We start from the raw sequence: 72,089 nt of genomic DNA on the forward strand, positions 1-72,089 counted from the left end.
TGAGAACACAATTCTCTGAATACTTTGAAATATAACCAATTATGGCAAAGAGCATCTTTAGAAAACCCGCTCCTAACTTGTACCAATATAATAACAACATTTGAATAGACAGAGTATTGATCCCAGTCCTGTACAAGCATGGGGCTTTGTATAATCCTGGTTGTCGATCTCCGCTCAGAACTTGGATTCTTTCAAAGTCCAAGCCTTAATGCAAACGCACGTATAAAAGTCATGCTCAATCATGTATGAGTGCCCCCGAATTCTGTGTATGCCGCTACTTTCAGCCGATGGCTCGCAAAGTGTACACACGTCCATGGGGGCCACATGGGAGCCCCGACTGAATGATTTATAGTAATCAAGTTCGAATGCAGTGCTCGACGTTGATTTCAAGCATTATCCTCATTGCCTGAATGATGGATGTACCTCAAATTGACACATTCAACTACATTTTAAAACTTGATATACAAACGTCACATGGGAATAAGGACAACTTATTTAACGGACACTATGTAAGTGGTACGTTCAATATATTTCAATATGTCATTACGATATACAGAACTAATACGAACATAGAAAACAACTTGAAAATGAATTGTATGCAGGCAACACCAAAACGGGTGAAAACAACATAAGATAGATTAAAACAGTCAGTGGCTCAAGGAAATTTTATACAGGGTTAGTTAAAAGTCCTGCTCCACCTAAATAACTTTTGAAGCATAAGGTTCAGTGACATAAAACTTGATATGTGAGGATAACCATATACTAAGAACTCAATAATGATATTACCGAGTTTTTTCTACTTCCGGTTTAACCGGAAGTAACTCCAACTCTTATTTTAAATGGAACACCCAATACATTAATTTATTTTTGAATAGTGCTCATTAAGAGCTTTTCAAAAAGTACCCAGACTTGATACTTCTGGACAAATTCAGTGTTGCTAAGTCAAGAAAACAGAAAAGTGTATCGAATATTAGAATAATAAAATACTCCTTCCTTAAGAAAAACAAAACAAAGCTAGCTCACTTTATAAATTGTGTTCAAATTGGTAGCCCTCAGCTGCTTTACAATGTGTCACTCGATCATAGAAACCATTTAAGGAATGATTTAACCAGGCTTTAGGAATATCTTGCACCACTTCCATTTTTATTTAGCAGCACTGAATTTGTACAGAAATATCAAGTGTGGGTACATTTTGAAAAGTTCTTAATGGGCACTATTCAAAAATAAAATAATATATTGGGTGTTCCATTTAAAATAAGAGAGTTGGAGTTACTTCCGGTTAAACAGGAAGTAGAAAAATCTCGGTAATACCATTATAGAGTTCTTAGTATATCGTTATCCTCACATACCAAGTTTCATATCACTGAACCGCATGCTTCAAAAGTTATTTAGGTAGTGTATTTATTATTTTAATATTCGATACACTTTTCCGTTTTCTTCACTTAGCAACACTGAATTTTTTACTGAAGTATCAAGTGTGGGTAATTTTTGAAAAGCTCTTAATGAGCTTTATTCAAAAATAAAAATACATATCAGGTGTTCCATTTAAAATAAGAGAGTTGGAATTACTTCCGGTTAAGCCGGAAGTAGAAAAAATTAGGTAATACCATTATTGAGTTCTTAGTATATGGTTATCCCCACATACCCAGTTTCATGTCACTGAACCACATGCTTCAAAAGTTATTTAGGTGGTGCGGGACTTTTAACTAACCCTGTATAGGCTTCATGTTTTATTTCACGTTATAAAATAAAACAAAAAAAACTCGGATTTTTTCAAATAAAATGGTAGGGATAACAATAAAATCCACTCAATTATGTAATGTTGTACGTTGTTAATACATTTTAATTGTATACTTAGAATTATTCAGTTTCTTATTTCTTTAGTTTACCTAATTATATTGTAATAGTATAATGTTTGTTTGCATCTCAAACTTAAGATTGCAATATTTTATTATATGAGTATCTTATGTTACTGAACCACTCTGAAACGAGTTTGTTCTTTCAGGAGTGATTATGCTAGTGACATCATTTTAAATTTGCTTACATCTATACTTTTCTGTAAAACTATAATAATAATAATAATAATAATAATAATAATAATAATAATAATAATAATAATAATAATAATGCTTACAAATGGCTTTTAAGGAACCCTGAGGTTCAGTGCCGCCCTCACATAAGCCCGCCATTGGTCCCTATCCTGTGCCAGACCAATCCATTCTCTATCATCATTTCCTACCTCCCTCAAATCCATTTTAATATCCTCCCATCTATGTCTCGGCCTCCCCAAAGGTCTTCTTCCCTCCAGTCTCCCAACTAACACTTTATATGCATTTCTGGATTCGCCCATACGTGCTACATGTCCTGCCCATCTCAAACGTCTTGATTTAATGTTCCTAATTATGCCAGGTGAAGAATACAATGCGTGTAGTTCTGTGTTGTGTAACTTTCTCCATTCTCCTGTAACTTCATCCCTCTTTGCCCCAAATATAATAATAATAATAATAATAATAATAATAATAATAAATAATAATAATAACGCTTACAAATGGCTTTTAAAGAACCCGGAGGTTCATTGCCGCCCTCACATAAGCCCGCCATCGGTCCCTATCCTGTGCAAGACCAATCCATTCTGTATCATCATATCCCACCACCCTCAAATCCATTTTAATATTATCCTCCCATCTGCGTCTCGGCCTCCCCAAAGGTCTTCTTCCATCCAGTCACCCAACTAACACTTTATAAGCATTTCTGGATTCGCCCATACGTGCTACATGCCCTGCCCATCTCAAACGTCTGGATTTAATGTTTCTAATTATTTCAGGTGAAGAATACAATGCGTGTAGTTCTGCGTTCTGTACCTTTCTCCATTCTTCTGTAACTTCATCCCTCTTAGCCCCAAATATAATAAAATAATAATAATAATAATAATGTTTACAAATGGCTTTTAAGGAACCCGGAGGTTCATTGCCGCCCTCACATAAGGCCGCCATCGGTCCCTATCCTGTGCAAGACCAATCCATTTTGTATCATCATATGCCATCTCCCTCAAATCCATTTAAATATTATCCTCCCATCTACGTCTCGGTCACCCCAAAGGTCTTTTTCCTTCGGCCTCCCAACTAACACTCTATATGCATTTCTGGATTCGCCCATACGTGCTACATGCCCTGCCCATCTCAAACGTCTGGATTTAATGTTCCTAATTATGTCAGGTGAAGAATACAATGCGTGCAGTTCTGTGTTGTGTAACTTTCTCCATTCTCCTGTAACTTCATCCCTCTTAGCCCCAAATATAATAATAATAATAATAATAATAATAATAATAATAATAATAATACTTACAAATGGTTTTTAAGGAACTCGCAGGTTCATTGCCGCTCTGACATAAGCCCGCCATTGGTCCCTATCCTGTGCAAGACCAATCCATTCTGTATCATCATATCCCACCTCCCTCAAATCCATTTTAATATTATCCTCCCATCTACGTCTCGGCCTTCCCAAAGGTCTTCTTCCATCCAGTCTCCCAACTAACACTTTATAAGCATTTCGTGCTACATGCCCTGCCCATCTCAAACGTCTGGATTTAATGTTTCTAATTATTTCAGGTGAAGAATACAATGCGTGTAGTTCTGCGTTGTGTAACTTTCTCCATTCTCCTGTAACTTCATCACTCTTAGCCCCAAATATAATAATAATAATAATAATAATAATAATAATAATTATAATAATAATAATAATACTTACTTACTGGCTTTTAAGCAACCCGCAGGTTAATTGCCGCCTTCACATAAGCCCGCCATCGATCCCTATCCTGTGCAAGACCAATCCATTCTGTATCATCATATCCCACCTCCCTCAAATCCATTTTAATATTATCCTCCCATATACGACTCGGCCTCCCCAAAGGTCTTTTTCCTCCGGCCTCCCAACTAACACTCTATATGCATTTTTGGATTCGCCCATACGTGCTACATGCCCTGCCCATCTCAAACGTCTGGATTTAATGTTCCTAATTATGTCAGGTGAAGAATACGATGCGTGCAGTTCTGCGTTAGTATACAATCTATTTAATTCTGAAAATGTTCACACAAACATCACAGATGATAGTGGTTAGCGCTGATTTGTTTGAACGTAAAGCACACATTATACCATTCATCACATCTGGAGGGCTTATGAGAAAGTAAGGTTAATTAGTAACATAAAAAGAAAGAACTGATAGATCAATAAACGTTTACTAGAATGCTGGGTAGAGGGATTCTGCAGTGTAAGCCGCGATGAACAGGTCGCATCTCGCGACAGGATCGTTAACTCGTGCCGCAGGTCCGTGTTCAGGTGGCCATGCAGCTCGCTGCAATCCCACCGGCCTCACCGTGTTTACACAACCAGCGTGTAATAATCCTTACGGCGGGCAAACAGATAAACTGCTCCTTTTTATATCACGCGCACAGCATTTGTTTCAGCATTTGTCTGCAGGGATTATAGCCATTACAGAGCGATTGGCAATTAAAATTAACGCACATCACGTAGGGCAAGATCACGCATTATTAAGATTAACTGTCCCAATAAATTAAATGTGATGAATGATGAAGCGCATCACTACGATTTGTCAAAATTTTCATTCAGTTAATTCGGTATTTTTAATTTATAAAATAAAGAAAGGGAACAATGAACAAAGAAATTCGAAAAAAAATAATTTAATTTCTTAAAGTGGAAACGATCAGCAGTACAAAAAAAAACATTAAGTTAAAAGCTAATGTATTTAAATAATTATGAACAAGCAATTATATTACCGGTTGTTCTGTATGGCTGTGAAACTTGGACTCTCACTCTGAGAGAGGAACAGAGGTTAAGGGTGTTTGAGAATAAGGTTCTTAGGAAAATATTTGGGGCTAAGAGGGATGAAGTTACAGGAGCATGGAGAAAGTTACACAACTCAGAGCTGCACGCATTGTATTCTTCACCTGATATAATCAGGAACATTAAATCCAGACGTTTGAGATGGACAGGGAATGTAGCACGTATGGGCGAATCCAGAAATGCATATAGAGTGTTAGTTGGGAGGCCGGAGGAAAAATACCTTTGGGGAGGCCGAGTCGTAGGTGGGAAGATAATATTAAAATGGATTTGAGGGAGGTGGGATATGATGGTAGAAACTGGATTAATCTTGCTCGGATAGGGACCAATGGCGGGCTTATGTGAGGGCGGCAATGAACCTCCGGGTTCCTTAAAAGCCAGTAAGTAAGTAAGTAAGTAAGTAAGTAAGTAAGTAAGTAAGTAAGTAAGTAAGTGAGTAAGTAAGTATGAACAAGCAGGTTCAAATCACTTGTTCTCTAATTATACTAAAAATTTAACATTACTTAACACATAATATTTACCTTAATTTTGTACGCCACAAGATTTTCAGTAACCAACGGCATAGCTCAGGCGGTAGACATGTTTGCCTGCTGATTCATAGCTGCGTTCGGGCGTGTGTTCGATCCCCGCTTGGACTGCTTACCTGGTTGAGTTCTTTCCGATTGTAAGGCGAATGTCAGGTAATCAAATGGAAAATATTTGGCCCCATGTCACCAAATACCACTTCCTATTACCAATTAATTACCAAATAGCATATCGCCAGCGTCGATAATAATTGTGATAAAAAAAATTTCCAATAAATTACATGCGAACTACTAGTGTATCAATTATATTTTACTCCGCTAAATCCCCCTTTTTACCCGATTTATATATCACTAAGGGTAAAGGAGGGAGATATACGAGGGTCATTTCATAAGTCATGGCAACTAGGCCTATGTTATATCTTCCGAATTGTCGACCTGGTTGGCAAGTTGGTACAGCGCTGGCCTTCTATGTCCAGGGTTGCTGGTTCGATTCCGGGCCAGGTCGATGGCATTTAAATCTGCCTAAATGGGACAGGCTCATGTCAGTAGATTTACTGCCATATAAAAGAACTCCTGCGGGACAAAATTGCGGCACAACCGGCGACGCTGATATAACCTCTGCAGTTGCGAGCGTCGTTAAATAAAACATAACATTTTTCTTCCGAATAACAGAAAATGTAGTTAGTTCGGTATATACATTTGAAAAACATTGTACACTGTACGGGATGCCACTGCCAGATTGCATCTGTGTGCATTGGTAGCTAGTTGACAGCACACGCAAAAGTTAGTATACTAGAAGCCTGTGCTCCAAGATTAGTGTAAGTAAAGTTGAACAGCGGTCATACGTGAAAATTGCAGTTTTTCGTGGCAGAAATGCTCGTCGGTGTCATACTGAGCTACGAAAAACAATTGAAGAAGGCGCTGCGTGGGAAGAGGTTTGCAAGATTCACTTTCAATTAACTCGCAACTCAATCATGCTGGTAGTCTAAAGTTTAAAGTTATGTTTTATTTAACGACGCTCGCAACTGCAGAGGTTATATCAGCGTCGCCGGATGTGCCGGAATTTTGTCCCGCAGGAGTTTTTACATGCCAGTAAATCTACTGACATGAGCCTGTCGCATTTAAGCACACTTAAATGCCATCGACCTGGCCCGGGATCGAACCCGCAACCTTGGGCATCGAAGGCCAGCGCTATACCAACTTGCCAACTAGGTCGACTGCTGGTAGTCTAAATTTCCATAACAACAAGAGAAGGTTGTACATGGACAGTTATTGTCGGACCATCAGATCTGTGCCCCTTCAGCGCTGTCGTCGTTCTTGGAAAAGTTAACGCCTGTACTCACTCCATTCCACCCGCTTTCCTCCCACCACGTCAAACAGCAGGCCACGAACCTTGCCGAATAGGGATGTTGCCAAACTTTCATCAAACGGTGTCATAAATAACTGGTCCTCCATACTACAATATCATTTCTTTCAATCAAAGTAATCTTGTATTTCTACATTTTTTAAACCTAAATCCCATGTCTCGAATCACTTTCCGTAGCGTTTCTCTCCAACCTTGGAAATTATTTGTTCTCTCGCAACCTTCAGTAATTTCTTCAATGTTGGCACTTCTTTTTGCACGGTATAAAATTTTTGTATCTTTCTTCTTAAAATATACATCGGTTCTTAACATCTACCTACAAGAATTAAAGGTTCCCTTGGTCCGTTCTTCCCTGGTGATTCTAGCTTTTCATCTCCTGCACAGACTCTCTCTCTCCTCATTTTCTTTATTAGGCGCTATGACCTGCCTATATAAATTACATAACATGTTGTATTAGTATTAGTTAAGTAAGTAATTTTAATACGTAATCAACTGAAATAAAATAAGCCTCACCTGTGATCGCACCTGCTCTTTTCGTTGCCTTATTTATAGGAAAGAGATATTGACCTGTTTGTTTCTCTTCGTCGTAAAATGCTATTACGTACTTGCTTAATAATATTTCTTTCGACACTCCTTGCTACAGTGTTCATGTTGAGTTGACAACACTGGACTGCAAGTGAAAATAAACTGTCCGGCAAGAAGGCTCAAAATTGTGAGGAGTGGGAGAGAGAAAGGGAGAGAGATAGGAATGCAGGGAGAGAAATGGATTACCGAGGTTGAGAAGGAATTAGGGTTCAGTTCGCATATCTTACGGGGGCACAGATCCGATGGTCCGACAATCTATACTAATAATAAATCTGTAGCCGAAATTTTTCTGGTAATTTTCGATTTTCCAAAAATAATTGGTCCTAACATATATAATTAACCACCCTGAAACCGAAAATCGCTTTTTTGAAATTTTGTTTGTATGTCTGTCTGTCTGTATGTTTTTACCTTTTCACGCGATAATGGCTGAACCGATTTCGATGAAAATTGGAATATAAATTACGTTCGTTGTAACTTAGATTATAGGCTAAATGGCATTCAATATACATTATTTAAAAGGGCGGTTATAAGCGGACCTGAATTAAATAAATCGAAATATCTCGCTTATTATTGATTTTTCTGAAATATGTTACATAACAAAAGTTTCTTTAAAAATAATTTGCGATAAGTTTTATTCCTTAAAAAAAATTGATAGGACTGATATTTAATGAGATAAATGAGTTTTAAAATTAAAATAACTGCCATCTAAGGCGGTGTATTGAAATAAAAAACAAATGACTTCGTCTATAAGGGACCTTGGACACAACAATCGAAAGCTATGAAACATAGCCTACAGACAATGTTTCTGTTTTGTATGAAGTAGGCTATCAGAAGCTAAATTAACCGATTTGTATAATTAATTATTATTTCATCATTGGAAAGTGTAGTTTCTCTGGATGGACATAATGCTATAATGTTATTACAGTAACTTGTGAGTGAATTGAGGACAGGTAAGATTAAAATAGCTTCTTATGCACAGAAAACTTGATAGGTTATTCTGTATATTCATTTCCTGTATTTCTTATAATAATGTTTATGAACATATTAATTTTATCTCAGAGAATTAACGAACAACGAGAGTGTATTAATTTAATATGCAGTAATAGTACGTTAGCTTAGCAATCCATTATTTTATAATACAAATTTTAACTATGCTCAATTGAATCGTGTTAAAATACATAAAATACATATGCAATAAATGCAATGCAAAAAAATTGGGTAATGAGCCAAGCAGATTATGTTGCGCTGTTGTAAAAGTTGTTCCTCCTGAGATTCAAGAGCTCCCACAACAAATGAAAAACTTTCTAATTCGAGTACATCCGTTATCAACACACTTTTTCATAACATAATATAATATAAACATAATAATAAATTTTTCTGTTAATTTTCGCTTTTCCAAAAATAATTGGTAATAACAATTAAGAAACATGTTAAAGGAATTGTCATTGCACCAAATGAGTGGTCTCTGGATCAAAATGATCGCATTTTAATATTTTAAATACAATTTAATTTAAGTACCATAATAAACGATTTATCCTTCTATCAAACACGAATGTTCCCTGGATCAAATGTCCTATTTTAATTATGTAATTACTTTATATTTATTTCTAACGGGTGCAGCGGAGCACGGGTACGGCTAGTACACAATATAAGAAAACCAGTTTGTAAGGATCAAGGATGTAAAAAAGTGATTCTTGCACAAGGTTCGAAATTTATTTTTGTACCATGACAATACTTAAGCTTATATACTTCAAGTAATTAGAAAATAAAAAGGAACAGATTGGAAGCAGTGCAGCAATAAACTGATTGATCACACTGAGACGATAACAAACATGGGAATTCTTTAGAGAATACGTCGGCAGCTCGCTAACTGCAGAACTTTCACAGGAGACAGTAAATCATCGACTTCAAATGTGCCAAAGATACAAGGAAGGAAAAGGAAAGGCCAAAGGCTTCGCTTGCGATCTCATATATTAGAGCGTCTGAGCTTTACATCCATTTCCACTTTCTTCTTTCCTATGATGAAGCATTCCCAATTCCACGCACGAACACCCCATTCTGCGATATCTGCTGATCGCTGTTACCGAAGGTGTCTGATACAACCGAAGTCCGACCGTGTACCAAAGACTGATGTACTTCTCAATCTTCCGAAATGTACAAGTGGTACGACCGGAATTTCTTCCGGTTGTAATAAATAACAGAATCATTGAAGTGGACAATCTATATAAGAATCAACGTTCTTTCTTAAAAGAACGGAATATTAAGGAAACGTTTTTCCAGACCGCGTTTATACAAACAACTTCTATTTATCTTAGTTACATGTTTGCAATAGATGCCTGCTGAAATAGAGAAGAAAAGTCTCTCTTCTTGCTTCATACTTGCTAGACTGCAAGAAGCAATGCCACAACTTTTAGGATGTTGTGCCAAATGCATGTGTTACCTTGTACTACCTCAGCCGTACATTGAACGAATGCCTTCAATTGTGTTTGTGACAAAGATGCCATGAATTATTTATTTACTAGTGGCTTGTGCAGCAAATGCTGCTGCAAACTAAGTTCGTTAGACGTTCAAATAAAAATTTTTCAGATATATTTTCAATGAAGAATACTTGTCTTTTTGATAGTTATTTCCTTCCATAATAATGAAACATACTTCCTCTCAATGGATTTTTTTAGGCCAAATACTTTTTCTTGAACCTATCCAACTTCAGTTTTTGAGTTTCAACGCGAAAACGCAAGTATCAATGTCAGGACGATAGTAGTAGCTATTTCAAGTCATTGTGGATTGTACGCAAAAGTTAAAAGAATTGTCAGGTTTGCTAAGCTTTCGAACAATAACATTTTCGTATAACTGCTGCATGTAGAACTTGAAATGTAGAGCGTAAAATCATTTTATCCTACTAAGAGATCTTGCTGAAATGATCTGAAGACTACAACATTTTCTAGGCCTCTTATTTTATCAGTAAGTAATACCTTTTTATCTTTCCTTAGGAACTGTAATTTTTGCGCTCTCTCGAGCCAGTACTGAAGACAATGACACATATCAATATCTACACCACACCGCCATTAAGTATATGAAAAAGACCCAACTCCACTGGTTTAATAAGTATAAAAATATTTGATTTTTAATAACAATATTATTATCTTACTTAAGTTTTGTAGTTATATATAGCAGTCACTCAGTAAATTATAGAAATGAAGATCTAAATTAAGATATTCTCTACATTTACTTACATAACCTCAAAACGTTTCACTTTCATGTCATCAATATAGCATCAATATTATGTACAATTAATGAAGAATAGACGCATCATGATATTAACTATAATAATATTTAATTTCTAATGGTAATAATGTCATCAAACCACCTCAAGTTTCGTAGATTTGAATATCCAATACACAGCTGTACTCAGAAAATTATACACTGCAGAATCAGTTTTTAATAACAAATTGAATTGAGCTCTAAATATGTCGGCAATCCTGCAGGTCATGGCCTTCGTGTAATAGCCTATTGTTTATTGTAGTGTGTGTTTTGTTCTGAAATTCAATCAAGTCGGCCGTGAATGCAATTAAATAGTTCTCAAAACTGACGAAAGATGGATTTTGGAAAAAAGGAAAATGATGTAGGAAAATTGTCATTTCACTGAAAACTACTACTTTTCCGAAAAACTTTGGGTTCCAAGCTTCAAAATGAGGGGTCATTTATTAAAATCCGTTCAGCCGTTTTCCCGTAATTTCCATTACCAGTTCAAATTATATATATAGATTCTGGCAAAGTTAAGGCCATCAGGGCTTCTCTTCCACTTAGCCAGAAACAAAAGAAGCTAACACAATTTTACAGACTAATATTTAAAGAACACTAATAAAAATTTATATAGTTATACAAGCACAACTCGAGTAAAATAATGCGAACATACTAAATAATAATTACAAAGATATGGGAAAAGAGTAACACGGCCATAGGAACGGGAGTCCGCCGCTAAAACCAGACCTCAACAAATTACGCCTTGGCCGCCCAACACTTTTGCCCACACTTCTTCGAGCGACAAGTATTTCGGTGGACCCGTGACACAGGAGCAACTCTGATACTCGAATGAGACAGACATTACAGCAAAATATTATTTGGAACATTCCGGAAGACATCTACAAGCTCGTCAAAACTTGTGGAAGGCAAGAAAACGGATTAACTTTTTAATTGGATATTTTTCGACGTTTTTTCAACTGCTATGGTTATGTAGTGTATGAATGAGAGGGTGATAATGCCAGCGAAAAGAGTCCGGGATCAAGGCCGAAAGTTACCCAGCATTTGCTCTTTTTATATACAATTTTAGTAGGTTATTTTGCGACGCTTTATCAGCATCTTAAGGTTATCTAGCGTCTGAATGCGATGAAGGTGATAATGCCGGTGAAATGAGTCCGGGGTCCAGCACCGAAAGTTACCCAGCATTTGCTCTTTTTAAAAGTTTTTTTAGTAGGTTATTTTGTGAGGCTTTATCAACATCTTAGGTTATATAGCGTATGAATGAGATGAAGGTGATAATGCCGGTGAAATGGATCCGAGGTCCAGTATCGAAAGTTACCCAGCACTTGCTCTTTTTAAATTTTTAGTAGGTTATTTTGCGGCGCTTTATCAACATCTTAGGTTTTTTAGCGTCTGAATGAGATGAAGGTGATAATGCCGGTGAAATGAGTCCGGGGTCCAGCACCGAAAGTTACCCAGCATTTGCTCTTTTTAAAAGTTTTTTTAGTAGGTTATTTTGTGAGGCTTTATCAACATCTTAGGTTATATAGCGTATGAATGAGATGAAGGTGATAATGCCGGTGAAATGGATCCGAGGTCCAGTATCGAAAGTTACCCAGCACTTGCTCTTTTTAAATTTTTAGTAGGTTATTTTGCGGCGCTTTATCAACATCTTAGGTTTTTTAGCGTCTGAATGAGATGAAGGTGATAATGCCGGTGAAATGAGTCCGGGGTCCAGTACCGAAAGCTACCCAGCATTTGGTCTTTTTTATTTTTTTACTAGGTTATTTTGTGACGCTTTATCAACATCTTAGGTTATTTAGCGTATGAATGAGATGAAGGTGATAATGCCGGTGAAATGAGTCTGGGGTTCAGCACCGAAAGTTACCCAGCATTTGCTCTTTTTTATTTTCTAGTAGGTTATTTTGAGACACTTTATGAACATCTTAGGTTATTTAGCGTATGAATGAGATGAAGGTGATAATGCCGGTGAAATGAGTCCGGGGTTCAGCGCCGAAAGTTATCCATCATTTGCTCTTTTTTATTTTCTAGTAGGTTATTTTGAGACACTTTATGAACATCTTAGGTTATTTAGCGTATGAATGAGATGAAGGTGATAATGCCGGTGAAATGAGTCCGGGGTCCAGCACCGAAAGTTACCCAGCATTTGCTCTTTTTTAATTTTTAGCAGGTTATTTTGCGACGCTTTATCAACATCTTAGGTTATTTAGCGTATGAATGAGATGAAGGTGATAATGCCGGTGAAATGAGTCCGAGGTCCAGCACCGATAGTTAACCAGCATTTGCTCATATTGGGTTGAGGGAAAATCCCAGAAAAAAACCTCAACAGTTAACTTGCCTCGATCGGGATTCGAACCCGGGCTACCTGGTTTCGCGGCCAGACGCGCTAACCGTTACTCCATGGGAGTGAACAGCATTTTCTCTTAATGGGTTGAGGGAAAACCCTGGAAAAATCGCAACCAGGTAACTTGTCCCAACCAGAATTTGAACCCGGGTCAGCTCCGTTACTCCACAGCGGCGGACTCATCGTGACTCTTCACGGGCATCGGGTTTCGGCAAGCAAATATATGTATATAAAATACTCTAGGGAAAGATTATTACAGTTATTTACTTATGAGTATCGTAACGTTTCATATTACAAAACGAGGTTGGAAAATTTTCACACGAGGCCGCAGGCTGACTTTGATAACAGGTCGAGTATTGTAATATGAAATTACGGTAAGTATATCGTAAAACATTTTATGCTCGACCATGCCGAAATGTAGTAATTATACACCTGGTAGCAGACCTTTAATGCATGTCATTAAAGTACACCTACTCAGTAAAGGTCAGATCTTTCAGCCAATGACGACTCAGGTTACTACTGTTCAGCCAATGACAGGTCAGCTTTCTACCGTTATAAAACCGCAAGTATCGATTATTCTCGGATATGCAATCGAAAGAGAATTACGAAAAGTCACGGAGCCTGGAAATCCAATACTGTCGCAGAAGGTTATGTTCTGTTACTATAATAATTAGCGTTAATTGTAAATAATATTCAAATAAATTCAATTTGTCATCTCGTTTTTCAATGTCTAATTTAATTTTAATGTTATCTCTGTAGGTTCTTATGGCCTAGCAAGGTCAATGTGGACATCTGTTCCTCGGAAAAAATCAATACTTTCGCGTCTGCGCACATCTCACAACATACGGGACATTGCTCCAGGTCAGATACAATAAAATTAATAATATCAAGTTAGAAATATGGTCGAGCATAAAAAGTCGTATGAAACTCGCCTATAATGGTAATTAAGAAGCTCGTATGAAAATTATGTAACTCGCTTGCGCTCGTTTCATAAATATCCGTACTCACTTCTTAATTACCTTCATTATAGGCTCGTTGCATAATGGACTATTATTCACTTTCATAAAAAATTAATTTTATAATGAAAGTGTTATTTGTATTAGTTTTGAACATGTCTTTTGTGTACAGTTGATTGTATTATTATTAGTTTCTTCCTGCGAGAAGCGATTCGTTTATGTTTCTTTTATTAATTTTAAGCACGATAGGTTTTTGTTTATAACAGAAGAAGAGCAATACTAGGATAAATAAACAAACATTGTTAAAATGAGTTCAAACGGGGATTCAGATATTGAAAATGCTGCAAATTCTGCAATTGAAGGTTTAATACCACTGTTGTTAAAGTTTATAATAAATAAAATCAATTCCATTCCATTTAATGTGTGGTATACATTACGCAACCAGTTAGCTAGCAGCAGTATCATTACCTAATTGCGTAATGAACGTGTTTACAATATTTTATAATCAAAGGTAATAAATATTATCACTTTACTCTGTACTTTCCCAGATTATCATAATTTAGTTCTAATTTTATGGAGTGTGCTATCTAAGCATTTGCTTTAGATGTTCTTGGGAATAATAAAACACTAGTCCCTAGAGCACATGCAGACTCTACTTAAAGTGAAAGCAGAAAGTAAAGTTGTGTAGCGCTCGGCTTAAGAGCGTAGTGGATTACGACGACGTAAACCAAAGTCGGCACTTTGGAGATAAAACAATGCAGATTTTATTTCTTACCGAGATTTCTTCGTCTATTTCATACCCAACTGATGAAGACATCACAGTACAGGTACAACTCGGCTTCTGGGTAAAAATATTAAGCGGAAGTAGTTTCAATTTCCGGCTGTGAAATAATAGAGGCTTCTCTCTCCTTCGCAATTGAACTGGATGCATATATGTATGTATTTATTCACACTGGAAATGGGTATATACCCGGTGACAGTGGCAACTAATTACACTCAATAATGACAATAATAAACACAACTAATAAAACATTAATAATTAATAATTATAAATAATAATAATAATAATAATAATAATAATAATAATAATAATAACAACAACGAACATCCTAAATTAAATGACGCACGATCACTTAATATAACATTTAAAGTAAATCTAATTTGTATCTTAACCCTAAGTTCGAACTAAGACCCACGAGTGTGACAGGTTCATACCTGCACAAGTACCTTTCGACACTACACTTATTTCGCTGTCAACTCACTCACTGCACTCATTCTATCCTGATTTCACTATCACTTCAAAACCATTTCACTGTTCAAATACTTTGCACAGCCACTATGAATTATAGAACTTCACTGACACAAACACACTTCACTTAACACAATAGACTTCACTGACACTACACACTTCACTGACACAACACTTCAAATAACAAAATATAAATTACACCCTTTAAATCAGCCGCGGCGAAAATGCGACTCACGAGCACATTGTGGCTCGCAGTGCTTTTCTCTCGCTTCCTACCTACAACCCCCACCCTCTTACTCACTGGAGTCAAACTCCGTTCTATTTGTATTTGTCTCTGACCTGCGAGTGACGTATCGTCGCAATATCTGTCTCGAAACCATGTACCTCTATAAAAAACGAAAGTTTCAAGTAGAATGGGAGGATGCATTCTTTTGCTTACAATATGATGAAAATATTAAATGTATGATTTGTTCACAAATATTACTAGGAAAACGGTTGTATAACATAAAACGGCATTATAAGTTACATGTTACTGATGAAACATTAAAAGGTTAAGTGTTATTATTATTATTATTATTATTATTATTATTATTATTATTATTATCTCTGTACGTCGATTCTTTTACAGCAGATGTACGAATAATGCGGTTAGATTTTCAATTTAAACTCACATATTTACAATGTGACGTTAAATGAAAGCTAGATGTAAGGACTTGACAGATATTGAACTTTTCAAATCTTTGCCAAAAAATAAATATCCTAAGCTTCATTCTTTCGCTTGCTCTGTTGAAGCCATGTTCGCTGTAACTTACGTTTGTGAAAAAATATTTTCAACACTGAAAATAGTAAAAATCAAATTTAGATCACGACTGACAGACAAATATCTTCGTGATCTCATTAAATATCAGTCCTATCAAAATTTTTCAAGGAATAAAACTTATCGGAAATGATTTTTAAAGAAACTTTTGTTATATAATACTTTTCACAAAAATCAATAATAAGCGAGATATTTCGATTGATTTAATTCAGGCCCCCTTATAACCCCCCTTTTAAATAATGTATTTTGAATGCCATATAGCCTAAAATCTAAGTTACAACGAACTTAATTTATATTCCAATTTTCATCGACATCCTTTGAGCCATTATCGCGTGAAAAGGTAACAAACATACAGACAGACAGACAGACAGACATACAAACAAAAATTTCAAAAAAGCGATTTTCGGTTTCAGGATGGTTAATTATATAATGTTAGGACCAATTATTTTTGGAAAATAAAAAATTACCAGAAAAATTTCGGCTACAGATTTATTATTAGTATAGATTTCAAATTATCTTTACATTTCTTTTTTTTTCAATTATGCAACTTATAAGAAACATTATTATAAAAAGTCATTACTTTCCAATATTTTGGTTCCTTATTGTCTACTATAGAAGCGAGTGTGATGTCTGACTTTTTATATAGAAGGGTTTTCCTTTTGTGAAGAAGTATATATTTTCTTTATTAAAACTTTACAAGAGAATATAAATACATAGTAAACCTTGGATGACCAAACTCGCTCGGTGCTCATTAATACGTAGGCAAACTCTTGGTATATAAATCGTTACGTGTATTAATGGATCTAAAACATTCAATTTTTGCTATGCCTACAACACAAACAAAACGTAGGCCCTAATACGAATATTATAAAAAAAAAAAGGGGGGACCGGTCTACCTACATGAACGATACTCAGCGTAACAGCAGCTAAGATTTCTGAAACTGATCCGCATGGCGAGAATGTACACGATGTTAAGACAACAATAGCGATGCCGTTGCTATGTTACAGACAGACTAAACTTAATGTTAGTTGTGCACAGAATGTGGCGATTAAGAAATTTGTCAAATAGCATCCGCTCCGTTGACTGGGGCGAAAGGGGCCGTTCGCTGCTGAACCGTCCAGTGGCGGATGTAGCACGGATGATCGGGATCGGAGGATTAGCCGGAGCGACGGCTTATTGGCTGTACAGTCAATACTCAAACCAGCTGCAGCCTCAACCCGAACCCGTGCCCGATCCCGATCCCGATCCCGGTCCCAAAATGTCTCTCGCCACCAAGAACATCATCATGAAGCATAGGCGAAGACATCACCATCATCATTACGATCTGCCGGCATCGGAAGCTTCCTCTGAACGGGAACTGAGAGTCGTGGAATACGACGAGTACCCGCCTCGAGAACCCCAGCATGATACTGATACTGCCGCAGAGACCTGCAGTTTGCCGGCTCAGTATTATCTCCACGACTTCTATGTGAGTGTCTTGGGAGATGAATATTCCGCAGCTAGGTTGCACCGATCATCCGGTGTGCTTGAGCAGGAGAAGCCATCTGATCTCCCCTCTACAAGTCAGCCTGTTCCCGAACAGGAAGCTTTACCAAAGCCGGAAGAAACGCAAGATCGAGCTTCCGAGGAAAAACGCTTGTCCCGAAGACAAAGGTATGTGTTTATGTATCTAACCTAGATAATAACGCACTGCTGCTTCTACAGATTTTATTTTTACTTCAATTTTTATTGTACCTGAGTTTTGGAATGTACTTCACTCCCAACCCTTCTACTGGTAAACTTCCAACCGTTCACGACACAGAGCCGAGGGCGCGTAAGCAGTACCGAGTTACTCAGTATAGTACGTTTCAGGGCTCGGGCGTAGAAATTGGTTATCACGATTTCACTCTAAAACTTGTTTTGAAATTAAGACTAGTATTGTCTGATTCAAAATCAACAAAATATTTGCGGATTATCCATAAATAAGACAATTTATAAAGAAAAAGAGTTGCACTATTTCTTATTGCGTTGGGATGGCGTCGTAGAAGTACACTGTTGGCATTATAGGTTCACGCGCATTAATACATAACAGATGACAAGCGCGGAACTTTCAACATCAATTTTCAGACAATCATGGATGTTAGAGGTATATTGTAGATTATAGATGTGAAATTATCACTGCATTAAGACGTTGATTCATTCACATAACACACGCTTAATGAACTAAATGTAATTATGAAGAATGGAGAAGAAAGTCGTCCACTATCATCTTTCACTGGATGGTTCTGGACACGTACACCAAGGCGGGCAACATTTGCAAACGAAATGGTACTAAACTTGAGGAATATTACTACAGGGGTGTAGTATTGTGTGACAGGTTTGATTAGGTGTGTATTATGTGACAGATTAGGTTAGGTTTGATTAGGTGTGTTGTTACTGGATAATCCGCAATTTTTTTAGTTGATTTCTTATCAGACAGTACTAGTCTTAATTTCAAAACAAGTTTCAGTGTAAAATCGTGATAACCAATTTCTACGCCGGACCCCGTTTCAGAAATATGTTCGCGTTTTCCAGTGACGAAAGAGCTTTCAATATTGAATCATATTTTCGTACGGGTACTGTCGTCCGTTTCCCTATGTCGCATCCCGGTTTCCCCCACCTGCTTCTGTTCGCCCCTCTGTTAAGTCTAGTAGCTGGGCTATCTTAGCTCTTTTCTGAAAACATTAATTTCTGTTAGTAATTGGACGTCTACGTAATATTATTCAAGTGTTTAAAGTAACTTAAATAAAAGGGCCTCCTTAAGTAATTAACTATCACGTGATTTCCCCCCCCCCTTTCTACAACCCTGCGACAAAACCACTTGAACGGACAGTAGATAGCATTTCTGAGTGATTTTATCTTTTCGAATCGGGCAGAAGTGAAGATTGAATTTACAGTACGTAAGGTACTCTTTTATAGAGTAGGTATAGAATTATTTCAACATGAGTTACTCGTACGAAGGACGAAACTGGTAATTGGAATTAGGTACAATAGTCTATAGTGCGATAATATGCACAAAAGAACTGAGGCCTTTATCAAAATGAACGGCCACCATTTTCTAAAATGTGTTTAAATATCCATGTTATGATTATTTTTCAATTTAACTTCATTCTCTATATTGTACGCTAATGTGCTGTAACAGTACAATATACACTGCATAATTAATACTTCCGAATGGATAGCTCAATTCGTGTGTAAAAACACTAAGTGTTAATACAGTACTGTATTTTGATTAAACAAAAACCTAATGAAAATGATCAAACTCAAAATTGCGATATTTCCTAGTTTACATACTGTAAATGGATGAACTACTTTTCTTCCCTCCTATACCTAGTAAAGTGATTTGTATTTTACGCAGTATCATCGAACTCCAGTCGTGGAAGGGGTAGCAAACGGTGTTTCCTGTTTCAATCGTTAATAGAAAGGTATAGCCAGGTTAATATTAAAAACGTTAGTAAAAATAAAATGATGTCTCTGTATATTGTAGTAGCTTCTGTACTCCTGCTACTTAGACCAGCGGCTTCCAGATTATTGGATGTCAGGACTCTTAACCCTAGCTGGACCAAGCTTTTTTTAGTTACGCGGTGGACCAAGGGGAGTTAAAAAGTATCCACTAGGAATAATTGGCACAAATGTGAATATAATGCACATAGATCAATTTTATAATTCTATTTGACATCTCTTTAATACAAATTAATTAATGTTGTGTTTATTTATTGATAAATTGAAATTATTTTTGCTGAAATGAAAAAAAAAATGAAACAAAATATTCTAGCCATCACCTCTTAATTTCACTCAGCATATTAATAGTAAATCCATGGCACTACAGCCCATGAAGGGTCAAGACCGACCAGCCGGCTGCTGGCCTCACGTCCACATGCCGAAGCAGAGGTGGACGATCATCCAACCAGAAAGGAGGTAGCACGATGATTCCCCCAGGCGTTATAGCTGGTTTGCGAAACCTGATTTTCGCTGCCTATCGTAGCTCCCCAAGTGCATCACGATGCTGGGTGGGCACCAGTTCCATACACTGGCCAAAATTTCGTGAGAAAATAAAACAAAAACAAAAAGATAAAAATACTAACATTTTTGGTATGTTATGGTGTGTACCTGTTCAATTTTTTATTTTATTTTATTTGGTTATTTTACGACGCTGTATCAACATCTAGGTTATTTAGCGTCTGAATGATATGAAGGTGATAATGCCGGTGAAATGAGTCCAGGGTCCAGCACCGAAAGTTACCCAGCATTTGCTCGTATTGGGTTGAGGGAAAACCCCGTAAAAAACCTCAACCAGGTAACTTGCCCCGACCGGGATTCGAACCCGTGCCACCTGGTTTCGCAGTCAGACGCGCTGACCGTTACTCCACAGGTGTGGACTACCTGTTCAATGATCACGTAAAGAACTGTAACGCATTTTTTTAACAAAATATTGTATAACTGCTAATTTCACTTAGCATCTTATTACTACTACTGAAATAAAATAAATCTAAGTTTACCTTCTCATTTCACTCACCATCTATTGAAATATAAGAAGCAAATAAAAGAAAATAAAACAAAAGATAAAGGGCCATATTCATAGACATGCTTAGTGCGAGCTTCCGGTGGATGATCAGCGAACTAACGTTACTCGTATTCATAAACCAGTGTTAGCTCGTAGTGCGCGCTAACGAAATATCTATGCATAGAACCCAAAAACTAAACTTTGGTATGTTGTAGTCTGTGCCTTGTTCAATCATCACGTACACAACTGTAACACACATTAGTCTTCTTGGTATATCTACCACACACAAATAGCTCACATACTGCACAAACAATGGTGGTTTTTGCCAATTTGTTCTTCTGTTCTTAGTGTGAGCCTCAACACAGCATACATGACATCTTCCTTTTCCAGTCGAATGTTTTGGAGTCTAACTTCTTTTCCTAAGTTTCCTCTCAAGGACAGCTTCCATGGCTGCTAATAAGTTGTTTTGGAGCCCAGTTACGACTTCAGGCCGTTGTTCAACTTGAGGTTTGATGAGGTCCAATCCTAACTGTTGGAGATACAGACATCGCCCAAGGGGGGGGGGGGTTAGTACGGTTCCATTCACGAAAGTTCATGGTGTGCAAAGCATATGCATTTATGCAGGCAATATCTATCAAAAGTGTAGAATACAGAGAGAAGCCATCGTCCGGTACTTCTTTTTGTACTGTATTTTTCTCACCATTTGGTCGACGGTGTCAAATGCTCCTTTTGTTGAATTATAAAATGAATTAATGTCAGATGTCTTCTTAGGTCCTTCATCAGAAACAAGCATCACAATGTTGAGATGATAGCATAATTAGGACCTTCTTTGGTTTTGGTATATATGATACCAAAGTCACAGGTGGTTTTCCAGAGGATGAATCAGTAAAGGTGAAGATGTGGAATATAGTTCTCTTTCTTTTACAGACTTCAGCTTTTTGGAATGTGCTTTCGGTTATTTTGCATAGTCTCAACTAAAGTCAGATTGTAGTCACTGTAGAGATCCTCCGCTAAATCAACAGATGTATAGTAATAGTCTGTTACATTTTGGCCTGTATTTTTGTAAGGAGCAACAAGCCCTATCACAGTCTCTTTAGGTCCTTTGTATTCAGAAGTTGTGCCTTACTGCTTACCGGCGTACACTTCCATTCTGTGAACGTATCTTTCTTTACAGTCTGCAAGCATTCTTATCAGGATCCCATACTTTCCCGGCTTATCTTTAATGAAAACCTGGAAGGGTCAATTTCCTCTAAAAAGGGACAGCATTTCATCAATAGTGGTATTTTTGTAAGCACAATAGAATTTAAGAAAAATTTGTATTTAGGAGATGGAATATTTCACGCAAAGGAGCAAATTTGTTACTTTGTCTTCGAATTTCCCGTGTACCTTCATCATAAAATCTGATTATCCTCAAAAGATCACGGAATCTATTTCGGATCATGCCCGCAACATATGCTGATCTTCCAAGTTCTCCAGACCAGAAATTATGATAGTCCAAGCATTGGCACCTATCAATATCAGAATACCCAGAAACGCAAGAAATTCAGTCATATTTGTTTCCTCAATATAATTCCTTCTTCCCTCTTCATTTGTGTGTTGTGGAATTTTTGAGACTATATCATCATCCATGGATTTCATAAAGGATTCATATAAATTGTATACTCTACCTGCTGGTCGTAGTCTCGGTTTGCACGAATTATATTAGCAATGGTTCTTCGAGCAGGGCGAAGTGGAGTGGGTATATACACCTTCCACTTTTTGCCACATATGTAACTACATTGGTATTTCTGTTGTGAATATAATCAATCGAATCGTCAGTCGTATCACTTTCACTTTCGCTTACATTTCTCTCCTCTAAATCATACACTGCGTCTTCATTTTCACTTACATTGTCATCTCCACTTTGATCATAATTTTCCTCCTCTCCCTCTTCAGTAACAACACTTAGGTCTTTATCACTCATAGTTTCTGGATATTTATATCATCATACACTACAACTAACACTGCTCACAGATCAAGAGCAAATGAATTACTAAAAACGTTTCCTGCTATCAATAACGGTGAAATGTTCTTATGTAGTATACAAGCAGCAATGTTGTCGATATTTAAATGTAAAACGTTATGACAGCACCATAATTAATCGTTGATTCAAAATTTAGCATATTAAAAATAGTTACATGCTGGACCAAGGGGGGGTTATTTTGTGTCCACATAGACTTTTCATGAAATAAAGAAGGCAGATCATTTGAAAATATTTTTTTTCTTAGAGATTCATAAAATTTGAAGTTTTTCTGACACAATCATGGAATATGAACATCAAAATAATATTATTCCAATTTTAATAGCCAAATTAAAAATGTGTGGACACAAAATGACCCCCCCTTAGTCCATGGAGGGTTAAAGGTTCATATTTCATTTTGACGGACTCTCTAAAATGCTTAGTATAATTTTAGGTTCACAAACATGGTGTAGTGAAGTAAGCATCTTAAAGTGAATGTTCTCGATACAAATCTACACGCTTTGACTGATTCGTACCAAATTTTGCAAATTTAAAGTTCATAACAAGGAGAAAAACATAGGCTATATTAAAATTGTGAAAATGAACGTGAAATTAATTAAACAAATAAAAATTGAAAATAAATACGATGAAACATTCATGTATAATATTAAAATGCAATTTTCTGCAGTCAATTGTTCTTTATTATTGTCTATTGTATGCAACATCGACTTTCACGAGGCCATGGAAATTATAAACGAAATTAAATTACATTGTTGATACACATCATGAAGGTTAAAATCTAGAAGACAATTAATACAATAACTGTATTTACACACAGTCGCTCAAAGTTGCAAACATTAACTTAAAACTGCGTGGTTTTCCACACTCTCAACTATATTTTATACAAAGGAGTGGGGGGGGGGGGGAAAGAAAAAAATATTTTACACATATCAAAAAGCACTTCAATGATACTTCTGTCATTTTGCTAATGTAGTATGTGAATATACGTAAACCCACTGAAAATAACACTGTATTAATTATTCATGTCCGAAATAATTCGTGACACTGAAAAATTGTGAGCGAAATAGGAAGAAGCCAGGCTATATTACAAATGATGATTTAATTTATCAACGAAGTGACTACATTGCTTTAAACAAAGGATTTAATGACTTGAATTGTAATACAGATTAACATTTCTTTACTTTACAGAAAGGAGGACAAGAAACACCCTCGCCTGTAACGATTTTGGTGAGTTCATATTTAATATTTTTTACTTGTTTCCAGTGGCACACCCTAAAATATAACCATGGGAAAGCTATTCATTTTCAGACGAACATTAAAGCTGTACGCAAAGCGTAGATGGACTCACAAGTACAGACAGCGTCGCTGTATGTGATTGGCTGGCTGGGAAAGTTTACGGCTACTAAATATTGTCCAAATAAAATTTACATAACTTCGAACATCATCGAAAGTTTGAGTTTTCCAAAATCTAAAAATGTATCCACATAGAATCAATCCTATTAAAAATAAACTGTTTCAAACATCACACATTTCCCACAATAATGCTTGTAGATACTGATACAGACTCGTCAAGCATTAAAACCTTTCGCCTTCTTTTTTTTTTTCTTTTTTTTTCTGTTTTATTATTATTATTATTATTATTATTATTATAATCATCATCATCATCATCATTATTTAGGAAGCTAGACCCCGAGTAGTCCCCCAGTCGGTGTGCCGCTGTTTGTTTCTAAACACTCTTCTTTTATAAAATATCTTTGTTAGTGTTATGCATTTCGGTCTAAAGCAAGGAGATGCACTGTCTACCTTTACTTTTTTAATTTGCTCTAGAATATGTCATTAAGACAATCCAGGAAAATAGAGAGGGTTTGGAATTGAACAGGTTACATCAGTTGCTTGTTTATGCGGATGACGTAAATATGTTAGCAGAAAATCCACAAAAGGTTGGGGAAAACGCGTGAATTTTAATTCAACTAAGTAAGGAGATAGGTTTGGTAAACCCCGAAAATACAAAGTATATGATTATGTCTCGGGACCACAACATAGTACGAAATGGAAATATAAAAATTGTAAATTTATCCTTTGAAAAGGTAGAAAAATTCAAATACCTTGGAGGAACAGTAACAAATTTAAATGACACTCGAGAGCAAATTAAACGAAGAATAAATATGGGAAATGCCTGTTATTATTTGGTTGAGAAGCTTCTATCATCTAGTCTGCTTTCGAAAAATCTGAAAATTATAATTTATAAAACAGTTATATTACCGGTTGTTCTGTATGGTTGTGAAAATTGGACTCTCACTTTGAGAGAGGAACAAAGGTTAAAGGTGTTTGAGACATATTTGGGGCTAATATTCTTAAAGTTGCTTTACAGCTACAATAAAGAACAGGTCCAGGTATGAAAATGCAAATAGGAATTATATACATAATTAACACAATTACATTTTATACAATGTAGTACTGATACCATTTAATAATGTATTAAATATACACAGAAGATTATTACATTAATATTACACAGTACTGAGAAATGTGAAGAATTCGTATAAAAATAGAAATTGTGAGATATAAAGAAATTGTTTAACTTTACCTTAAATAATGCAGGGTTTGGGTTATGATTTTAATGTTCTCAGGAAGACTACTTAAAATTTTTATTGTCATGCAAATTAATTCTTTTTTATAGCATGATAAATTTGATAATGGTGTATGAACATTTTCTTTCTGCGGGTATTTATACTGTGTATGGCCAAAGTAGTTGGAAAATTTCTTTATTACATAAGAGAAAGTTTACTAAAGAGCAGGATGTGTATTGATTTATTAAGGTCAGAATTTACTATTAAAATTGTCTATACGATTCTATAGAAATACACAAACGATTAGGGAAAACACGGAAATTTTACTTGAAGCAAGTAAAGCGATCGGTTTGGAAGTAAATCCCGAAAAGACAAAGTATATGATTATGTCACGTGACAAGAATATTGTACGAAATGGAAATATAAAAATTGGAGATTTATCCTTCGAAGAGGTGGAAAAATTCAAATATCTTGGAGCAACAGTAACAAATATAAATGACACTCGGGAGGAAATTAAACACAAAATAAATATGGGAAATGCGGGTTATTATTCGGTTGAGAAGCTCTTATCATCCAGTCTGCTGTCCAAAATTCTGAAAGTTAGAATTTATAAAACAGTTATATTACCGGTTCTTCTATATCGTTGTGAAACTTGGACTCTCACTCTGAGAGAGGAACATAGGTTAAGGATGTTTGAGAATAAGGTGCTTAGGAAAATATTTGGGGCTAAGCGGGATGAAATTACAGGAGAATGGAGAAAGTTACACAACGCAGAACTGCACGCATTGTATTCTTCACCTGACATAATTAGGAACATTAAATCCAGACGTTTGAGATGGGCAGGGCATGTAGCACGTATGGGCGAATCCAGAAATGCATATAGAGTGTTAGTTGGGAGACCGGAGGAAAAAATACCTTTAGGGAGGCCGAGACGTAGATGGGAGGATAATATTAAGATGGATTTGAGGAAGGTGCGATATGATGATAGAGACTGGATTAATCTTGCACAGGATAGGGACCGATGGCGGGCTTATGTGAGGGCGGCAATGAACCTTCGGGTTCCTTAAAAGCTATTTCTAAGTAAGTAGTACGATTCTATAGACTTTGTTTCAACTATTATTCAATTTGCCCTCTTTTCAGTAAGAATGTATTTTAACTAGTAGCTCGTGCAGCAAATGCTGCGGACTAAGTTCATTAGAAGTTTAAATAAAGATTTTTCAGATTTATTTTCTAGACAGAATAACAGATATTTTGAAACTTATTTGCTTCCATAATAATGAAACATACTCAGCGAAATATGTAACATTGAAAGCAACGTAATCACTAATGAAGTTTAACCTTGTCAAAAATATCTCCGTTTATAAAACTTCCTTAGAATGGATTTTATACCAAATGCTTTTCTTGGACATTTCCATCTTCATTTTTTTTTAGTTTTAATGCGCAAACGCAAATTTAATGTCAAGGCGATCAACGGTGGGAGTAAAGTAGTAGCCACTTCACTCTGTATAAGGTACTTCCAGAATTGTGCGGAGTCATGACATCAAAATTATTTCTTAAATCTTCATTTCACCGAAGTATAAACTTGAACTTACAGAACACAGAAATAAATAATAGCATAATCTTGTGCCTGCAATGATTAACACCAGAGAAAGGGGCTATTTCGTACCTAAATGATGCATTGCCTTTCTTCCAGAATGTTGCATATCAAACATTTTATTATACCGGTAATGAGAGTTGTATTATTTGCTATTGTAATTTAACATTGAGAAGCATATTATGTGCTGTTAGTTCTTTAATTGGTTAATGTTTGCAGTTACATGCGCCAAGACCGGCCCGACCAACAGGCACGGATTCAAGAGCCATGTCCTCTAGAGGGGCATGCGCCAAAAACCACCCGGAACATCAGGCACAAGATTCCAGCGCTGTGAAGTGCCCGACCACCAAGCACGAGACTCCAGCGCCAAGTCCTGCCCGAACAACCGGCACAAGAGGACTCTTAATTTATCTATATAAACATATACATAATCAATCAAAATTCTCAGTTAATTCAAAATTCTCAGTTAATTCAAAATTCTAGTACCGCCAGAGCAGAGTATGAAAAACCTACTCTGCAACACTAAATTTCAGTCAAACATTCATTAAACACACATTACACTACACTTAGGGCCCACACCTGTGGAGTAACGGTTAGCGCATCTAGCCACGAAACCAGGTGGAAGAAAGCAACCAGAACAACTCGTGTTGCAGAACGTAGAAGAGGGAGTATAAATAGAGCTGGGAAGCAACCAGAACACCTCGTGTTGCACCGCACTACATGAACATAGAGGAGGGCAGTATAAATAGTGCTGGGAAGCAACCAGAACACCTCGTGTTGCACCGCACTACATGAGCATAGAGGAGGGCAGTATAAATAGTGCTGGGAAGCAACCAGAACACCTCGTGTTGCACCGCACTACATGAGCATAGAGGAGGGCAGTATAAATAGTGCTGGGAAGCAACCAGAACACCTCGTGTTGCACCGCGCTACATGAACATAGAGGAGGGCAGTATAAATAATGCTGGGAAGCAACCAGAACACCTCGTGTTGCACCGCACTACATGAGCATAGAGGAGGGCAGTATAAATAGTGCTGGGAAGCAACCAGAACACCTCATGTTGCACCGCACTACATGAACATGGAGGAGGGCAGTATAAATAGTGCTGGGAAGCAACCAGAACACCTCGTGTTGCACCGCACTACATGAACATAGAGGAGGGCAGTATAAATAGTGCTGGGAAGCAACCAGAACACCTCGTGTTGCACCGCACTACATGAGCATAGAGGAGGGCAGTATAAATAGTGCTGGGAAGCAACCAGAACACCTCGTGTTGCACCGCACTACATGAGCATAGAGGAGGGCAGTATAAATAGTGCTGGGAAGCAACCAGAACACCTCGTGTTGCACCGCACTACATGAGCATAGAGGAGGGCAGTATAAATAGTGCTGGGAAGCAACCAGAACACCTCGTGTTGCACCGCGCTACATGAACATAGAGGAGGGCAGTATAAATAATGCTGGGAAGCAACCAGAACACCTCGTGTTGCACCGCACTACATGAGCATAGAGGAGGGCAGTATAAATAGTGCTGGGAAGCAACCAGAACACCTCATGTTGCACCGCACTACATGAACATGGAGGAGGGCAGTATAAATAGTGCTGGGAAGCAACCAGAACACCTCGTGTTGCACCGCGCTACATGAACATAGAGGAGGGCAGTATAAATAGTGCTGGGAAGCAACCAGAACACCTCGTGTTGCACCGCCTACATGAACATAAAGGAGGGCAGTATAAATAGTGCTGGGAAGCAACCAGAACACCTCGTGTTGCACCGCACTACATGAACATAGAGGAGGGCAGTATAAATAGTGCTGGGAAGCAACCAGAACACCTCGTGCTGCACCGCGCTACATGAACATGGAGGAGGGCAGTATAAATAGTGCTGGGAAGCAACCAGAACACCTCGTGCTGCACCGCACTACATGAACATAGAGGAGGGCAGTATAAATAGTGCTGGGAAGCAACCGGAACACCTCGTGTTGCACCGCACTACATGAACATGGAGGAGGGCAGTATAAATAGTGCTGGGAAGCAACCGGAACACCTCGTGTTGCACCGCACTACATGAACATAGAGGAGGGCAGTATAAATAGTGCTGGGAAGCAACCAGAACACCTCGTGTTGTACCGCCTACATGAACATAGAGGAGGGCAGTATAAATTGTGCTGGAAAGCAACCAGAACACCTCGAGTTGCACCGCGTACTATGAATGGGGCATAGAGGAGATCGGTATTACGTATTGAAAGAATTTGTGCTGGCAAGAAAGCAATCAGAAGCATTCGTGTGCACGGCAACTCCCATGAATTTGAGGTAGAGGAGGAAAGTAATAATACTTTATAAGAAACTGTGCTGGGAAAAAAATCAACCAAAGCCATTCGTGTTGAACGTTTCTACTGTGAACGGGTCACAATGTATGGCAATATAAATTGTTCGGAAGCAATTGTTCTTAGAAGAAAGCAACCAGAACCATTCGTGTTGAACGTCACTACTACGGACGTAATATAGTGCAGAACAGTAAAAATGGTGTTGTAGTAAATTGTGCTGGGAAGAAGACAATCAGCATCACGTGTTTTATACGACGCTACTATGAACGGAATATGGTGGAGGACAGTAAATTAGTACTGTAATAAAATTGTGCTGGGATGAATTGCACTGTACTGGAATCACTTGTGTTATAGAGGACTACTATGAACTAGAAATGAAGGAGTACAGTAAGAGTGATGCAGTAACGGGAAAGTATCTGAAGAATGGGACTGGTATCACTTGCGTAGTGTACGGGATGTAGAATGATACGATGGCACTGGGAAGTATTTGGGAGGAGGACCATTTGCATGAGATGTGTGATACGATACATGTGAACGGATTGCAGATGAACACATTGGGATTTGCACAGTTATGTTATTATTCTCAGAAGATTGGGAACAGCGTCACAAGTGTGGAGCGACACTAATATGAATTGAATACAGAAGAGCTTCTTGAGAATTGTGCAGCGTTGCAAAAGTTATGAGATGAATGATATCAAGATCAGTTACATGATACCCTAGAAAAAAATTGATACGCTATATGTGGGAATATATAAGAACTTAAAAGACATTGGTGCAGTATTGAGTATATGCTGGAAGAAGAGATTAATAGGTTGATGAATTCGACCCTCAAATATGAAGAGATTATCTGAGATGTCCAGTCAAGTTGCCTTCCGAACGGAGAAAGTTTCAAGGTAGGGGAGAATTAATATTCAACATATATTTTATACAGAGTGGAAGTGAAATAACCTTGCAGTTTTCCAGAGCGAATAACTCATGTTGTATGTAACAAAAAAACCATAACAACATATTGGTAGAAAGTTACTAGTTTTTTTTTCAAAAAAAGTTTTTTCCCCTCGAATGTCTAGCAATCTCTTATTCGGTAACTATTGAACGTAGGATCCAGGGGCGGCCCGTCCTTATGTGCTACAGTGCTACAGCACAATGATAATTTTGGCTCAAATAATGTATTTGTAATACCACCCTAGTATTTGATCTGTCATTTGACAATTTTCCGTGGTTATGTTCATGACGCGTTATAAAGTGTTTAGTCTTCGTGCCTTCTTTGGTGCCTCAGGGGGTTCGTTGTGCTACTCAAAGCTCCACATGAAAAATGTAGACAGTTATGCGCATGTGCGAAGCTGAAATCACTGCTCTGATTGGCTATTTTTACGCGGGAAAGTGCTGTAGTCAGCTTCAGCACAACACAGCTTGGGGGTTGCAAAAGTAAAGCGTAACGAAAGAATGCTTGTTTGTGGAAGAATTCGGAACTATGTACAATGTATTTGGTAATTCAAGTGTCCGACTGCTGCTGCCATCTACCAATTAAAGTTGCTGTCAACAGCTATACTATACTGAACAAAAGAGTGTTCCAGATACAATTTGGATTTCTATACGGAAGACCTGACTTCCGAAATATAGATGGCTGTTCAATTGTCACAATACATAGTATCGAACAATTTACAGGATCCATTCTGTGAAGTATCGAAGTTGTTAAATATTTTGGTTACAACACCAATGACCAATGCTGAGCCAGAAATATGTTTTTCTTCCTTGAAACGCATAAAAACGTTTTTAAGGAACACTATGTCCCAGGATCGTCTCACTGCTCTTGCAATACTGTCAATAGAAAAGTGTATGATGTCCAAGATGGAGGGGTTTAACATGAAATGCCAAGTTCTGCAGTACGAAAGAAAGTCGTATGGACTTCATATTCCATCACTAGGCGAGACTCAAAATTAAGATAAATACATAAGTGTAGGCCTCTACAGTAGGCCGATATAGAGATTGTAGCACACTCATTATTTTGACCACCAGCCGCTACTGGTAGGATCATGATTTTTGTCCATATTGATAGGGAATCTAATAAACAACAATTTATACACCTGGCGTGTTACACGGTTTTCGTGTAAATTTAATTTTAAAAACCTCTAAATTCAAGCCATTGCACGATGCGAGCAAGTAACAACGACTTGGCAGAGAGCACCTCACCTACCAACACACCAAGTTCATTGACCTCTTACATCTGTGTCACGAGTAGAGTCTGTTAGCGACGATGTTGCCGCACTGTTGAAACTTCAAACTTAATTTTCTTATTAACCGTGCATTTCATCACAAAACGTAATATAAGTTTTCTATTCATTTACGTGTACCGTACCGTCCCTTTCAATCTTCAACGTTATTTCACTTCAACCCTGTATATTGGTACACAGTTGAGTAGTTTACAGAAGATTTTGGTTTACCCTGCGATTAAATTATTTCTAGTGGCCGAATTGGAAAAAATTACTGCCGGTATGCACAGACTTGTTTTGTGATACAACTAGTTTGGGGATTTCTTAAATAAGGCATTGCTCCTAGGCGTGAACTAAATACAATACATCACGCGTTGTACTACTGTACCCATGTCTATGAGAGGGTACAGAGTATGACGACACTATTTGTTAGCATAATTGGTTGTGTGATCAGCTTCACTAAATAGCCGTCAATTTTAAATATTTACTACCGGTATGCTTTTGGTATCTTATTTTACTTCCGCTATGCCATACCGGCTGATACCGACCCAATTTGGCCACTGATAATATAGTAATTAAATCGTTATATTTATACCCGTATATTAATATTATTATTATTATTATTATTATTATTATTATTATTATTATTAGTATTTCTCGTGACCAGAATATTGGACGAAATGGAAATACAAAAATTGGAGATTTATCCTTCGAAGAGGTGGAAAAATTAAAATATCTTGGAGCAACAGTAACAAATATAAATCACACTCGGGAGGAAATTAAACGCAGAATAAATATGGGAAATGCGTGTTATTATTCGGTTGAGAAGCTCTTATCATCTAGTCTGCTGTCCAAAAATTTGAAAGTTAGAATTTATAAAACAGTTATATTTCCGGTTCTTCTGTATGGTTGTGAAACTTGGACTCTCACTCTGAGAGAGGAACATAGGTTAAGGGTGTTTGAGAATAAGGTGCTTAGGAAAATATTTGGGGCTAAGCGGGATGAAGTTACAGGAGAATGGAGAAAGTTACACAACACAGAACTGCACGCATTGTATTCTTCACCTGACATAATTAGGAACATTAAATCCAGACGTTTGAGATGGGCAGGGCATGTAGCACGTATGGGCGAATCCAGAAATGCATATAGAGTGTTAGTCGGGAGACCGTAGGGAAAAAGACCTTAAGGGAGGCCGAGACGTAGATGGGAGGATAATATTAAAATGGATTTGAGGGAGGTGGGGTATGATGATAGAGACTGGATTAATCTTGCACATGATAGGGACCGATGGCGGGCTTATGTGAGGGCGGCAATGAACCTTCGGGTTCCTTAAAAGCCATTTGTAAGTAAGTAATTATTATTACTATTATTATTATTATTATTATTATTATTATACATTTTCGTTCTCTTTGTACAATTCAAAGGAGGTGTTAGCCCAAAAGCTATAGACTAGGAATTTGAAAGTAAATAAAATGTACCATTTTGAGAGAAATAACATTTGTTGAAGCCCGATTCACTTGAGAGTGATATACTGTAGTTCGAATGGTGCAAGAAGTTCATATAATATGTTGTGCCAATTTTCACGGTAGCCTTGTAGTTTCTAGCATCATTGAATATTCTGAATATTATAAACACTACAGGTTTTAAGGGGTAAGAGCCATTATTCTAACTGATAATTATTCATGTCATAAGGAAAAAAAAATGTCCCCACAAATTTTTTTAATTGCAATATTTAACTAATTATTTATTAAAGTTCACAGTATTAGACGTTTGGTAATGTTACTTGATTTGGAGGAGGGGTTTACAAGTACTCAGTATGCCTCAAGCGGTACAGACATCCGGTACAAAACAGAATGATTCTCTTCTCTAATGCAGAGGCGGACCAGGACAACTGTTGTCTAGATAAAACGAGAAGCAAATACAAACTTTCAATCTAATTAATAGAACATTAAGCTAAATTTACATTTTATTTAACAATATTGCTCCATTTTTATTGTACCTCTAAAAATAAACCATAATATTTTACTGCACAAAATCACACGAACTTTTTTTTCTAATGCAAAATCTTAATATCTCGCGCTTCCGTAAAGCAGTATCATTTTGAAATAAATTTCTGGTTGTGAGGTTTTCGAAACGGGGTAAGAGACTCCCAGTTTATAATAATCGTTGAGAAACTACTGTAAAATGTATGATTTGAGGCTTTCTCGGCGTTGGTTCGCTAATATGTTTTCGCGGGATATCAGCCGAGTTAAGATTTTGGAATGCTCCAAGCTTTCGACTGCTATCTCTGCAGCCATCTTCAGGGAAGTGATGTCCGAACAGAAAGTCGAAAGGTAATATAGATGTTAGGCTGTCTCAGGTGATCAAGCTGGAGAGAAACAATTTTAACAGAGACAGTGGACTCCAGCTCAGTCAGGCATGGACACCGGCCTTGGACCAACTTAGGCCCTCTTACAATCAAGGTCATGAAGATCACGGACCGAGGACGGCAACCGATTCCAACCGGCGGAACAGGGCTCGCCGCCCGCCAAACTTCACACAGGAATCCCGGGAGGGGCGGAGCTTACGAGGAATGACAATTCCCGGCCCCGGATTGGCCGATCCGCCAACCAATCCCGTTTCACCTGAGACAGCCTAACATCTATATTACCTTTCGACTTTCTGTTCGGACATCACTTCCCTGAAGATGGCTGCAGAGATAGCAGTCGAAAGCTTGGAGCATTCCAAAATCTTAACTCGGCTGATATCCCGCGAAAACATATTAGCGACTACTGTAAAAGTTCGTATACGTTAGGTAACATTCTTTGCGAAAAACGTTGGCGGTACATCTTTCTTGCCGCACTTGAATTACGACGACTTTCTCCATGAATTAATAACATATGATATTCCTGAACTGTGAATGATATTGTAAGTTGATACACTTAAAATAACAATGTGTCTACCGAATACCTGTACTGAACTGTCATCCGCTCGGCAGGAAGCCTATGGACAAGGAGCTTGAACTCAGCTGAGCTGTACGTCTGTGCTGCATGAATCCAGCGGAGCAGGTTACCGCGTCTCTCACGCCAGAATATGAACTATCGTAAGCATGCATTATTATTTAATTTCACGAAAACGTAATAGAACACACAAATATTTATTTCAACTAATATTAACTCTGCTAGATGTACAGCTGTCAAAAGAAAAAGTGACCACTATCTAAGTTCCCTTCGGGTATCTTCGCTACAATTCGGAGACAGGCGATGTTACAAGTTGCTGGACCACGATACCTGCTATATACAGTTATAAGTGAAGTGCTCTATACACTACACTTGTAGAGTAATGGTAGGGTTGCGGGCTGGTATTCGTAAGGTCGTGCGTTCGAATACCAACGAGTGCTGTTTATTTTTTTGTTTTTAAAATATGGAGAAAATACAATTGCTGCTGTCTCTTTTACGACTGTTTTAGTAGGCCTAATTAACATCAGGTTCATGAATGCTTTATGTCATCACTTAATCATTATTTATTATGATATTATGGCTTCAAATGGACAAAAAGAAAGACAAATTTTATACTCAACAAAAAAAAACTTTCGTGACATAAACAAAACAATCATACTGGTGTCTGCCTTATTAAACGTTAAAAAAACCAAACCAAAAGCCAAGATTGAATATTTAGTCCATCTTCCTCTAATCTCGATCATATTTTGCAGTCGAGTGGACATGTCCTGGACGAGCTTCCACATCATCAGGATGTCTTGGAGGGGGATTGGGCCAATTTTTCCGCATATTAATACGTTTCCTTACTTGTGCCCCCCCCCCCCCCCGTGGCTCAATTGGAACAACGTCTGAATTCAGATGTTAACTTCTCAGGCTCAAATCCTCGTCGTTCCTTTTCACTTTATTGTGTTACAGGATAGTATAATTTATACTAATAATAAATCTGTAGCAGAAATTTTTCTGGTAATTTTCGATTTTCCAAAAATAATTGGTCCTAACATATATGATTAACCACCCTGAAACCGAAAATCGCTTTTTTGACATTTTTGTTTGTATGTCTGTCTGTCTGTCTGCTGTCTGTATGTTTGTTACCTTTTCACGCGATAATGGATGAACGGATTTCGATGAAAATTGGAATATAAATTAAGTTCGTTGTAACTTAGATTTTAGGCTATATGGCATTCAAAATACATTATTTCAAAGGGGGTTATAAGAGGGTCGGAATTAAATAAATCGAAATATCTCGCTTATTATTGATTTTTGTGAAAAATGTTACATAAGAAACATTTCTTTAAAAATCCTTTCCGATAAGTTTTATTCTTTGAAAAAGTTTGATAGAACTGATATTTAATGAGATAAATGAGTTTGAAAATTAAAATAACTGCCATCTAAGGCGGTGTATTGAAATAAAAAAACAAATGACTTCGTCTATAAGGGGCCTTGGACACAACAATCGAAAGCTATGAAACTTAGCCTGCAGACAATGTTTCTGTGTTTATATGAAGTAATATCAGCAGCTAAATTAACCGATTTGTATAATTAATTATTATTTCATCATTGGAAAGTGTAGTTTCTCTGGATGGACATATGCTATAATGTTATTACAGTAAATTGTGAGTGAATTGAGGACAGGTAAGATTAAAATAGCTTCTTATGCACAGAAAACTTGATAGGTTATTCTGTATATTCATTTCCTGTATTTCTTGAAATAATGTTTATGAACATATTAATTTTTATCTCAGAGAATTAACGAACAACGAGAGTGTATTGATTTAGTATGCAGTAATAGTACGTTAGCTTAGAAATCCATTATTGTATAATTCAAATTTTAACTATGCTCAATTGAATCGTGTTAAAATACATAAAATATATATGCAATAAATGCAATGCAAAAAAATTGGGTAATGAGCCAAGCAGATTATGTTGCCCTGTTGCAAAAGCTGTTCCTCCTGAGATTCAAGAGCTCCCACAACAAATTAAAAACTTTCTAATTCGAGTACATCTGTTATCAACACACTTTTTACATAATATAATATAATATAATATAATATAATATAATATAATATAAACATAATAATAAATCTGTAGCCAAAATTTTTCTGTTAATTTTCGCTTTTCCAAAAATAATTGGTAATAACAATTAAGAAACATGTTAAAGGAATTGTCATTGCAACAAATGAGTGGTCTCTGGATCAAAATGATCGCATTTTAATATTTTAAATACAATTTAAATTAAGTAACATATTAAACGATTTACCGTATCCTTCTATCAAACACGAATGTTCCCTGGATCAAATGTCCTATATTAATTACGTCATTACTTTATATTTATTTCTAACGGGTGCAGCGGAGCGCACGGTTACGGCTAGTTTAATAATATAAGAATATGTATTATTAAACTTTTGTGAAAAAATGAATCTCTACCAGGAATGTGATGTATGTATTTAACCTAGAGGATCGCCGCCACAGTTCATTGTTACCGGTAGCAGCTATTGTTGTTGTAATGTCGAAAATGCAACAATGAGTTTCTTAAAACTTTCCTTCTTTTATTTTGTATATAAATGGATAAATATATAAGTAAATAATTAAAGAAAATAAAAACAAATCCAATATAGAAATAAGTATGTGTAAACAATGTTCGCTTCAGTTAGGAAAACAGATTTTTTCCTTAATAAAATAACACTGTAGAAAGACTTGCTGAAGTGTGCAAACGCTGTTACATTACTAAATGAAAACACGTGCGTCTCTAATGACCTTAAAACATGCATTCGTATTATTTTCTCTTTGCGTTAGATATATTCTGATATTGGGTATCATACATTAAGTAGTTTGCAGCAGAGCCTTATTTTTATATGGGAAAATGGTAAAATTTATACCCATAGTTAGGCCTACTACATTTAGTAATGTCTCAGAATACCTGATTTGGTATATAACTCAACTTCGTCAAAAACTGCATTGAGCACATTTTGAACAGGATCCTGTGACATTAGTGACTTTGGGCTTATTCATTCTGTTTCACACTTCCAAGAACAAATAGAACTTCCTTGTGCTGCCAGAATAATTGACAGAAATATAGTAGACTAATACTCAGCGTGAAAACCTTTTAAGGAACTCCACTGACAGACCTCTTTATCTTCAACCTTTACGAAAGGAAACTTAAAATATTTGAAGACTGTACTTAAAAAAGGTTGTAGGCTAGGTGCCAAAGACACAAACCGTATAAAACGGAGCTTTTTTGTGCGGCTAGTGAGGTAATATAATATATGTTGTACATCTATGAGAAAATCTAGGCTCTAAATATAATTACAATGAGACATATATCTTTCCCAGTGAATTGAGCCTTTTATGTCCAGTCTTAATTTCAGAATTTACAACGGGAATATAACATGAAATATAGAGTAGTAGTCGTAAATAAAAGGGTACTATTAATTAATTATGTTTCAGATTTTGAAGGTTTACTCAGATGTGCAGACAACAAATAGACCTACCTGCATTCTTAGCAGCGTGCGGTGTTCATCGGTGTCTGACTTGGAGTTCATAACTGCTGAAGATCATCGGTATTCGTCATTTTCAAATGTTAATGTATTGTTAAATCTGTATTGTTGATCTGATGTATTTTCTTTCATACATCATATTTTAATGCATATTTTCAATAAATTAACTTTTGTAATCCTTTGACCACATTCATTTTATTATTATAAGAATATTATTATTATTATCAATATATTATTATTATTATTATTATTATTTCTACCTCTGATTGAGATTTTGGCGGATATGTACACTTAACGGCAAAAAGAATGGGCCGACTCTTGGTCGATAGAAATGCTAAGTTCTATCGCGCGGTTCACTCGTGTAAACGTAACGCACTGCAAGGCATTGCTGTGGTGTCTCTTCATTGAAAGTCATTCGTCTATAATGTACCAAACCTTACGAGCAGTGTGTGGCCCAGTGGTAAGAAGTCTGACATCCGTACCAGAGGTTGTGAGTTCGCCTCCCGGGACGGTGAAATTGTTATTTTTTTTATTTTAACTTTTACTTAATTAGTTTAAATGTGAAATGGCATTTGTTAACAAACTTCGTTATGCCTGCATTGTAAAAATATTATTGCCCATCACCTGCGGGCTATTAATAGGCGAGACCTGGAATGTGTAAACAAAAATACTTGTCTCACATCCTAAAAAATCGGACGCATATCAAACACAAATAAATAATTAAATTAGCAAAAACAAATAATTTTTTAATATATTAACAAAACAAGTTCCGTGGTGGGGACTAGCATCTCGTCCACAAACCACCTGCGTCAACAACTGCCCTCATTCTGCGCGGCATGGAGTCCACAAGATTATGGAACAGGTCTAAATTCTTGGCCAAATCCTCCCACGCATCTAGAACTCTGTCACACAATTCCTCAGGTGTCCGAACGGGTGGTTGTTCTGCTCAAATAGAGCGTAGGATCCTTTTAACTGCAGCCCACAAGTTTTGAATCGGATTCATATCTGGTGAATTTGGAGGCCAGTCGATTGGATTGACATCACGCCTCCTCGTAAACCATCTTTGAATCCGGTTGGCGGTGTGTATCGGATGATTATCCTGCTGGAAGAAAAGTGTTCTTTCTGGATATCGTTTTCGGGCGGAAGGGATCATTACATTTGCCAAAATGTGTTCGTAGACTTCTGCCGTAAACCGCCCGTGGATGCGTTTCAGAAGTCCTGCCCCATCGTATGACATCCACCCCCAACACGCGATCCTCACACAACCCGACTTGTTAATAATTCGTCTCACGAAGCGTTCAACGTACAGGGTGTTCGCGTTTTCCAGTGACGAAAGAGCTTTCAATATTGAATCATATTTTCGCACAGGTACTGCCCGTTTGCCTTCGTCGCATCCCGATTTCCCCCACCTGCTTCTGCTCGCCCCTCTGCAAAAGCTGGGCTGTCTTAGCTCTTTTCTGAAAACATTAATTTCTCTTAGGAATTGGACGTTTACGTAATATTATACAGCTGTTTAATTTAACTTAAATAAAAAGGCCTCGATAAGTAATTAACTGTCACGTGATTTCCTCCCTTTCTACAATCCTGCGGCATAACCACTTGGACGGACAGTAGATAGCATGTCTGAGTAATTTTATATTTACGGGTCGGGCAGAAGTGAAGATTGAATTCACAGTACGTAGAGTAGGTATAGAATTATTTCAACATGAGTTACTAGTACGAAGGACGAAACTGGCAATTGGAATTAGATGCGATAATATGCACAAAAGAACTGAAGCCTGTATCGAAATGAACGGCCACCATTTTCAAAATTGTGTTTAAATATTCATATTATGATTATTTTTCAATTTAACTTCTTTCTCTATATTGTACGCTAATGTGCTGTAGACAGTATACACTGCATAATGAATACGTTCGCATGGATAACTCACTTCGTGAATAAAAACACTTATTCTTAATACAATACTGTACTTTGATTAAAGAAAAACCTAATGAAAATTATCAAACTCAAAATCGCGATATTTCCTAGTTTACGTAAATGGATGAACTACTTTTCTTCCTTCCTATACCTAGTAGAGTGATTTGTGTTTTACGCCAGTATCCTCGAACTCCAGTCTTGGAGGGGGGAGCAAGCGGTGTTTCCGGTTCTCTAAAGGTATAGACAGGTTAATATTAAAAATGTTAGTAAAAATAAAATGATGTCCCTGTATGTTCGCTAGCTGAGTTTACAGTGTTAAGGGGCGTAGAGGGGGGGGGGGAAGAAAACTTTTATAGCAGAACAACTGAATATTTAACTTGGATAGTTCAGAGACAATAAAATCGACAATGGCATAATTAGTCCACAGAATAGAAAGTTATATCTTATAAAACTATATTCCACACAAATAGTGATTATAAAGCTGCACTGAAATTCGTAATTATCAAATTTCATTTAAATTCCAATGCCCAAAAGATTAGCATGAAAATAGCAGGTCTTTTCACACTTGACTGAAGTGGGTCTACGCTGATAACGAAACAGAAGAGGTTCCAGTTAAATTAGCTGCCAGTACCAGCATCACATATGCCTACAATGAATGATTTACTTCATCTGCTAGAAGATTGCTATCTTCTTAATTATAATTAAACAAAAAGTTAATAGAAGTCTGGAATGATGAATGTAAATATAAAAAGTGCTCACGGAAAATACGTTTCCTGTGGTTTTTAATGAAGGAATATAAATTTATTTTGCAGAGACTTTGAGACTACATAGTCTGTGACTGTTAAGATCGGCTTTCTTATTACTTCGAACATTTGATTATTTCTAGAAGAAAGAACCATGTGTCTTTATGTAACAAATATTTTTGATCTTCTTAACTGTCCAATCATAAAAGACTCGCGCGCATGTACACACAGAAAGCGACTTAATTTTACTTTAGATTACAGTACAGTAGTCTGAAGTTGATATTTTCATCAGAGAAAATGCTGCCAATGTATTTAAAGATCTATATTTATAGAATGAGTTATTACTTCAGTTAGCATATTTACCAGGGGCGAATGCTAGTCACAAAAGTTAGGCTTGCTCTTTTATTCATACGGGAAGATGGGAGGATATAATAATTCATAATTAATAAAAGTAATCAGACCCACACAAATAATTTATTTTATGATAATTATTATGAAATCATTATGAGTCATGGATTCATATTCGCTTATCAGATGCAGAGATTCGATATAACATAACAAACATGGCCAACAAAACAGTTTATTTAGTTTTTTCGGCCCTGCCAACCAATGCACATTGTTGTATCGAGCTGCACTGAATAGCGCACATATTCTCTATAATGTCTGTCTTCTCTTGAATAGTCCTTCGGGAAAATGGATTTAAAAATAAGGTTTCAATAACACACAATTCCGAACTCATTGTAAGAATTAATAATACATGCAGCAGCTAACACATGCATTCCGCTCATACAATTACATTGCACTCGCAAATCACAGCACATTCCCGCTGTCAATACTGCTCTGTGTCGTTGGTGTAGCTCTCGGACCAGAGCTTCAAACAACACATAACAGAAGCATGTGCGCCTAGGACGGACTAAGGAGGAAGGCACTTGCGCGCGCATCTTATTCTCGCTATTTCTACATGTTCCCTGTAGCTCCAAGAAACGAGCAAGCGTTGCGATAATTGCGGTGTGCAACCTGTGGATGGTATTACGCCTATACAGTAGTCTAAAAATCAAAATAAATTTTAATGTACGTAACGCCATTTTGAGAAATACATATTCTACGAAAATATTGGGCTTGCGCAGCAAGCATAGCATGCCCTGAGAAATCGCCCCTGATATTTACATAAAATGTGTCTCAGTGAAACGTACAGCAGAGTCCGTATAAGTTAGGTCAGTTTCTGTCAGATGCGTTTCCAATTCACTGTGGGCTACAGCAAGGAGATGCACTATCACCTTTACTTTTTAACTTTGCTCTAGAGTATTCCATTAGGAAAGTCCAGGACAACAGAGAGGGTTTGGAATTGAACGGGTTACATCAGCTGCTTGTCTATGCGGATGACGTGAATATGTTAGGAGAAAATCCACAAACGATTAGGGAAAACACGGGAACTTTACTTGAAGCAAGTAAAGAGACAGGTTTGGAAGTAAATCCCGAAAAGACAAAGTATATGATTATGTCTCGTGACTAGAATATTGTACGAAATGGAAATATAAAAATTGGAAATTTATCCTTTGAAGAGGTGGAAAAATTCAAATACCTGGGAGCAACAGTAACAAATATAAATGATACTCAGGAGGAAATTAAACACAGAATAAATACCTATGGGAAATGCCTGTTATTATTCAGTTGAGAAGCTTTTATCATCCAGTCTGCTGTCAAAAAGTCTGGAAGTTAGAATTTATAAAACAGTTATAGTACCGGTTGTTCTTTATGGTTGTGAAACTTGGACTCTCACTTTGAGAGAGGAACATAGGTTAAGGGTGTTTGAGAATAAGGTGCTCAGGAAAATATTTGGGGCTAAGAGGGATGAAGTTACAGGAGAATGGAGAAAGTTACACAACACAGAGCTGCACGCATTGTATTCTTCACCTGACATAATTAGGAACATTAAATCCAGACGTTTGAGATGGGCAGCGCATGTAGCACGTATGGGCGAATGCAGAAACGCATATAGTGTGTTAGTTGGGAGGCCGGAGGGAAAAAACCTTTGGGGAGGCCGAGACGTAGATGGGAAGATAATATTAAAATGAATTTAAGGGAGGTGGGATATGATGATAGAGACTGGATTAATCTTGCTCAGGATAGGGACCAATGGCGGGCTTATGTGAGGGCGGCAATGAACCTTCGGGTTCCTTAAAAGCCACTAAGTAAGTAAGTAAGTAAGTAAGTAAGTAAGTAAGTAAGTTAGTTAGTTAGTATATTTATATGTAATGACCAGGGCTGGAAAGTCTATATACCACGGGTAATAGTTGATGCCATAAGAAATTTAATCACAAATTAAATTACGACTAATTTCGGGCTTATATTTTCTATTTTATATCATGTGTGATGTTTATTGTAAGCGACTGTAGAAATCGATTTACAAAGTGCTGGAGGCATATTTACAAAGCATTACACTCACAGCAGCGAATGTATCATAGTAGGTCATTATGATTAAACCTGAAACAACGACGATATTAAAATATTTTCTACGGAAAAAGGAGTATGTTACGGCCTTACTAATGGAACATAATGAAATCGTGAGATTAGTCTGTCTAGACGCTCCCTTAGTGAACCATGCCATTCAGGAAAGTTAGAAATGTCGTGATCACAATGCAAAGAGCTCCAGGCTTTCATATACGCGTCACGAGAAATCTAACAATCAGTTCATCTCGTAGCTTCGCATTATCTCCAGCTTAATTAGTACGGAAACAAGACTACACAAGATTATTAACGGAGTCGCTTGTAATAGGCCTGCACAACAATAACGGATTACTGCACATACACATGTGCAATGTGTTCTATTCAATCTTCACATTAGAGTGTAGTGCAAGCTTGCAATGAATCACATGGGTAGAGTCTCGAGAGATGATTTTCCAGCAAAACATTTCCATTCTTAAGTAGAGCTATGACGAAGATCTACATCATTCCGCTATAACATATTGTAGTTCTAACTAAAATTCATATCTGTTTCGTCCTGGAGGAAAATTCACAGTTGAATTTTGTATGTGTTGTCAGGAATAGTTATGCAATCATTCCGTTCTCACGGATGTCACATTTTTACAATTTTCAAACTCTATATAATTATTGAAAATGAAATGACTTTTGCCAACTTTTATTATTAGAATCAATTTAAAAGATCAGCATCATTTTACAGAAAAAAAATTATTGAATAAAATTTATTATTATTGCAGAAAATAAAGAAAAGGTTAGGGGAGAGTCGGGTAGTATCGGACGTTGCGTTTCTTTCATCTACCACCGTATGGTAGTACCTGAATGACATGGTTACGTTTCTCTATGCGACATCACAGAAACTTAACCATGTCAATCAGGTACTATCATCGTGTGGTAGATGAAAGAAACTCACTGTCCGATATTACCCGCTGTCCGATACTACCCGACTCTCCCCTACGTCACGAATTTTCAAAATTTGTGAACTCACTTCATATCTTATTAACAAGAAGTGTAAAATTCTGCCTCAAGCAAGAAGAGATTCATTCTCATAGCGTCCATGTGAAAGCTATGCAAATCTCATGGCATCCAATCAGTTCACAAGAACATAAACGCTAAATATTTTATAGTTGTTTCGGATGTTAGCTGTTTCTTCCATATCATGAATGTTACGCACATTCTGTCAGGGATGTTACAGATGGGTTAATGTCCATTTTTCAAGTTTCAGAACAACTGTGACTTTCTAAGTCAAAATATTCACTTGAATAGTAAGATTAATTGTAATTAACCAAAATTACTGAAAATAAATGGCAGAATGAATATAGTAGAGAGTAAAAAAGTTCCTTGATCCTGGATTTCTCAATTAAGAGTGCAAACTTTCAAAATATTTGTTCAACAATAGCTCCTTGAAAAACATACATTAACAGCTCATCTATAAGTAAGTGCTGAAAATTTAGGGAAACGAAACAGCATGCCTACCTATTACCCACTACGATTTTATGATCGCGTAAGCGAACTTTCCAACTTTCCAACTACGGGATAAGTCAGAACCAAATATATAACATATTCACAAACTTTGAAAATGTTCCATTCATGCCATGGTACGAAAGAAAACTTTCACAACCTCGAGCGGGAATCGAACCTGCGACTTCCTGGTCTCCGGTCAGGCGCTCTACCACTGAGCTCAGTGGTAGAGCGCATGACCGGAGACCAGGAAGTCGCAGGTTCGATTCCCGCTCGAGGTTGTGAAATTTTTCTTTCATACCATGGCATGAATGTGACTATAATAGTATTTAATTCATCAATACGTCACATCAACGGACGTATATACATCACCCAAACATCGTAAGATGAAGATTACATTTGTAAAATTTCTTTCCACCCATAAGCAGTGCTGACTAGATCAGACGCTATGGACAGTACTCTATAACAGAGTCGCCAGTATGAAAGGATGATTTCAAGCCTTTGGCGTGAGACGAACTCGATAGCTCAGTGGTAGAGCGCCTGACCGGAGACCAGGAAGTCGCAGGTTCGATTCCCACTCGAGGTTGTGAAATTTTTCTTTCATACCATGGCATGAATGTGACTATAATAGTATTTAATTCATTAATACGTCACATCAACGGACGTATATACGTCACTCAAACATCGTAAGATGAAGATTACATTTGAAAATGTTCCTCTAATTCTCAATAGGTGACACCATTATTGGGGCGGTTGAAAAAATGTCGGGAAAAAATAATGTAGACTAAGCATAAATTATTCTCATAATTGAAATATCAGCGGTTTCCAGCTAAACCCAGTGTTGTTTTACAATCAGCAGATTGATATAACAAATTGAATTCTATAATGCGGGTTATATTTACATACAATTGGCAACAGTGACTATTGTATTGTATTGTATTTATTAACATTCCATGGTATTCATACATTGCTTTACAGCTAGAATATGGAACAAGTCTAAAAACTTAATACTATTATAAAGTCTTAATTTATAGTGACAGTCTAGATTAAATATATACAGACGAGATTTACAATATAGTCTACTAGTACAACACAAAGTTTTAGTATCAATTTCATGAAGTGTTATTGAATGTCATGAATTCACCTACAGAATAGAAGGCGTGAGAAATTAGGTACTTCTTTAATTTGGCCCTAAATAATCTTATGTTTTGAGTTTCATTTTTTATATCGATAGGGAGGCTATTAAATATTTTTACTGCCACATATAACGCACTCCTTTTTGATAGCACAATAGACTTGCCGATGGAGTATAAAGTCATTTTTTCACGTGTATTTATGCTATGAACTGTTGAATTAGTTACAAAGTTTTCACGATTACATACGAGGAAGATTATTAATGAAAAGATATACTGACAAGCCATGGGCATTATTTGTAGTTTTTTGAAAATAATCCTATACGATTCCCTAGATTTGGCACCTACTATTATTCTAATTACTCTTTTTCGTAAAAGAAATATATTGTTACTATCTGTGGAATTTCCCCAGAATATTATTCCAAAACTCATTGTCGAGTGGACGTATAGGCCTACGAAGTATATTGTTTTTAAGATATTGATATTTACTATCTTTTGCATAAATCTAATAGGAAAACAAGCTGAATTTAGTTAGGGGGTAATTTCTTTAATATGATTTTTCCAATTTAACACATCATCGATTTTAAGCCAAGAAATTATCTTCGCCATCTATTTATAGAAGTAGGCCTAATAACCAAAGAAGCCACACTTACACCAACAAATTATCGATTACTATCGATTAGTAGGGTCAGATACCTTTGAACATCAGAGTACATATAGCACTAACGCGAATTCAGTATTATGTAATGTCGCGAAAAGTTTCACACAATGCTATATTAGACGTCCTTTCAGCAAGAAATCCCTGCCTGCAGCCAGGACAAAGACAAGTTGACGTCTCTGAAGTCCCTTGACATATCGTAAGCTTAGAGGGGCTGCCGGGCCCCAGGGTTCTATCGAAAGAGCGTTACCTCTGGCCCGGTAAATCCCGGCGAGACATCCATCAAAATGAAAGGACATCGTAGCTGATTGACCTCAATGTCATAGAAACGATTGCTTCTTTGATAAAACAGTCTTATTCTTTTCTTTACAGAATTTAAAATATTTTATCTCCAACGCCAGGGACATCACATCATTCCAAGTGACTGCAGAAAAAATTAAACCAAGAAAAGAGTGCTTATTACTTTGTGTGATTCTATTGATGAATTTATTGCTTCGTTTCCTGTTAAATATAGTCGATGTTTTTATGAACGTGGCGGTACAGAAAATAATTTTTCAGGAAGAAAAAATTAATTAAAAATCAATGGCGTACTTAAGAATATGAAATAATTCAGTAGAAAACATTGGTGAATATGAACATAAACTGTATCATCGAGGATCAGTGTAAACCTATTGATATTTAATTATTTTTCCTTCTCCCTGAAAAACTATTTTCTGTACTGTCACATAGGAGGTTTCATAAAAAGAACGGCGATAAGGTAAAGGTTCGTAATATTGTGATGCTAATAATATTATGATATTTCTTTTTGAGATTTTTTTTTACAATTTTACTGAGCAAGAGGAAGATCGGTTTTTTTTTGCGTCAACGTATTAAGGCAATGTTCGTGGACAAGTTGCTGCACAAAACCGGTCCTTCTCTCGCTCAGTAAAATTATAAGAAATTCTCAAAAAGAACTATCATATTATTAGTATCACAATATTACCAACCTTTACCCTATATACGTGTAGGGTTATTATATGTTCTACGTTTTTAATTCGTGGATTAAATTAAATGTTATTCGAAAACAAAAGATTTATTTTGGTCGGACATTTAAATTTTTGTAATGTAATATATGACAAACCACTGTTCAATGTGTTCTCAAAAACGTGCTGTTATAAAGTGTTTTCTAATTTTATATGTAATATACTTAAGAACGTGTAAATAATTCAAATTATTGTAGTAGATATAAGTGTTAATTCTAAGTAGCAAGACTAGGTTACCCGTTGCCCGCGTCAAAAGAATTCTCAATATAATAATATAAACTCAGGCTATAACTGTAACCCCTAATGTACTTTCGGGTAAAATAGGGTTCAAGAAATTGTATACTAAAATAAATAAATAATGTCAATAACGCTGGCAACAGTGTACAAAGGCAACTTTAATACTGCCAGTCATTCTAATCCGACCCAGGGCATGAAGTTGTCCACTGTGAAATGAGATTCTGTATTGTATCAACTTTTCAAGAGTCGAACTAGAGAGGGATTCTACACTGGAATGCTTTACCTGCATCCTTACTAAAGGTGTTACCAACAACCAAAAATGTATTTAAAAATAGGCTTAAGGACCTTACTAATAGACGGTAATTATACACAGTATGTAAAGGATGTAAATGATATGTTGTTATTGAAGTGTTGTATCAGTGAAGAAGTATGTTGTGTCAGCGAAGTGTGTTGTGTAAGTGAAACATGTTCCTGTCAGTGAAGCTTTATAGTTTATAGTGGCAGTGCAAAGTATTTGAACAGTGAAATGTTTCTGAAGTGTTAGTGAAATCAGGACAGAATCAGTAAAATGTGTCGTAGTTCCAGTGCAGTGAGTGAGTTGACAGCGAAATGAGTGTAATGTTGAAAGGTACTTGTGCAAATATGAACATATCATACTCGTGGGTTTTAGTTCGAACATAGGTTTAAGATACAAATTAGATTTACTTTAAATGTTATTTTAAGTGATCGTGCTTCATTTAATTTAGGATGTTCCCTGTTATTATTATTATTATTATTATTATTATTATTATTATTATTAATTATTGTTAGTATTAATTATTAGTATTATTATTATTAATTGTATTTTAATTAATAAGTTTATTATTGTCATTATTGAGTGTAATAAGTTACCACTGCCACCGGGTATACCCATTGCAGTGTGAATAAATAAATAAATAAATAAATACATACATACATACATAGGTACATACATACTTCGAATTACACTGCCCACCTATGTGCCCTATACATGCGATTATTATTCAAATCCTAAGGAGGTCCGGGTGGCACTCGTGAATCCGATACTAACAGGTGGGCATCCCAAATCACCCCCTGACAGTACCTGATAACCTCCAAGGCCGGAGTTCAAAGCTCTTTCTATATCAGCATCAGAAACCCGTATTAGTCCCAATACTTCATCACAACGTATTTTTAACCACTGCACATGATAGGTGAAATGAGGGAGAGGTGTTGGAAGAAAAGAGAAACAACGTCTGCTTTATCTCCCACAAATTTCAGTACGCCTGGCTGGGCATTGAACCCGAGCCGCGTGGATGGAAGACCAGCGTACTAGCCATTTAGTCACAGACGAGACACCTTGATGATCTATGTGAAAACCTTACGTCATGGAGCCCTAAAGTTTATTTCGTCTACATTGAATAGAAATACGTAAATATTGAAGTGAGTAGAAAGGGGGAGATATTTTACTATGGAGTATATTTTCTCATTTCTGAAGAATTTAAGTTCTTTTGTCCGACTTATTGTTTGATATGTCAGCTTATGACTACATTTCTATACTAAAACCTTGCGTTAGTAGGCCTACTGAATCGTCAAATAATGCATTGAGTTTGTATGCTTACATTTTAAAAACTGAAAACTGCCGGAAATTTTCATTCCGCTAAATTAAACAAACGGGAGGGAGGGGGTCACTTTTATGAAAGAAAGCTTTATGGGAGCTAAATCCATGCTTATTGCTCTGTGAAACTGATAGTTTTATTGCCATCGCGCATGACTCTGTATCTGCTGGAACAGGAATGAACAAACAGGACACGGATACAAATGCAAGATCCAATGGATATGGACGGTTATTGAAATTTTTTTAAATATCATTCATGTAAAATAACGAGTTCATAGATTGGAAGAGACGCTTTTGGTGTAAATGTATCTCAAATATATTCAAGCAATGCATTTTTAATCACAAAAATATAGTAACATTAGGAGTAATCAGGATCCGTCTGTGCTCATCTGTTTAACAAATATTGGTTGTTATAATACTTGTCACATTAGTTTATTCAGTTTTTAACGTTTTCGGCTTGAATAAGCCATCTTCAGAAAAGTTATATGATTGGTACATGTGTATATAGTACAAAATAGATGAATCAGTTGAAATTATGTCTCTATAGTGATAAATATTGGACATAAATTGATTAAAATATTAAAACAAAGGATGAGCCATGGTCATAGGGCATTAAAATACAAAAATATTAAAACATGTAAAATATTGTTACAATTACTATATGTTGGACCATCTGTGGTAGTGACCAATGCTGACTAGGATGAAGGTGAAAAAAAAAAATTGGAGAAATATAGGCCTACATTTAGGTCCCATTTTTAAAGAACAATATCGGTATTAAAATGCTCACTTTTAATTCAAATGCGTAACTTATTTTTAATTGCCAATCTCTTAAAAATAGCTTTCCGGATTTTGGCTTATCATTACCAAAAAAAATTGCTTTATGAACTTTCGTGCACGCCATTTGCTTAAAATTTGTGATTTTACGTAGGTAGGCCTATAATATTTTTCTTTATTCTCAGATTTAATGAGTTTATGTATTTTTTTATATTATACAGCAGAATTGGGCATAGTGGGATTTATTCCTGCTGTTTGGTAAAATATACAAATACTATTTTACAGTGCTCAACCTTTTATAGTATTCTTCATAAAGGTTACATTCATTCACTTAGTGTGTTACCCTGATTGTATGGTACTCGAAAGCTACTGCAGATACAAGGCTTTTAAAGTCAATTGTAGAGGGGTTAAAATCAAGCGAATTATCATTTAGACTCTCAAGGACGCCAATTTCTGCAGGCTGTTTGGCAATATGTGCGCTATAAATCTAAAACATGTAATAAAAAAGGACAACATACAATACTATACCAAATTTCTAGAACTTTTTATAGACTCCAGTTTAACATGGGAAAAACATATCGAATATATATGCACAAAATTATCAAGAGAATATATTTATTAAAGAAATTAGTGACTTGCGTTTCTCAAAATTACTTAAGATGTCCCTACTTTTCTTCTTTCAGTCGATACTTAGGTATGCCTTAATTTTCTGGGGAAATGGTAGCAAAATTGAGAGTGTCTTGATTTTGCAAAAGAAAGCCATTAGAATTCTATGTCAATCAAACTATCTTGAACATTGTCGACCTCTTTTCAAACAATCACAGATATTAACTGTCATAAATGTATATATATACGACCTAGTCCTTTACACTCAACCAAATTTAGACAATTACTCATTAATAGCCAATATACATGATCATGAAATTAGAAATAATGAACAAATTAATATCCCATACTGCAGATTACATAAAACTAGTACAAATTTTTCTGTCATGGGGATGAAATTATATAATAAGCTTCCCAGTCAATATTATAAGTTACCAACCAATAGTTTCAAAGCTAAATTTTATAATTGGCTTTTAATTAATCATTTCTACTCTGTAGATGAGTTTCTTAACATAAATTCACACGAAATTGTTTTTTAATAAATAAAGTTATTTACATTTAGTTACAAATATTACATTAAGAGTGAAGTGTTTTCATTAATTTTAGAGTTTCAAAATGTTTTGTTTTTTCATTCTATTAAACTTTACTGTTTTCAATGATATGTGTATTTTCAAATGTATGATTTTTTTTTCTCCCTTCTGTATTGCGACGAAGCCTATCACTGTATGTTTAATGGCTTAATAAATTGAATTCAATTAATATTGCTATGTCCCTCCTTCAAACCGGCTTCAAGTTATCGCATGAAAAGTGTCTCCTTCTACCCCTCCAATGTCTTTGGAATCTTGCACAAGGGCGTCCTTACTGTCTGGAAAGAGCACCTGATTAGTGTAATATGTAACCAGTAGGCGATGAATACAATGGAGGGGGAAAGGAACTGGCCCAATGAGCGTACGCGAAGATTTAAGAGAAATCACCCAAGTCGAGACCTTGTCTACAACACTGGTCTTTACCCAATCAAACCGTCCCCAGAAGTGAGACACAACCAACAGGAGGTGCTGCTAGCAGGAAGGCAGGAGGGTGTCATTAATCTCTCGCAGATCACCGATATGATTGAACACTTGCAGCTATTGCGCAAGCGAAGGACATCGAAACAACAGATATTCGGCACCTTGTTCACCATTTTCTTCCTTTTGCCTCTAGCTTCCATCGCTGTTCTGTTTTATGTCCGGCCCGTTCTGTTTTTTCAAAGATGAGGTATTTTATTGCTATTGTAAAAGTGCTTTTGTATTGCGTCTCGTGCAAAGAAAACAAAGAAATGTAGGAAAGAAAAAATAGCCGATGGCGAAATAAAAGAACCAGGAACCGAGCAGGGCACGTGTTATATTCCCCCAAGAGAAGCCGTCGAACTTATGCGCCCTTCCAGATGGCGGCTAAGGGCACGGAAAATGGTTTCAGTTTCCGTATCACATTCCACTTTATTTACAGACAACTCACGGACAGAAGCGATGATAGAATTACATGCACATATAAAGATCAATATCGGCACTTTTTTGCGACACAAACTCGTACAAGCTCTCTGTGACATTAAATTTAATTTCATTGCCAGTTTATCGACCAGGTTTAAAACTGATCTTCAGAAAATATTCACTTCTCCGTAGGATTAAATCCTCTATGAAATAAATAGCATTCCTCATCAATGGAAAGTCGGCGAAAGTAGCCTACTTACCAGAGGTCTGCATCGCACGTTTTCGCTCGAGCGCCAAGTAGTTCATAGCATAATCCGATAGATAGCGCACATGCATGATGGGTAAAATTGTCACGAGCGATAAATCCTCGAACGGTATAAGCCGAGCGTTAGATATTCGTTCTTGTTACAGTGATGAACTGTGTAGTAACATCGTAGATGTTTATCATTTCAAAACTTTGCAGTGTTAACTAACCTCTCCATAGTACAACTACAAAACTTGCTTTAAAATGTAATATAAATGTTGTAGGTAAATGTGTTTCCCCCCCCCCCCCCACACAGGAGTGATTTTGTTTTTGCCACATCTGATAGATGTTATTGGATGTAAATGTAATTATTCGTATCTCACTCGAGGGTGCGACACTCGACCGAGTTCAAGCGAGCGATTTAACTCCAATGCTACTTATCGACTGAGGCAAACGGTATTATGTAAAATTTACCATTATAAATGCGGAATCTGAAAGAATCTGTCGCCCTGGTGATCACTGATATGAAGTGGGCAGTGTTACAACCACATTTTCTTGCAAACAACAAGATATTTAATGTTTTATTTCCAAAACAACATAAACCTTGTTGTTCAAAGTGGCGACCACCTATCTCAATATATGTATTAAAACGACGCATGAAATTCTGTAACCATAGAAGCGTCAGGCAGTTGTTTGTTATGAAAATTAAAGCAGCTTATAGAAACGTCCCTCACATATACTTTCAAGATCTCGTGGTGTCTGAAGTATCCATTTCCGATCATTGATTCCTTATGTCAAAATGCTCAGTTTAGAGCATACATGGACACAATTTTCGGTTACGTGAAGCACTCGATTTGAAATAGTTTGTATACTAGGAGAGGAGACTGCAGAGTAAGATGGGAAATATAAACTGCTGTGACCTGCGTCACCTTAACGTAGTCGCTAAGGCGGTCAGTGGCGAATTATTAGGAAAGCGCTTGGTTAACGTGAGAGACTCGAAAACTTTTATTCAATTTGGCAAATTAATTCGGCTGCTTTAATCATAAATCTCTTTACTATTTCTCTATCATTGAATTGATTTAAATCACAGGCGAGAAACTGCGTAACTAGCCAATAATATTCCATCACGTTGTCTACGTTTATTTTCTTGAATATTCTGGCGTTTATCAAGATTACTTAATAGATTTGCACGTTCTCGACCTAAAATAATTTCAGAAAATCATATTTCGTTTTCTACGCACATTTGATGTTATTTTTTTATTAATTTCTTTTGGAAATAATACGTACAAACAACATTTAATTCCTCGTACCTTTTAATGCAGCGTGTTTAAGGTATAACGTATTTAGTATACTATGCAAATGTTAAGATCATAAATTTTCTTCAGAATAGTACGAAAAATAACATTTAATTTGTCTTACCTTGTAATTCAGCATGTTCTTTATGACATAAGAAGTAATGTCGTTGTATATTAAATTTATTAATACCTAATAGGATCTTCGAGCATTACATACATCGTATGTTCTCCCCTACTAAACAGCAAAAAAACTCTTCCTCCCATTTCTCATGAAATAATCGTTTTCTAATGCGTACACACTGCTTTGATAATGCCATTATGCCACCACTGATATTGCTTATGAAACTGATATAGAACCTCCCCACGCCTAGGAGCTACGTGAGGGAGGAACGGGGACTGTGAAAATGATGTCACTCAGAGCGATAAGCTCTGTGAAGGTCAGTGAGGCATTATTTCCCAAGTGAGGCACGATGACCATCCATGGTTTAGAGCAGGCGTCTCAAGGCCAACGCATAAAAGTTGTTACAGAGAGCAAATGTAGATAGCGTAGTCAGCAGAAGAGATAAGCGCAATACCCGAAGATAGCCGATCGCTGATTCATTTCACACGCATGAGCGAGCTAAGTTGTAACTGTCGCGGGAGAAATTCCACAAAGCTGCACTTTTGAGTTGTACTGTCACAATAGACGGTTGTTTTCGGAAGAAATAAAATTTCTTAAGTAGTTTGCGGTAATAATAATACTGAATAATAATAATAAATTTATTTTTTAGTTATGTATTAATGAGTAAAAAGACAACATCTGAAGCATGAAGAACCATACATGTTACGTAATTATTTAAGCACAAGGAACTGGCCACCCTATCCCATTATCTCCTGGCCTAGTTGTCTCATAAGTGGTGCCTTGTTGGTATTATTTGTGAGGTTCAGATTTGTCTTCGGACAGTTGACTAGACGACAACAATACTTCATTTCAAGTAAATGGTTTTTGGTATCGCTTTTTTTTTAGTTTATACTACATTTAATAAAATAAAATTCAATTAAATAGTAATAATTATATTATAATTAAATTTGTTAGTAGTTAAAGTGTGTATTTTTATGATACGCCAATATTAATATATTAATAATTACAATAATAATTAAGTAATATGTTCCGTAATGTTTTCAATAATTAAAATAACTGAAACATATTAGAAATTCACGAACAATTATTTTAAATTAGAACTATTCAAATCTTAAATCTGGTTTCAAATTCTTTTCTCAAGTCCTTCAGTACTTCATTATATTTGTTACACTGGTCTTGATTCAAATTAGGTAACAATTTTAGATTAATAAAGTGGTAACAGTTGCCCACTGAAACTTGCGATTCCCACTTTCCCTATGAAACCTTTTATTTCTTCATACATTTGCGGTAATAAGGACATCCTTTCCTCGGAGATGGACACAACATCATTGCGGTTGCAGATGTTTATTCAAACGTCGCGGTCAATAACGACATCCGGAGACACATCGAACTGCTCCCGCATCTTGTTCCACTCTTACATTAAAAAACAGAGAGAGGAGGAAGTGCTCCGAGAAGGCCCTATTGAGACGTCTGGTTTAGAATCTTCTATCATCTGTAACATTTTGGAGACACCCTGTATACGACATTAACGAATGAAAATAGTACCAGAATTCAAAATTATTCCAGAACGCCTCTCCGTAGCACCTGTGCACTATAAAAATGGGATTCTAAGTCGGGTATGGAAACCATGTCCCTTTGGAGGAAGCAAATCCTATGACTGCGCTACGGCGAAGCCCAACAGAGCAGCTTATGAAGTTCCTTTAAACCTTCCGTTACAGCCTACGATAATTAAACGATGACCCCTCCATTGAGTCGCGATCAACAAAAGGGAACCGCGGTGGGTACTAACTAGCCCACACGTTATAGAAGGCGGCTTTGTTCCGAAAGTCTTAATATATATGAAGTTTCATTCCAATTACGGAATCCCACACACCAGCAAGATTATGGGTCATCGCTCGCATTCACGGTTGGCACTGGAGGCAGATGGATTCTGGTATTTGTAGAGAACAACGGCCTACGTTCAATTTCTCCCTGAAACAAAATGTTCATGGTACTCGTGGCATTTGATGTTATACAAAAACGCAATTGAGTTTATTTGAAGTTAAGTAAACACTGAATATAATTTTAGACGCAATGTATGAGAATGACGCTAAAAAAGTGAAACATTGTTACACTACCGAATAAAAAGTTTGATATGTGACCAGAAATGGTTCGTTGAAGCTACGCACATAATGCGAAAAAGCTCGCTCGGAGAGGAATATTAAAATGAATACGAAAGGGAGAGGTAAGCCAGAATGCGTACAAGCCGTCTTCATACAAACTGTGGGATAGTTTAGATGTGAGTTTATTAGAAGGGCTTCTGGAAGTAACAAAGCCAACAAATTCGAAACGATAGAAATTATTCGAGAAGGATATTTTTGGAAAGTAATATGTCAGTGCGAAAACTCATTCGTTGAGCTGAATTAGCGCAAATGAAAATGATCCCTATACAGGGTGATTCGAGAGAAGTTACAGTCACTTACACTTACTAAGACATTTTCGACGACATCCTGAGCAAAAAATGTAGTATAAACATGGGTCCTATTGTCAAAAGTTTCAGAGTTTCACTAGTTAGAAGTTATTTGTAAATTGTAAAATAGGCCCACCTTTTTTGTTAGTTTTAAGGATCAAAGAGTAAATTACAAATAGAGAATGAACTATTCAGAAGTATCCTTTATTTAACTGGTTTGTATTCTGAAGCTAAAACTGTGTTGCGTTGTACAGTATTTTTTTCCCCAATTTTCAACTAAAAATTACATTATTATTACTAAGGAGCGGATTCCTATGTAATTTAATATTCTTTTTTCGTGTGATAAAACACAATTAACAAAGTTAAAAATTCTGAATTTGAAGTTTCAGGTTTAAAACCCGAATTTTATTTATTTACTTACCTATTAGAGTTCTACGAAATGTTTATTTGGCCATTATTCAGTCTATCATTCAATATGGTATAATTGTTTGGGGTGGAAGTACAAAAATTAATCTTAGTCCGTTAAATTTACTACAAAAACGAATAATTAAAATTTGTTTGAAGAAACGTTTCGATTATCCAACTAAATTAATTTATTCTGAATTTAATGTATTTAATATTCAACAAATTTATAAGTATACGCTGTTAAAATTTTATCATAAAAATCGTAATAAGTTTGTATTACAGACACACAATTATGACACAAGACGAAATATTAATTCAACATTAGTAGAACCTAAATGTCTCAGATCTGCTGGTCTAAAGCATAGCATAAATTTTGGCCCTCGGTTGTACAATGCTTTAACTAAATTACACCCAGAACTTCTAACATGTAACCCACTAACATATAACAAGAAAATTAGAAACGTGTTAATATCTTCAATTTGATTAAATAAATTTATAGTCTATGTGTATGAATTAATCAACCTATATTATATTTGTATTCTATAATTTTGACATATATTAGTCCTACTTTTCACGTGCGATATTATTCTTCTCTAGTGTTAATATTATATTATATAATTCCATTGCCGCTGTAATTATATTTTAGTTCCTATTTTATTTTACTTATATATTTATATTATTATTATTTTTTATTTTAACATTATATCTGAACTGCGACCGAGCACGAGCGCTGCTCATTCGGTCTCAAATTTTGTTAATACTACTGTATCTTCCTTTTATATTGCTTGTATTATTTTATTTGTATTTCTCTTTGTTTGTTTGTTTTGTAATTATATTTCTTTATTCTGTATATTTGAATTTAAATAAATAAAAAATAAATAAATAAACATAAAAACACATATTTTCACAAAAAAATTATGTAAATACATATTTTCAGGAAATCTATTATAAACACATAAATTTTGGAGTTTTTTTTACTTGAATAATTTTTTACAAGAACTTTTAAATATTTTAAAACTAAATCAATTATATCACTCAGAAGTACGTTATCTTTTTAAGAATTCTTGGTTGCTTCGTGTTTCTAAGCGCTGTGTGGTGTATCCGTGATCCATTTTCGTAATAGTATCGCCTCTAGTTCTGAGAACTGCTAGGCAATTATACTGAAAGATGGTTGTTTAAAAAACGATTTGGCTTTCCTATTAGCAAATTTAAGCTTTTTGTGTGACACCATAAAAAACTCGAAACATCCAAAAACCTGTTGTCTGAAACAGGGAGGTTCGTGCCGTGGAAATTAAACTAGACTCGCTACCAGGTTCAGAAGCACAATTACTAAGGGACAAATTCCAGAATGTGTTTGGGAAAAACAGTGGATATAAAAAAATGTGTAAAGTTGCTCAAGTATTGGAGGGTGTGCCTGTAGATGAAATTGACGGTGTATGTGTTTGTGACATTCCTCTCTTTAAATATGCACGTTTGACGTCCTGTGATGGGGAAAGATCGTTTTCACAGTATAAGTCGTTGTTCAGAGATAATCGGCATGCATTTGTGGTGGAGAATTTGGAGATGACCTTTGTTGTTCACTGCAATTCTCGGCCAACTACTAGCACTCAAGTGTGGTTGGTGAGTACCAACTAACATTTGTTTTTCAAGCTAAGTAAGGTATTTTTGTCATATTAAAAAAAATATATTATTTTTAGCAAATATTTTCGTACTTTTTAGCACATAAAAATAAATATATTTAAATTTTTAACACATAAAAATCCGCTCACTAATTATTACGCACTTATCACAATTCTTACATATCACACGAATTCTATCAACTTGATTCTTTACAGTTTAATTTTCATCCTAATATACAATCTTAAAGAGTTAGCAAGAGTGGTGTGATTTGTAACAAGTGTTATGATAACTGCGTAAGAAAAGTGTAATTTTTGAGTTAAAAAAAAGGAAGAATTCTATACGAAGCAACTATGGAATTCACAACATATTTTTAGCTTCAGAATACTAGCTAGTTAAAGAAATATTTGCATTTTTTTTTTTTTGCTTTCTCTATTTTCTATTTTGTTTCAGCTTTTAATAAGAGTTCGTTTCTTTTTCCTTGTTTATGTTTTATAAATTATATCAATTGTCAGTCTTGACCTTGTAATTGGGCTTTCCCTATTATGTTCAATAAAAAAGAAAAAAAGAAATACTTCCGAATAGTTGATTCTCTATCTGTAACACTATTTTACCCTCAGAACTTAAGAAGAAAGGCATTTTACAAACGACTTCAAATTAATGTAAAAATATATTGCGTGTAGAATCTAGTGAACAAAAATGGTATTTAGGCCTACATATAATTACTAATCTTTCCGTAGATTTATATATAATTATATATATAATTTGAACTGGTACTGGAAATTACGGGAAAATGGCTGAACGGATTTTAATGAATGACCCGTCATTTTGAAGCTTAGCATCCAAGGATTTTCAGAAAAATAGTAACTTTCAGTGAAGCGTTAGTTTTCCTACGTAATTTTCCTATTTTCCAAAATTCATCTTCCGCCAGTTTTCATAACTAACTGCATTTCAGTATAAAACAAAACACACACTACAATAAACAATAGGCTATTACACGAAAGCCATGACCTGCAGGATTGCCGACATATTTAGAGCTGAAATTCAATTGATTCTTAAAAACTTCAAGACTTACTAAAAATAATTTACAGGTCTGATTCTGCGGTTTGTAATTTTCTGAGTACAGCTGCGCATTGGATATTAAAATCTAAAAAAAACTTGAGGTGCTTTGATGCCATTATTACCATTAGAAATGAAATATTATGATAGTTAATGCCATGATGTGACTATTTTTCATTAATTATAAATATTAATGCTATATTGATGATATGAAAGTGAAACGTTTTGGGGTTATGTAAGTAGATGTAGAGAATATCTTAAATTAGATCTTCATTTCTATAATTTACTGAGTGGCGGCTATATAGTGAGTGAGTGTGTGTGTGTGTGTATGTATATATATATATATATATATATATATATATATATATATATATATATATAAAATTAAAAACCAAATATGTTCGTAGTTATTAATCAAGTGCGGTTGGGTCTTTTTCATACACTTAATGGCGGTATGGTGTAGATATAATACATGCGTCATTCTCTTCAGTATTGACTCGAGAGAGCGCAAAAATTACTGTTCCTAAGGAAAATTATATAGTCTCCCGATCATTTCAGCAAGATCCCTTAGCAGGATAAAATGATTTTACCCTCTACATTTCAAGCTCTACATGCAGCAGCTATACCAAGATTATATGTCTATTGTTCGAAAACATAGCAAACCTGATATATATTTTTTTTTAACTTTCACCTACAATCCACAATGACCTGAAATAGTTATTGCTTTACTCCCACATGAAAACCTCACTGATCGTCCTGACACTGTTACTTGCGTTTTCGCGTTGAAACTCAAAAACTGAACGTAGATAGGTTCAAGAAAAAGTATTTGGCATAAAAAAAATCATCAGAGGGAGTATATTTCATTATTACCGAAGCAAATAATTTTCAAAATGTCTGGTATTCCTCATTGAAAATGAATCTGAAAAATGTTTATTTGAATGTCTAATGAACTTAGTTTGCAACATTTGCTGCACAAGCCACTAGAATATATATTTTGGTATAAATGTCATGTGATAGATCCTTTAAAGCAAGCGATGATTAATTTTGACTGCAACTCGATTGTATGGCATGTTTCAGTCCTCATTCATTACATATAAAAGCAGATAGTAATATAGATCTATTATATCTGTGAGTTGAAAACAGTCTGATGACAGATTTACGGAGCTGTGTATTGCAGGATGGACGGCAGCTCTGCTCCGTCATGGAAGAGTCTGATGGAGCTCCCTCTAAGTTTTCTGGCTCCTTACCAAAGATCACACTGATGATTATTATTTGCTGCGAATTCTAGGCATGTTTGATATCGCAACTTTCTTTTTGTGCTCGGGGAGCTGGATTCCCAGGCCTTTATACCAATGGTCTTTTTGTCAGCAAAGTAAGCACTTGGAAGGGGCGGGATGTCTGGGCTCGAAAAGTCCCCTTTGACCTGACCCAACCCGAACCGATAACTCGATCGTTACCTAAAACTCTCCACCGTACCTACTGCCGGAGAAAGAGCACGGGGAATAGAAGCGGCATAAATTACACGATATGGAAATGGAATTCAGTTAGTTCTGCAGCCAATGAAATCTTATCTTTGGAAATATAACAGGTCATTTCGGAATATTCAAGTCCTCTGAGTTTCATGCATTTGTTTAATCCTTACCACAATCAGCTTTTAACGAATCGTATTCCTTCTTATACCGAATATCAATGAAGTCGTGCCTTCCAGATCAAGATATGTAATTAAAACATTGTTCGTGAAGATTAAGTTCAGTTTAATTCGAAAGTTTAGTTCTTTCGAGTGCAAGAAACGCAAATCATATTTAGAAATATTGTCAAAGTAATATTGCCAAATTCTAAACAAGCTTCCGATATAAAAAAAACGTATATTCTAAACAAAATCTTCTTTCTATATTTGTATTACACACACATGCATGTCCTCTCTATCGTGAGAACAGCTTTCTTACATCCGCCGCCATTGAGTTCAGTCTAGCTTTACCGTCATAATTAGACCTTTATGGACAAATGCGAGTGAAATTTCAAAAAATTCAATAGTAAGTTTGGACACAATAGGTTGCAGAGGCCAAATTACTCTTCAATGAACGTCCACTCATATCAATTGAGGGAAAGAAGACAACGGACGGACACTGGAAAGTTTTCTTTCTCAATGGTACTATCAGGGACTAGAATGCTTTACCTACAGACTTACTAAAGGCTTTACCAACAACCAAAAATGTATTTAAAAATAGGCTTAAGGACTTTACTAATAGAGGATAATCATACACAGTATTTAAAGGGTGTAAATGATATGTTGTTATTGAAGTGTTTTATCAGTGAAGAATTACGTTGTGTCAGTGAAGTGTGTTGTGTCAGTGAAGTGTGTTGTGTAAGTGAAACGTGTTCCTGTCAGAGAAGCTTTATAGTTTATAGTGGCAGTGCAAAGTATTTGAACAGTGAAATGTTTTTGAAGTGTTAGTGAAATCAGGATAGAATAAGTGAAATGTGTCGTAGTTCCAGTGCAGTGAGTGAGTTGACAGCGAAATGAGTGTAGTGTTGAAAGGTACTTGTGCAGATGTGAACATATCATACTCGTGGGTTTTAGTTCGAACTTAGGTTTAAGATACAAATTAGATTTACTTTAAATGTTATTTTAAGTGATCGTGCTTCATTTAATTTAGGATGTTCCCTGTTATTATTAATATTATCATTATTATTATTATTGTAATTATTATAAATTGGTGTTAGTATTAATTATTAGTATTATTAATTTTATTTTTAATTAATAAGTTTATTCTTGTCATTATTGAGTGTAATTAGTTACCACTGCCACCGGGTATATATCCATTGCAGTGTGAATGCATACACACATACATACATACATACATACAATAATTCTCACAAATTTTCATGTGCACTTCATACACCGGATGTTACCACACTTGGCAGGACCGGTCACTACGCCCATAATGGACACTGGTTCGTCCACCTTTAAACAATAGACAATCTGCCACACACATAATAATGGCCACGTTTAGAAAGATCCCGTGAACCGTTCCGCGATCAAGTTGTTTCATATCAGTTATTAAAGAAATTCCTTGAATATAAAAACGTAAGACATAATATACCCGTATTTTTGCATTAAATTTGATGCATATCTTTCAAGGTATAGTTGTTTAGTCAACTGTCCGAAGACAGGTCTGAACCTCACAAGTGATACCAAAAAGCATCACTTATGAGGCAACTAGGCCAGGAGATAATGGGGTAGGGTGACCAGTTCCTTTCCCCCTCCATTGCATACGTCGCCGGTTAGCTACATATTACACCAGTCATGTCAACTGGTGCCCATATGGGCAAGCGCGCGCTTTAGAACTCAGGAGAGCCTGAGCGCTTTACAGCGGAAAGGAAAGAGACAGACGAAAGAGGTAGTATATGCCGCTTGGTCGAGCTATATTCAGGGATGGCCAGCACTGATTCAATGGATAAAGGGAAGAGAACTTATTAAAATTGTATCCATGTTAATTTTTAGATTTGTCTGAGAAGTATAAGTGCATTATAAGAATGTAAGTTTTAATTTTAATGCTCATTTTTCACAAGTTTGATTTTTTATTCAAAAGGAATATTTTCTCAACGTTTTTACAGAAAAGTGAAATTTTCAGATATGATTGTTTAGTACCCTTATAGGTATTAAAAACAATGTTTTCGTAAATCTAATATAACGTAAATACGTATTACTGAAGATAGTGTATTATAATCTTTGAAAATATTCGCATGGAAAATGTTTGTAAGGAAATTAATTAACAAAGCAAATACTGTTACATCACAAACAAAAGATATGTGCATATATATATTGGTAAAACGTCAGCTCTATAGCTTCTGCAGATTTCGAGATAATTTAATATTCTGATAACAGAAAGTTGCGCACCAATATCACCTAAAAGCATAATGCGATACGAGTTTTATTATGTAATATTAGTTACAGTTAAAACATACACCTAGGCAACTTCGCTTTGTACTATACGGCTAATATTGTTTTAAATACTTTTATAAGGCTAAAGATAGAATCAATATCAATTTCAACTTATCATGTCATATTCAGTGTCTTTCTTTGGGATAACACTTTCCTTATGTTTAATTCACTTAGTACAGTATAGTTGTAGTTATTATGGAATTTGTGTGAGTATTCCTTCTTTACTCTTTATTATGTTATTAACGTTTAAAACACAACTGAAATATAGGCTAAGAAATTGGTGTTATTGCTTTTGTTTTACAGACAATATAGAAAATAACAAACAGAAAGAAGCCATATAAAAATAACGACATAAAAATTCACGTTCCGTTTGAAGTTTGTGCACCACTGTTTTCTTAATCCAACAGGCTGCTTATTCCTCCTAGCATACCTAGCGCTTAATGCCTCCGCACGACGTCAAGGTCAGAAAAATGCGCTTGCTTTGACATCACTGCTCTACACTTTCATCATTCACTGCTAAAATAATTATTCGTAAATTAAAGTGCAGCAATTCTAAGAAACTGTCTACGAAAAAGTTGAAATGTTCATTATAGTAACATTATTTCCACTCCCGCGATATGGCAGTAGGTTGCACAGAAGTTCCCTTGGATTTATACAGAGATCCTTTCGTCCCCGTAAAATTAATTGGCGTATTTTAATTACGTAAGTGAAGGGCGACGAGAAAGAAAGAGTAAAAAGAAATGCTTGAAAAAAGAGAATTACGTTAGATGGAAAACTGAAGTGAGAGACATCTAGCTATTAGTGCAGCTGCGGAGTTCATCTTGGATGGAACAAGTGAGGAACGCTAACAGAATTCTTTAAAATTGTCGAGGGAAAAAGAAAGAATAACCAACGAAGAGGAAAGGGAAGGATTTTCAAAAAGAAGTTCAAATAAAAAGAAACAGAGGACTGGAGAAAAAGAGACATCACCTCTAACTCGGGAGAAATTCACCTTAAGAGCAAGGGAAAACTTCAGTCCTTAACCGACTGCATCGCTGTGCTGCACTTCGTTGTTATTCAGGACGGGGCGACACAAACAAGCGCAAAGAAGGACGGACAACGCCGTGGACTGGAGCCTGGACCGCCCTTCCTGCCTGTCCTGCAAGTTCACACTTTAATCTAACTATAAAATTACGTTATTCTTCGGATATTCAACGATGCGATATCAACCACATTATTTATTCAGTTATAGAATCTAAGATGAAGTAAGAGCAAACAACTATGTAAAATACAGTGTGTGCATATGAAGTACTGTCTTCCTCCGACGAGTTTAGCGCTGGGACCTGAGGTATTCTTGCCATCGGTGCGGGGGGGGGGGTTACAGGTAGATTCTTTTGTTGCTACAGCCAAGCGGTATGGCATAGTTGCGCCCCGCGGTCAATCGGGAGACCTAGGCATGGCATAGTTGCGCCCCGAAGAAATCAGGTAGCAGAATGGACATGGCATAGTTGCGCCCCGAAGAAATCAGGTAGCAGAATGGACATGGCATAGTTGAGCCCCGAAGAAATCAGGTAGCAGAATGGACATGGCATAGTTGCGCCCCGAAGAAATCAGGTAGCAGAATGGACATGACATAGTTGCGCCCCGAAGAAATCAGGTAGCAGAATGGACATGGCATAGTTGAGCCCCGAAGAAATCAGGTAGCAGAATGGACATGGCATAGTTGCGCCCCGAAGAAATCAGGTAGCAGAATGGACATGGCATAGTTGCGCCCCGAAAAAATTAGGTAGCAGAATGGACATGGCATAGTTGCGCCCCGAAGAAATCAGGTAGCAGAATGGACATGGCATAGTTGCGCCCCGAAGAAATCAGGTAGCAGAATGGACATGGCATAGTTGCGCCCCGAAGGAATCAGGTAGCAGAATGGACATGGCATAGTTGAGCCCCGAAGAAATCAGGTAGCAGAATGGACATGGCATAGTTGAGCCCCGAAGAAATCAGGTAGCAGAATGGACATGGCATAGTTGCGTCCCGAAGAAATCAGGTAGCAGAATGGACATGGCATAGTTGCGCCCCGAAGAAATCAGGTAGCAGAATGGACATGACATAGTTGCGCCCCGAAGAAATCAGGTAGCAGAATGGACATGGCATAGTTGAGCCCCGAAGAAATCAGGTAGCAGAATGGACATGGCATAGTTGCGTCCCGAAGAAATCAGGTAGCAGAATGGACATGGCATATTTGCGCCCCGAAGAAATCAGGTAGCAGAATGGACATGGCATAGTTGCGCCCCGAAGAAATCAGGTAGCAGAATGGACATGGCATAGTTGCGCCCCGAAGGAATCAGATAGCAGAATGGACATGGCATAGTTGCGCCCCGAAAAAATTAGGTAGCAGAATGGACATGGCATAGTTGCGCCCCGAAGAAATCAGGTAGCAGAATGGACATGGCATAGTTGCGCCCCGAAAAAATTAGGTAGCAGAATGGACATGGCATAGTTGCGCCCCGAAGAAATCAGGTAGCAGAATGGACATGGCATAGTTGCGCCCCGAAGAAATCAGGTAGCAGAATGGACATGGCATAGTTGCGCCCCGAAGGAATCAGGTAGCAGAATGGACATGGCATATTTGCGCCCCGAAGAAATCAGGTAGCAGAATGGACATGGCATAGTTGCGCCCCGAAGAAATCGGGTAGCAGAATGGACATGGCATAGTTGAGCCCCGAAGAAATCAGGTAGCAGAATGGACATGGCATAGTTGCGAGCCGATGAACATAGTACAGTAAATTAATAAATTACTTAAAAATATTATAATGGTAGCTGCATTGAAATCAGGTAGGCCTAGCATATTATCAATTTTGCTATTTAAAATAACACTTTTTTTTTTATCGATCACACACAATAAATGAACTGAATGTTTTGTTTTTACACCGATATCTTAACCCTACAGCACAGGGTTTCGAAAATTGAAACTTGGAACCATTGTGATTGTTAAGTCTTTACCCTTTTCACTAAACTTAACATTCATTTTAAATTAACCTCACTATACGCAACAGACTGTGTGAAAATCATTAATAAAATGTCAAGACTGCTAAGGCCCCATGTTCTAACGGCTCACTCATCTGAATATGTCAGTAAAGTATTCCCAACTTCATGGTGTTCATTTTTACGGTAGGCTATCGATGATCGCTGCATGAACAGTAGAAAAACAGTTAATAAAGTACTGCCAACTTCATGGTGTTCATTTTAATAAATATTAAATCGAATAAGAACTCAATAAGGTTGGTTGATTACGAGGCTTGAGTTTCCGTAGTGTCTTTTTCTTATCTATTTCTTCGGGGCGCAACTATGCCATGCCCTTTTCTCTACTTGATGAGAACGGGGCGCAACTATGCCCACAAAGTAGGGACCCTTTTTTATCGGCTGCATCTTATCTGACCGTGGGGCGCAACTATGCCCTGCCCCAGCCGAGCCGAGCGGAGTGGGAAGTATTAGGCCCGTAACACACTTGCAGAGTTTTCGCCAGCGAGAAATGTGTTGCAAGAAAATAAAAAAATTGATAACATGGATTCAAATGGACGTCCACACACTGGAAGAGATTCTCGCTCGAGTTTCTCGCTGGGATCGGTAGCTCAGCGAATTTTCTTGACACATTTATCAAAGATGTTTGACATTTATACTCTTTATGACGATTGAATGTAGAAAAAGTTATCACAGGTGGCGATGAATTGTATTGTTTTTATTTGAGAATGAGGAAAGATGGCTGATAATTGCAGTCAGAAACTTATCGAACTTGTACGATGTCACCCGTAGGTCTATGTGTATTATACACGGGATGAAAACTATAAAAACACGAAACTTAAAGAAGAAATCTGGAGACAAATACGTAGAAGATTATCTGAAAATAAATAGGGCTATATTTTATTTTGATGAGATTTAATAGTATTAATTAAACATTTGAAATAATGTATCTATATGTATTAACAGTTTACATAATCTTAATCAGAATATAGCAAAGAATTCTCTATCGCCCTTATTTTCGTGAGATACAATGTGATTTTCAGATATTTCTGGCTTTAATTTTAGGCCCTTCTTCTTTTCATTAACAAAATATGTTCATGTAACTCCATTTCCTCATCATCTGAATACTCAGATACAACATAGCGTTCGAACGTAATTTTTCTGTCTGAGGGCAGTGCATAGATGATCATAGCGAGGTGTGATCTGTGATAGCGAGAACTCGCCAATTGTGTGGAGGAAGGCTCTCGCCTCTTTCTCGCAACACATTTCTCGCTAGCGAAAACTCTTCAAGTGTGTTACGGGCCTTAATAGTCCAAAAATATGCAGTCTTCAGTTTGTAATAGTGTATGAATATGCCATATACATATTGTTTACCTAGGCCTATATGGTTTTGTTATTAATATATTAAATATATTGTTGCAATTTTTGCTCAAACATTCTCTGATGTTAGCTATGTTAATATTATATGAATTACTCCTATTAAATATTTCACCGTTACAAGTCATTTTTAAGGAAACATGCTGTGGACAAGTTTTGGTTTTATTCTATTGGAATTTAAGAATATGTGTGATTGGTATCGTGAAAAACAGATTCCTATAATGTCATGCGAAAATCATTTGTTGGTGATATCTTAAAATACAAATCAAGTAGTTTTACTTCTCAAGTGAGTTCAGCGGTACAGTATATTTAAATTGATTACTTTACACATTTAATTTAATTCTACTGATCACTAAATTTTATAGTATGATTCTTCTTTTCATTTATATTATTGTAGTTGTATTACGATTGTTTTTATTTATTTTATTGTATTTGTATTTCTGGTGGTGTGATGGCCTTAACTTCACCAGAATAAATAAATAAATAAATAAATAAATAAATAAATAAATAAATAAATAAATTTTCTTAAATACCTGTACCTCTATCTCGCCAAAAATACGTTAGAAAACTAATAGGCATACTGCTCTCGTAAATTGGGCGAATGTTTTCAGTATGATTGTACTTCCTTCCAGACTACCGCTGTCACTGTTCCCTCCCACTCCAGTACCGCGTTAGACTAGTCGGAACCGCATTCCTCTCAGGACTAAACTCCTCAGAGGAAGACAGTACATACGATTTTAAGAGTTGTCCACAATAAATCGGGAACGAGAACCAGAACGACAACGGTAAGCTGAAAACGTGATCGTGAAGACTTTTGATTGACAATAAACCGAGAACGGAAACGACTATGCATATCGGTATGTATGTCAATAATGATAAGTAAAGTTGATATTACGCATTCTGATGATACTTGCGTATAATTGACCAATGGCATTCTCTTATGAGTACAAGCCAACCAACATGAACACAGGTTAATCAAGTAAAAAATTTAGGGCATGGAATATTTAAAATTCAATTCACGTGATAATCTGGTCACATATACACGCAGCATATATCGAATTTCTCGGTCAGTTTCAAGCAATGGATTAAGAAGAAATTATGTCACGGCCTCCTTGCTACAAAATATACGACAATCAAATAGCTTTTTGATGACAACAGAATGAATCTAGTAGGCCGTGATCAAAGACGAAAACGACAAAACTCCGCCAGAGCTCACGTTCCCGTTCCCCGGCTCCGGCAAGTTTCTCCTTAATTGTGAATGCTCACATTTAAATACAGAATGTTTCCGAGGTGGTGTTACAAACTTTCAGGGATGATGGCGAAGGGCACATGTATCAATTTGAGATGAGGAACCCTGGTCCGAAATGACCGAGTCGATGGTTACAAGGAAAAATAGTTGTGTGGAAATGAAATAATTTTATTCCTCTGTACAACTTATTTATGTGTATTTATCTGTACATCTTACACATACTGTAGGCTATTCATCTGACGTTGTTTACGTTGTCTACTTACAGTATTCCATTCAGTGCGCTGTCTGAGGGGTGGGGACAGGAAACTACACTAAAGCAATGCAGATAGCGTAATGTGTAACGGACATGGTCGGTCCTGATATGCACGTCTGTAGACAGCAGTGTATGTGTACAAGTTGCAATGTTCAGTCGATCAGTCCTAGTGAAATGGAGGAGTACACGAGAGCGGAATAAGCAGATCTGATTTTCGAATACGGATGAGCCAATGGAAACAGTAGAGAAGCTCACAGATTGTATCGGTACAAGTACCCACGTAGGAGACATCCGGCCCATACCATCTTTCCACGACTGTTCCAAATGTTAAGGGAAGGAGGGCACGTGGTGCCAAATTACAATTCCATTTCCACACAACTATTTTTGCTTATAACTTTCGACTCAGTCATTTCCGGACCATGGCTCCTTATCTCAAATTGATACATGTGCCCTTCGCCATCATCCCTGAAAGTTTGTAACACCAGCCCGGAAACACTCTGTATATTTCTTTTTACAAATTTTCCGTTCTCGGTGTCGTTTCAGTTTCCGGTTTATTGTGAACCACCCTTTAATCTGATGAAGTATAAGGAATGAAGTGGAATTTAAAAATAAATTCCTTCAATATATAATTTTTTTCTCATGATTATATAGAACATAATACCTATACAATTTATGATACCAGTGAATTACAATATAAGTGAATAATATGCTATAAGATACAAACAAAATTTTACCGTTAATAATCAGACTTCAGCACTATTAGAAGTGGCATCATAACATTATGCTTTAAAAAATGCAAATCAAAAAAGAAAAAGAAAACGACATATGTCCAGTATTATTGGGAGATAAATATCAATTATCCTAGAGTCCGCTGTATTTACAACCACAAACTCTACCACTTGAACGAACCACATCAGATGACGTAATTAATTAAAAGTATTCGATCTCGTGTTGGTGCTACATCAAGATGCTTCTCCCACTTGGTGGACGTTTCCATCCCTCGGTGAAGGGTCACGTATTTCTAAATCGGAAGGTAGAAGTGGCCTACGGTCGTGGTTTTAACGTTATTTTAAATTGCCTGAAATGGCTTTCCCTGCCAGCTAACCAATGGCGCCCCGGAATTTCTTGGAGTTTTAATTACGTGGGTCCCGGTTTCATGGCTCCGCACAACTTCAATTAGTTGCGAGGTGTATTAGCAGAGTGTCGGAACCAGAAAAAAGTGAAGGTAAACGTATGGGGCGGACGTGATTCCACAGCTGCGGCTCAGATCCACTGGGCACTGGCAAACCTCAGCGCAAACTTGCTCCATCGCTGGTGTTTGCTTACATTTAGATATAATTCCATGTCTGGCGCTGGCACCAAGTGATTGTTCACCCACAACGCGGTTTCCGACATTCGTATTAATTAGTTTTCAAGTTATTTCTCCGCGATGAACATTATGCATCCCCTCAAAAGCATAAACCATAATTATATCTAAATGGAAATCGTCAGTTTATATGGTTCATGAATCTGCACCAAAGCGTAGTCGATGTGATGGGGACATAAACCGAGATGTTCAAAATTTAATTTGCTGTAAGGTTTAAAGTTCACAGAGATCCTGAATATTTCTCGAAAATAATTATTTAATTACATAAGTATTACCAAACAGATAATAAAGAAATATTTATGAATATAATTTTTATTTCGTTTCTTTAGTTTTATTTTTTTATGCTCGACCATGCCGAAATGTAGTAATTATACACCTGGTAGCAACCCTTTAATGGACCTCATTAAAGTATACCTATTCATTAAAGTTCAAGTGTTCCACCAATCAGAAAATACCATTGCAGCAATATGAAAGCGCAAGTATCGATTATTCTCGGATATGCAATCGAAAGACAACTAGCGCGAGATTAGGCAATATTAAACTCAGTCGAAAAAAACAACACACAAATTAACATCAATTCACCGTCATCTTCCAGCCTTTCACAAAGCACATTCCCGCAAATTCATTTCACCAATTGCCGGAAAAAATCTATATGGTCGAGCATAAAAAGTCGTATGAAACTTGACTATAATGGTAATTAAGACGCTCGTATGAAAATTATGAAACTCGCTTGCGCTCGTTTCATAAACATACTCGCGTCTTAATTACTACCATTACAGGCTCGTTGCATAATGTACTATTTCGTTTCTAATTTGTGCTTAAATCAACATCAATAACAGTTAAAAATAAATCACATACCGGTACCTACAGTAAACACAACAATATAATATTTCAGAATACAATTTTATATTTCTTTTCTTTTCTTCGGTAGCGGAATATATGGTGACTTTCTCTTCCCAGTTTTCTTTTTCTTCTTTCTCCATTAGCTTATTTTCTACAATTATTATCAATCTTTCTAAGGTTAATAGGGCCTAATACCTTACGTATACAATCTCAAGTCCACACCTGTGGAGTAACGGTCAGCGCGTCTGGCTGCGAAATCTGGTGGCCCGGGTTCGAATCCCGGTAGGGGCTAGTTACCTGCTTAAGGTTTTTTCCGGGGTCTTCCCTCAACCCAATACGAGCAAATGCTGGGTAACTTTCAGTGCTGGACCCCGGACTCATTTCACCGGCATTATCACCTTCATATCATTCAGACGCTAAATAACCTAGATGTTGATACAGCGTCGTAAAATAACCCAATAAAATAAAAAAAATGCAATCTCAAAGAACGTTTTCTGCTCCAAATAAACTACGTATCAAATTTATACTCAGTTTAAACAAGGACTGTGATGATGATTCACTCTAATTACAAAAAAATGTTCCAATCTGTCAGCAACATCTAATTGACTCTTGACTTGTTTCACGTCTTAGCTGAAATACTGATATGAGATCTATGGAATACAGTGAATGAAGTGAGATTATAAGGAATGGAGCGTTTGCTTGTCAGATATTTAAGGTATGTAGTATACTTTTCTATTATACACCATTTTTTTCAAATAATTACTGGAACTAAATTACAGCTGTGAGCAGTATGGGATGAAGATAAACGCAAATAAGACGAAGAGAATTGTCATAGGAAGAAAAATAAAGAAGGTAAAGTTGCGAATTCTAAATGAAGCAAGTGGACAGCTTCAAATACTTGGGGTATACTATAAGCAGTGACACGTGCTGCTGCCAGGAAGCTGTTAGCAATGACAAAGGACGCTTTTAATAGAAAAAGGAGCATCTTCTGCGAACCTCTGAAAAAAGAACTAAGGAAGAGACTAGTGAAGAAAAGCAATTAGAAGCACTTGAAATGTGGATATGGAGAGGAACGGAACGTGTG

At 36.4% G+C, this 72,089-nt stretch overlaps 1 protein-coding gene and 1 long non-coding RNA gene across 2 annotated transcripts; both read left to right on the forward strand.

Moving 5' to 3' along the window:
• The first annotated feature begins 15,513 nt into the window (after positions 1 to 15,513).
• Positions 15,514 to 27,433, forward strand: LOC138708656 (uncharacterized). The gene is made up of 3 exons (XM_069838742.1): positions 15,514 to 17,610; positions 23,688 to 23,726; positions 26,883 to 27,433. The coding sequence occupies exons 1-2, from the start codon at positions 16,979 to 16,981 to the stop codon at positions 23,716 to 23,718; spliced, it is 663 nt and encodes a 220-aa protein (XP_069694843.1). The 5' UTR covers positions 15,514 to 16,978; the 3' UTR covers positions 23,719 to 23,726; positions 26,883 to 27,433.
• Positions 27,434 to 28,716: 1,283 nt separating this feature from the next.
• Positions 28,717 to 37,857, forward strand: LOC138709601 (uncharacterized). Its single transcript, XR_011334958.1, has 3 exons — positions 28,717 to 29,884; positions 34,179 to 34,283; positions 37,624 to 37,857. It is a non-coding gene; the product is annotated as an uncharacterized lncRNA (long non-coding RNA).
• The last annotated feature ends 34,232 nt before the right edge of the window (positions 37,858 to 72,089 follow it).

This window comes from Periplaneta americana, chromosome 11 (assembly GCF_040183065.1).
Source record: "Periplaneta americana isolate PAMFEO1 chromosome 11, P.americana_PAMFEO1_priV1, whole genome shotgun sequence".
Classification (NCBI taxonomy): Eukaryota; Metazoa; Arthropoda; class Insecta; order Blattodea; family Blattidae; genus Periplaneta; species Periplaneta americana.

What these genes read in the sequence shown, in the direction of transcription:
- LOC138708656 (XM_069838742.1), top strand. Translation starts at nt 16,979, where the DNA reads ATGTTAGTTGTGCACAGAATGTGGCGATTAAGAAATTTGTCAAATAGC. An exon ending in CGCTTGTCCCGAAGACAAAG is followed by an intron (nt 17,611 to 23,687) that starts GTATGTGTTTAT and finishes TTTACTTTACAG; the next exon opens with AAAGGAGGACAAGAAACACC.